The sequence below is a fragment of the Betta splendens genome, chromosome 4, assembly GCF_900634795.4.
Source record: "Betta splendens chromosome 4, fBetSpl5.4, whole genome shotgun sequence".
Classification (NCBI taxonomy): domain Eukaryota; kingdom Metazoa; phylum Chordata; class Actinopteri; order Anabantiformes; family Osphronemidae; genus Betta; species Betta splendens.
In genome coordinates, this window is record NC_040884.2 from 12,633,100 (window position 1) to 12,705,188 (window position 72,089).

Here is a 72,089-nt window from a genome sequence, read left to right on the forward strand (position 1 = left end):
GGCGGGACCTACCAGGGGTCGGCTGGTCCACTCAAGTGTCTGGCTTGACCTGGATGAATGTTGTTAGTGATGGGAAAGACAACGGTTGTGCCCGCGGTTTTGCACCAGATCGTAGTGTGACGCCGGTCTCAGATGTGACCCGCAGTTGCAGCAGTTTGTGCTATTGCTGTGTCATTATCATTATTCGGGACAGAAAGGCATCTGTGACCCAGCCGATTATGATATTTGTTCCATTATCTTGAGCCCAAATTGGTCTTATGCTGCATAAAACGTGTGCGTGTGCAGTTTTCCTGAGCCAGAAGCAGCTTCTTGTTGGAGGCAACGCTGTCGTTTGTTTCATTTGTACAGTGGAGGAGATAAAGAAGCAGCGACGAGGCGAAGGCAAATGTTCATTATAAAGATTTGTTCTAGGACCACGCGTTGCAACACTCACACTCTAATTATCGCTGCATGCTATTAGTTAATTATTTAATCACTTGATTGAGTGCAACTTTTGTTACAATTGATCGCTCGAGTCATAAAATCAAATATAACAATAAGCACAAAATCATCATGTTCATGTTGTGGGCTTTCATTTGCACATGTGTTCCAATAATAATATTATGGCCAGTTTGTTCTGTAGCCTCCTCCAGACCTCTGGCCTGGTTCTAGTAAGTCATTAAGTTTATGTGAGTACTACTTACTGTCTTTTTTTCCAGCCTTGAGCAGTGATTTTGTTTTTTCACTTCCTATTATTAGTTTGCTGCTGAGCAGTGATTCAGTTTTTGCTTATTCTTATTCCCGATATCTTTCTGCTTTGAGTCCCTGTGTGTCTGTCGCCACCTCCTCTGCAGGCGTTCGCTGCTTTCCCCCAACTCACAACTGTCCGTTCAAAAAAAGCACAGGAATAACAGCGAACGCAAGCTAATGGGCTCGCTAACTATCAATCAGCAAACTCATTACCTTGTTCCATTAGGGACTGAGCTACAAGCCCACAGCTTATTCCAAAAGCCTATTTGTTTAATCAGCTGCTGTTTTATAACTACAGCCCATTGCTCTTCTCCTGCAGTAGCTTTTACTGCAACACAAGAGAGGAAGCGGCGAGTAAGGCAGTTCAAGCTATGATTCGGTCCATCCTCTCGTTGGTCGGCGACTGGCTTCGTGTCAGTCGGTGGCACCTGGAGAATAGGTTGAGTTACTGTGATTGATCTACTTCAGTCCGAAGGTCATTAACCGTGATACATTGTGTTGAAATTATTTTAAAATCCCCATAAATCCTCAGGAGCCATTACAGGCGCAGCCAGGATGAAGCACACGTTGTCTTTAGGGGCGGCAGCAGCTCCAAAGGTGGAACGAACCACCGGGCAAAGGATCCGACGCTCCGCTGGTCATGTCATGAAGAGAAGCCTTGTTAAAAACACCCGATGAGGTAGAAAAGCTGCACCAGCACTGACCACGTCCCACTCATCTGGCTCCTACTGCTTTCAACATTAGGATAGAAAACAGTCCATTTTGTGCACAACATGCTGGATGTGTGGGATCCTTTAGTACAGTATACAGTGTACTGCATGCAGCTGTATGAGATAGACATAACAGTACAATGTCTGTCCAACACTGACTTTACAAGGCTCCTACAGGACAGACCACTTGCTGTGAGGTCATGACTCGATGATGTCAAATGGAAATGTTCTACCACTATAGACTATTAACAACGGCCATAGAGCCAGTATGAGACGAGGAAACACTGACGTAGAAAGAAAGAACGGAATTCTATTCATCTGTTTAATTTATTCCTTTTCTTCATTGGTTCAAATCTGATGTTGGACAATGTCTATGTGCATTTAAATGTAATGTTGAATGGAGCATAAAGGCATGTATAGACAGCAGTTAGTCATGATAGAAGATGACGAATAGCATATTATTGTTGCATTTTTATTGTGTGTTTTTATTCACTAAGCTTAAATACATGCAGAAAAATCACAACTTGGCCGTTACTATAAAACACACCTTTATCGTAACCAACCAGAGTGTGTGTGAAGCACATCCTGCAAATCAAGCACACATGAATCCATCTTCCTGCAGCGCTGCAGCACATTAGTCCGGTGGACTCTTTAATATTATGATTCTGAGGAGGAGCCTTTTGTGATGCCTGTCACCCTCCTGGCCTGCTGTCAGCTCACATCAATCCACACATCGCACTGTTACACAACACACAGCGGCTTAAACGCTCATATTCTAGACGACTGCGCTCAACGCTTCAATGTTACGAGTTACAGACTCACAGAAAAGCACGAGAACGAGAATGTGTTTGACCCATAATGTCATTTATTCAAATCCCCCCCGAAACAATGACTAATACCATAAACTAACGATGCGAATGGTACAAACATGGACTAATGAATCCCCTCAGTCTGGACTAAAAACTTTAACTGTGCTACAGTAGTTAGGCACGTTTTAATGTATGCATTTAAAATAAAGGCCGAAATCCAACTTGCTATTAAGACAAACCATCCAGGAGCAAACTGGGAATTTAAATCAACGACGTCGCTCCGTTCTTCTGGAGGATGACATTTGCACAGGTAGCACATGGAAGGGCGGCAGGAGAGAGGCCAAGGCTGGATGTAATGAGTCTGTTCCAGACATGGCTTCCAGGATGGCCTCCAGTTAACAATATTTTGTGTTAATTAAAATGTTAATTAGACCGTCCCTTAGACGCCCGCTGCTCTTTTTTTCAGGTCACTACATCTAACCTCCCGCAGACGTCACAAATGTCAGGAAGCTACAGGGAAGGCGCTTTGAAGTGTTCTCTGCCGTCAGTGGGTGAATCTACACGGGAGGACGCCATCCTGCTGCTTAAAGTGGCGACAAAAGCGCCAGAGCTGCGCCATTCGGGCAGATCCCGCAGATTCGGCTGCGTGAACTGAATGAAAGAGCAGATTCTATGGAGTCAAATTAGGGTCAGATTAGATTTGTGCATGCGTAACCAGATTTGTACCTGTAGATTTAGTGGGGCTATAAAATGCTTACGTACTGTAGATAAATTGGGGCGTTAAAACTACGCACAAATCATGACTAAATTTAAGTTAAATACTGTGACGTGATCTTAATTTGCATCCGTGCTCTGATTGGCTAATGAACAAGGAAGTTGTCGCAGTCCTTTGACGTGGCACAGCAGATCCTGAAAGATTCACAAGCAGCAACAAGCTAGTCCACTGACTGATGACTTTAATTACATTTAAATTATATTATATTATATTATATTATATTATATGAACTGTGACGTTACTCTCGTGATTGGCGGAGGTGACGTTAAACGTTAAACTGGTGTTTCGATTAGATGCTAATGTAGCGTGTTAGCCGGGTTCCAGTAACGCTACCGTGACTCTGTGTGATCGTTTATCAGACCACAATGAAACGCTTGCTTTGGGTTAGTTTAGGCACGATTTGTGTGTAATTTTAACATTTACAGGATATGTACAGTATAAGCATGGTTTAGCTCCACTAAGTCTATAGCTACTAATTTGGTTACACTCACACAGATTGGTTTACACACGCACAAATCTAATGTGACCCCAATTTGACTCCACAATTTTCAATTAATGTCTTGATTTCCTTGGTAAACAGAATGACACAGTGAAGCCTCTCTGTGTGCGGTGGCCTGGATGGCAAATGACTAGAAACCACAACCAGTGAACCTTCAGTGTGGACTAGACACTAATATGTTTGTATGTACAAAGCTTTATCATCTTTACTTAAATAACCATAAATATTAAAAGTGTATGAGCAAAATTGAATTATTAATATAGTAAAAGTTGTTATTATAATTAACATTTAATTGTCTTACCTTATCAAACTGCCAATTTGCTAAATAAGCATCTTGATGTTTCCACACAGTCAGTGACTGACCCTAAACCCTGCCGTGTGAGCCCAGTCCTGGCCCTCACGTCTCTAAATGAGCGGCGTGATTTAAACAGATGAGGACGCGGGGAGCAACAGGCCGCCCTCCAGGTGACAGACGGGCGCTGGAGAGCGAGCGGGACTTCTTCAAAAAGCCATTTGCAGCTCGGCCGCCGCTCCGCGGTGCGAGTGTGGAGCGGCAGCGGGGGCGAAGGAGGAGACAAATGAACCCACTCGTGCTGTTGTAATTACAACAAACAAATTAAGATAGCGCTCGCACGCTTTAGCAAAGCCATCCATTACGTCTGCTTCTCATTCGGCTCTGTCTTGTCATTTCTACGTAAACAGGCTGTGAAACATTTTGTTCAACCAGCGTTTGCTGGAGGAAGAAATGAAACTTCTTGGGATTGAAGCGGAGTCGTCACATCCGTAACACAGACGCATTAGTGCATCAGTTGGTTTATTAAACACAGTCAGAACTGAACACGGGCCTGATCAGACCAGCTGAACATAAATGATGGTTCCGTTACTCACAGAATAAAACCTGCGACGCTGCCACTTCTCTGAACTCCGTCCCACAGATTAAAGGTTTCTACTTCTCATATCACCAGTTGAGGATTGCAGTTTTTTCTTGACCAAAGGTCCAGTTGTCACAGAGACTCAGCAGCCGTCTTAACCCAGATCCGAACCCCACGTTGTCCTGCTCGATGGGGACACAGGTCTGTCATGAGCTGCATGTAGCGGGATCAGCCTGTACATCTCTAACTCTTCTTATGTAGAAGAAGCCTCCGGGCTCCACTGTTTGTTGCACCGGCTCTAAATGTAAATGTTGGCTCTGAGTTTTCCAGTAGCTGGTCCCACAGTAAGAAAGACTCCGCCTCTGCCTCTGGAGGATCTGCACACGCCTGCATGTTGCTTTGCAAGTTCACTAGATGGACGGCGTCAGGGAAGAAGTCAGAGATGCTTTACCAAAATACGGGACAGTGCATGTGCAGTGCACCGGTTAATTTAGTTCTTTAATCCATTTATAACAGACGTCTTTGTATCAGGTGCATCATCCCAGACATCGTAGTGTATGTGGTCTAAAGGCTTCTCATGGGACATTATCCGATGTCAGAATGAAATTACAGCTCAATAAAGGTCAAGTCAGAGTTTTCTCCAGTAAATCCCATTTCTATTCTACGGCGTTGCCTGACCCCCCACTGGAGCCAGAGAGATACAGACGACTGGTGAAAAACAGATGCAAATGTTGGCTCATAGGAAGTTTTGTTTTTTAGCACAAATGAGAAAAAAAGGCAGAGATGCACACAAACAATGAACACAGTAAGATTTAAGATATTAAAATAACATCTACCCCCTGTTCTTGATGCTTAAACTGTAGTGAACCTCAAACACCACATTAACCTACTGTAACTCTAACAAACCTGTTATTATTTGTGTGAGTGAAACCATGACTTAGTGTGAAGGAACTCGGCGTCGCTGCTGCAGGATGTGAATATTAATGTGTCCTGAGACCATGTGGTTATTCACTGTGCTACAGTGTTGACGGAAGCTACAGACTCGAGACCTCTGTTCTCTGCTGCTTCTCTTCGTGAGCCGTCCTCATACTGGACATTCTGTGGTTTAGGTACTTTACTTCATACTGTAACCTTCTATTAGCCAGGTGCCAGTGTGCCACTGAGCCTGACTGGGACTCAGACACCCTCAGTGTGTGTCGCTTTGCATTAATGCTGCAGGAAGCTTGGGATTTTGGACAAACAGGAGCATCCTATGAGGATTTGTCTCGTTTCAGAAACACCGGCTCTGCTGATCAGATCCAGCAGCAGCAGCAGCAGCAGCAGCCCAGGAATCACTTTACTCACTGTCTCCATCACCTAATTAAAATCATCTGTGCTGTGCTAAATCCAGTTATGAATTAAAAGCTCCTATCTTTTTCATTCTCCATATCTCTTCTTCTCCCTTTAAAGGTGTGTTTACAAAGAATGGTGATAAAGGACGTTGGCCCCAGGCTGAGGTTTCACTTTAATTCAGCGTTTTGTGCTGTTTTTGTTTGAACTGTTTATCACAATAGCAGCTCACCTGTATAACGGCCTTATTAGCATATAGACTATATTTAGCCTATTATGTGTCGTATCTGGTCTTCGAGCAGTTCCACGGTTAATATATTTACATTATGGGTTTGTGGTTGATTCTACACAACTTGAACACAAACTCACAGATTCATACTGTATTTTGCCATGACGGTTCTGATGGGACGTGCTTCACAGACAATAAGGCAGTGAGTTAAGGCCCGGTTGACAGGTGATCCAGCTGTGCAGCCTTCATCACGCAGAGACGCGGCTTCGGAAGATGCTGAGGAGCGACGGCGCTGCTTCGCTGGCTGATGTAACAGTCTGACAGCTGTTAATAGCTCAGGAATGTAAATATTTGAAGAATAGCTGCCATTACTGCCCGTGAAATCAGCTGAGATGTAACATTTGGACAAGTTCCAGAGCAAAATGGCCTTTGAAGCCGAGTCATTTAGGACCTGGTTAATATACATTAAAGAGGAACTCCACTAATTGGAATCATGGCTCTGTGCTGTAGCTTGGTCCTCACACAATATCTTGACTGAGACAAAATGCCTCCATAGTCTGGAGTGACCCATCTCCAGAGGTGGTGTCTGAGGAAAGAAATAAACAAATGAATTCTGAAGAAATCATAAGAAGAGCTGATTGACTAATCGGAAAGATATATAGGATACTGTATCTATGGGATTCTGTCTAGGTAAGAACATTACCCACCATGAATGTCACACTGAGACTCAGGTGTGTGTATAACAGGGGAGACGTTGGGAGGTTTCAGCTGCTCAGGTAACAGGTCAGAAGCACAGAACACAAACCCATCTGTTAACCATCAGCATCGTCCTGGACCAGGACAACTTGCCACCGCTGATTGAGATACAAATTCCAAATTGCGCAAATTCTAGAGGAAAATGTCAAAGTGACCTAACATCATTGGTACAAAAGGCAGCAGTTACTAAGATACCGAGGAAAGACTGGATCATTTTGTGCAATGTGAGTTTGTGCCAAATTCATTTCTGAATCAAAATCCATTCTGCCTCAAAAACAAGGTGAATTGTCTCTCAAAAGACTTTTCATACATTTCATTTCATTTAAACAGACACGGGAAGTAAATCTGTCACATGACTTTAGACCTGGGCTGGCTTTTAAATGTTAGGCTAATTTACATGATCCTAAGGGAAATATCGTTTTTCAGACCCGCCCAGGTGCTAAAGTAGCTGAGAAAAATGCAGATCTGCATTAAAACCTTCCCCTCAGCAACAAGCGAGGGATAAAACGGAGACAAAAGGTCAAGAAGGTTGTTCTGTTCATGTTCTATTTATATGTTGACGGCGCGAGTCGTCTTCTCTTCGTCTAATGTTACAGCAGCTGCACAGTGAGACGTTACAGGCAGGAAACCCACCCGTCAGGAGATCGTCACCTGTTAACTGCCATGTGTTAGAGGTTGGAGCTGCAAACAGCTCTGTGTGTTTGTATCTGATGATTCTCTGTCTGTCACTCAACCTCTGCAGGTGTTAGTGTAGCTGGGCTGAGATCTGCAGAGCGGCGCTTTAAAAGAAGTTCAGTAAACGTTACGAAAAACTAAGACTGTGGTCATTGCACGTGTCAACACACACACAAATGGTTGTCACAAACTCAAATATTTGCCCTCATTGTACAGATAACACAGAAGATAGATTCCTACTGGGAAGTGGTCTCACCCATCGACCCTCCTAACTGCATTAGCCATAAACACTTATCCAGTATTTTGGAGGCTGCCCAGTGGATAGAGCCTTTGCTTTGATGGACTCCTCAGGGAACTGGCGGTCCTCAAAAGTTCCTCATACCTGAGCACATACCTTACCTGTTGTCCCCCTGCTTCTGCCTGGTTGACAGGAGGCCATGGTTCTAGAGGTGCTGTGGGCCACATGAGAGCAGCAGGATGGAGACCTACCCTCCCCATGAATGAGATTAAGTGAATTGTGTGGGTGTGGGTGATGTATGTGAGAGTGCATGGGTTCACGTATGACTGAGTAGATGTTTTGTGGAAGAGTATGAATGTTATTTGTTTATGCATTCATCTCATTCACACACACACACACACACACACACACACACACACACACACACACACACACGCACAATTTATTGATTGGCCTTCAATTTGCTGGCTTTTAGTTGCGTCTGGTCTTAAACCGTTTGAAGTGCTTTGAGATTACTTTTGCTGTAATTTGGTGCAATAGAAATCAAACTGAATTGGATTGATATGTGTCATGTGAACTGGCGTGGTTTGACAGGACTTTGTGATTTCTGCCACAGACAACAAGTGAAGTGCAGGGTTTAGAGCAGAAAGTAAATAATCCCACTCTAAACGCTTGTCTCTACTGTGAAGAGACATCTGGACCTGCACATCATCGTGTGCTGAACACACACCGTTTGAAAAGCTATGATTAATATCAGATTGGAACTCATTTGTTTGTTTACATGTAAAAAGCGCTCCGGAAAAGAGAAAATGTCTTTACAGTAGCTCTATAATTTAATGAGGCAGGCTTCACATTCTGTCAACACACATTCACCTACTCTCCTGGGCACCGTTTTTTTTAATCAACACACCCACTCACTTAGCGGTGCAGCATATTTCCAGAGCAGTCTTAATGCTGCGTCCTCTGTCCCCAACGTTTTATCCACTCACAGCTTTGAGGTGTCATGGCCGCCGTTGACAGACATCCTAATAATCTATGTTTGGCTCATGCGCCCACTGTTTCCCTCCAAGGCCCATGGGCTTTTTTTACACTCAGCCCTGAGGGACGCTTTGCACCGATGGGTCAGTTCTGTGGGACGAAACCTTGAGTTACTGTATGAAGGCACACAGTCACTCAGCCTCTGCTGCGGTTATTTTTACATAAAACTACAGTAAGTTGCTTCAATGCCAGTTAGCACCGTTTGAATGAGTTTTAATGAGTGCAAATAAATAATGCAACACAGACACACACACACACACACACACACACACACACACACACACACACACACACACACACACACACACACACAGAGTCACAGAACCAACGAGGTGTCATAGGACCCACATTTTGATCCAGCACATGTTCTGGTCACTACTGAAATTACACTTTAGCCTATAATGTGTCTAAACAAGGAAAACAAGAACAACTCACAGCCCTCTTTAAGGAGTGAAGAATGATGTTATAGGTTTATAGCTATGTTAAATGTTATTTAGTGGTGCTTTCATTAAGGTTCCGTTAAGGAGAAGACCTTTATTGTCGAACTGCTTTAAAGTTGTGTTCTTACATCATTAATCCTTTTAACAACATTTAAACTTCACTGGAAGATGGACCCTAATTTATGACAGCAGTTACTTTGCTCAAGTATTTCAGACAACTTTTCTTTTAACCTCTTGTTGTTTCACAAGAGCAAAGACAGAAGCACAAACATCAGAATCATGCCTCGTTATGGTGATGGTTCTGGTCACACCAGTCTTTGGCTCAAAGAACGTGGATGAGGAAACCATGTAGCTAAACATCTAAGAGACTTTGCAAAACAGCCAGAGGGCAACGTTGGCAAATCAGAGCTGCAAGCGTTTGGAAAATGCATCTAGGACGTACGGCACTACTTCACTCTTACTTAAAGACAGGAAGACACAACTATGTAGTAGAAAACTGCTGCTTGGAGTCAGATCAGGTCAATTCACATTGTTAGAAAACACATTCTGTTTGGAAAAATGTTCGCTAAAGGTTCTGTGTTAATATGAAGTTTGATTAAAACAGAATAAACATCCTAGATGCAAAAGAAAAACATCTACTTTTTGCATGTTTGACTTGAATCATATTTATGGTGATATTATATAAATATATATAAACCATTTTTTGTGTGAATTAATCAATGATCTGTGTTTTGGAAACACAATCTCAGACAAACGACAAATTGTTGTTTGCCGTTTTTAACAAAAATGAAACTACCCTAAAGTTGTTGCACACAATCACAAAAGGTTTCTGAATTGTTGAACATTCTGCACCGAGGAAGCTCAGACTCAAGAGGAAGGCATTCAAGAAAGCTGCCAATTTTCTCAGCAGGGAACATCCACTCGCCCCAAGGTCAGAGCATGTAATGGTCAAAGAATGAAAACAAACAGGAAGCAAGACAAACTGGGAGAGACGCGTCAGGCGCCATGTAGCATTTAGCACATAGCACGTAGCACGTGGCATGTTGTGCATAGCATGTAGCCAAAGACCTGTAGGCACTGTAATCATCCAGTGACCTTCATCAGTGAAAACATCTGCAACAGGCAGATGTTGTTGCAGTGATGTTTGTGACGTGAAGTCAAAGCTGACACATGTGAAGCCTGACACAGACAGGGCCGGGTGTTCAGGTCAGTTCTAACCTTTAGGCCACTGAGTCGCTGCTGCTCATGTATCTGATGAACGGTGTCAGGGTTCAGACACGTGGCTCCATGCAGGGCTGCCAATAGCAGCGCTTTGCATGAAGTCTGCTCCGTGGTGCAACATGGATCCGGTCTCATCTTCTCATCTATTTTTCATGAACCATGAAAATGTAAACCAGTTGTCTCCAGATTTTTTTTTTTTTTTCCTCGACGCACGTACATGAAACGCTGAGCAGATCGTGGCCATCTGTGATTCATCGACGCTGCTACAACAAAACATATTTGAATATGCAGAACTCCGGCGGGCTGAGTCACAGGATAATGTCCACGCTCTCGTCTGTGTGCCCTGATTAGAGCCGGAGGGAGGCCGGCGCTCCCCTCGCTCTGTGCCGCTGCATAAATAACTGTGTCATTACTTGCTGAATTAACAAACACAAGCTGAGGGCTAATTTTGCATTGTTGCTCACCTGTCTTCGCTTTCTTCTGCCGCTGAGCCTGCTTTGCAAAGTGAATTCACTTATTAAGCAAACCTGGTTAGCTGAGCTTCCACTGCCAGACTCAGTCCTCGGCTGGAAAGAAGAGCCTCCTCATCCACGGAGTCCTTCAAGCTGGTGAACGGATGATGAAAGTCGACAGGCCCGTTCTCACCAAATGGAAGTTTCCTCTTTGCAAGTAAGTAAGTTGCAGTAAGACTCTTCATCCCCCAGATCCTTACTTTATCTCAGCTCCAAACTGTTTATGTCACTTATACCAATACTTAATACAACATCGAGGTCTCACCGGCAGGTTCATCATTCATACATTCACTGCATTCATAGCTGATCCAACTTTCACTAAGTATATATATATATATATATATATATATATATATATATATATATATATATATATATATATATATATATATATATATATTCTAGAAGAAAGTTCAACCTTGCGGGTTTGTGGAAATAAAACCCTTCACCCTCTGCAGCAATCACTCTGTACAGATACATTAGCTGTGCTATTACACTACTTTAATGAAGGCACATATTGTGGCTGAATGTATGACTCAAATCAAGCTAAACAGTATCAAATTTTTCATTTTAGTTGCTCACCATCATAATGTTTACTTACTTTACTTTGCCACTGGCTGTTCACAGCCTCCATGTTCCTGCAGTCATGTGTTGCAGTAAGTTAGCATCATTTTTAATCATACAGAGCATCTGACATCATTTATTTAACCTCAGGCAGTTTCACATGCTGGGGACGTTGACCATATGTTGGCACTAATCAGATTATTCTATATTATTTACTACAGTAAACACAACATGCCGTGTGCAGTAGTCGCAAAATACAAATGTGTTCATATGAATTACTGTAATACCACTGTGTTTTTTCCACTCCTCAGTCTCTGGGTGGCTGCGTAAATGAAAGGCTCTCTAATTCAGCGTAACAGTGCTATCAATAGGAATGTGATTAAGCCCACTCTGAAGTAACTTTCCTCCGACTTGGAAACTGGGCCAGTTTGTGGCCGCGTCAGCACTTTCTTCAGTTCACTCAATGAAGCTCAGCGCGTTACCAAGCAAACAGATGGAATCCCCCCCCTCCGTGTTTGAATTTCATCTGTGAAAATGATTTATTTAAATATTATTCTGATATTGTCATTATAATACAAACTGTTGCAATGTTCCAGTACAGAAGCCTCACACAATACCAAAGAAAAGAGAGAATTAGAATCATCAGAATCTCTGAAAGCTCAACAAACAGACAGGACCGCATTGAAATGAAACACATTAGAAGAGGCAAATACATCTAGAGTGGAAGGAGCATGGCATATCAAACAGAACACAAACGGACCGTGTGCAGTAGCATCCCTGGATCAACCCTCCTCTTTGGTAACAGAGACCTCGCTCAGCCTCCATCAAAACCCCAAATCATCATCATTTCTTTTTTTTTTTTACTAAGTAAATTATTTCTTCAGTCTTTTGGAAAAAACTGCATTCAAGCCATTCCCTTAGATCAGGATGGAAGATGGTTTTAATATATGTGGATACTTTTTTTATCAAATACATTGACCCAAGCTGGTTTGGGAGAAATGAAGGCCCACTCTGGACGCGTTAACATTTGGATGAGTACATGACACCATTGTTACAAGTACAGAACATCACTGGCCTCTGCCTTTTTAAATGGACTGAAAAATAATCATGTTAACATGCTGATCAGTTCATTTACAATTTATACAGGTCTTTGACTTTTTACATGAGAGTTGGACAAATTATGTCTAATCGAAAAGTGTTCGAGCGCGAGCCTTTTACAGCGGAATCAATCCCGGACCTAGAATAAGCTGCTGCATGTCCAGTCGCTCCACAGCACGTCTCATTAAGAAACAAAGACATCGATTTCCTGTCAAATGAACCCTGACGCTCTTTCAGAACTTGGAGGATGGGATCGGCTGCTCGTCGTCGCCCACGCGTCTGCGACCCGGCGTGGAAGCTGCTGAGCAGAAGATGTCCCTGGTCTGATCCCAGAACACACCGCACGCTCAGTCAGCGCCCGAGCGTCGCTGCTGAATCGACAGGTTTCCCTCCACAGATCTTTGGAGGAGACAGTAATGGTGCAGGGGGCGAGTTTGCCTCGTTTGCACAGGGAATAAAACAATCCGTGTAATGCTTCTTGGGGAACAAGAGCACAGTCATGACGGGACATCTGCAGGTAGGTGACACGGGGACCTACGTTATCATGCTTCACGTTTAAATCGCGCTGAGTCGTTGGGCTTCAACTGAGCAAAAATAAAAGAAAACAAAAAAAACAACTGCTCTGCTCCTGCAGTTACATTGGTGGGAAATAAACTTTGACCTGCTGCGTGATTTCAGCTCGACAGCGCATGTGGCGGATGGTTCACGCTTTCCTTCTCAGCTCAGAAGTTAACGACAGCCGAAGAATGCTGAGTCATGGTAATCAGCAGCACCTCCCCCTATGTGTGTTTGTGTCGGATTGTCAAAGCGTTTTGCTTATAAATGCTCTGTGTGGACAGTAACTGCTACAACGCATCATCTGGAAATAAAGCAAAAGTAAATTACTGTGAAAAATCTATGTCAGTACAGTACAGTGTAACATGGGTCATACTGTGTGTGTGTAAATGTGTTGAACCAAGTATCATCTCTCATCATCCGGAATCTAAAACCTTTGTGTGATGGCAAACTAGTAGTTCATTCATAGCTACATACTACATAAGGATTCTGAGGGACTCTCAGCGTGTGACATCCTTTTTTTATTCCTACTGAGGACGTGATACAAATCAAAATGACAAAGGACAGTTTGTTGTCACAGCAAAGCCAGCACATTAAAATAAAGCTGAATTCAACAGGCCGAGGTTTGAGTCGCGCGTCCCTCTCGTCTGAGCCTCGGGGTCATTAGCATGCACACCTGTACGTGTATCACAAACAGGATGTAGGACCATTTGCATGGAGCAGAAACGGAAACGTTAACCCCTCGCGACCCGGTGGTTCATGTTAACAGTCGGAACGAACACAAAACGTCAGCGGAGCGCGTTTCTTTTGCAGAGTCTCTATTCACAATGAAGCTCAATATGGTGAGTGTCAGCTACAGCACGTTACATACAGAAAGTCTATGTGTTCAAATAAAACAGATATATATCTAGAATCATATATATTACACAAATATAGATTCTCCTCTTTTCTGAGCAATGAGCCATAAGAAAGTCTTCCATGAGATTTTTCCCAACATGACAGAGTCCGTTTTCACACAGGAGGGCCGTCGCGGCGACGTCTGTACAAAAGGTAATCCATCGGGTTTAAAGGTGACTCGTGTTAACAGTGGCTAATAACAATGTGCTGGGCGCAAGAGCAGCAGCGGCCGGGGATGAGGGCCCACTGTGCTGACTGCATGGGAGGTGGAGGTGGGGGAGGAGGAGGAGGAGGAGGGGGGCGGAACAGGCAATTTACTCGTCTACTCTTTTGAGAGCAAACAAAGAGACAGAGAGAGAGAGAGAGAGATCCGGGGTAGAAAGCATGTTAGTCCTTCACATTATAACAAGGCATCCCTCACCAACCCGCACGCCAGGAGCAGGACGGCCAGTCCAGAGCTGGAGCATATTCTCGTACCTGCGAAGACAAACAGAGGCGTATTACAGACGGGTAATGAACATCGGCATAACCGGGTCATTAGCCGTCCACGCAGACCTGGAACCGTCATGGTGCAAAACCAACGGCTGGACCTTCGCCCTAAATATGCAGCACGGACTCCTCGCTCCTCCCCAACACGCCTGTGAACCGTCGCGAGCAGAACCTGTCGCCTCGGCGCCGGCGCGCCGCCATCATCTCTGCAGGCGGCGCCGACTGTTTACCAAGCGTAACAAGTGCAGAACCAGGGCGCAGGCTGCTCAGCCTCCTGTTTGATTCATCTCCCCTTCCATCAAGCCTGAAATGATGAGAGCAAAGTAGCACGCAGCAGCCGCGCGGTCCCGCGCTGCGGAATTCTGCAGACGAAGAAGGGTGGTCTCCATCGGCAGAGGACGCCTGGGACGGGGGAAAAGCGGAGATGTGCAGGGCTCTAATCCTGTGAAATAGGGCCAAATCCAAAATGAGATATCCACTAAATCATATTGACATTTAAAGTCTTGTATCAGACTGGGCAATAGTTCTAAGAAGGAAATAGTCCGTGGGGACACTTTGTTCCTTGCAGTGCAGCTCTGGAGTTTTTGGGTTATGCTGTGGTTAGAGGGGGGGGGGGCAGACATGGAGGGCTCTGACCCTTCATTCCTCCCCACTGCATCTCATTTGGCTGGAGGTGATCAGCGGAACAGGAGTGCCACAGAGGATCACCAGTCACCCCGGGCCAAAACATCCTTCACACAGAGAATAATTAATCAGCCCGGAGCTGAGAGGGAGCGCGAGGCCCCGACGGAGACGCGGCACGGCGCGGTTTTTCCGCCCAAACCAATCCGTTTGGCCAATCAGCGCGAGAGAGAGTCACGCGTGAAACGAGTACAACGCCACCAAATGACCTCAACGGGCACGAAGCGTCCTTGCGCAGCCTCGGTGTCACGGCAGCTGTTTGACAGGTTTACAGACAAACACCTGAGACTCGACGGCCGCGTGCTGAACATGCTGCGTCTCAGCGATGGCGGCGGCGGCCGTTCCTTTATCTGTCAGTCCGGGGTTTACATTCAATTAGGTTCAATACAAGCCCTTCAGATAAATGGGTAATGACTCTGGTGACTCCCAGTGCGTCATCCTCTGCTCAGACTTCTGGGTTTACATCAGGACACGCGCTGCCGATGGCTCCGACTCTATTATCCGTCGCTGAATTAGGCCTTTTTGTGTCGTACACGCAGCCGGAGTGAGGAACATTAACAAAGGTTAGCTTGTCATGTCTGTGGGGTTTGTGCTGCCTGTTGAGTGCGGAGGTTTCTTAAATAGAAGATTCCAGCCGTGCTGCATTAACTCCAGCGCTCGGCCAAAGCCGTGGACACAGTTATTACTGTAGGTGTTTAGATTTCACACTAGAGGTGGATCAGGACATTGAATTGTTTCTGTGAGGTTTGAACCGCTCAACAATCAGCTGAGTTAGATCCGTTCTGAAGTTGTGAACGTATCAACTTTAATGTGGAACAGTAAACGATCATCTAAGATCCGGTTTCCTCCCCATCGTCTGATTTGATACGTCCTCCCAACACACTGGGGTTGACTGAGGTCTCAACATCTTGCACAGATCCACTCGGGCTGTTAAACCTTTCTGTGGCTCAGCTAAGGTACCAGCGCTGGCTGGTTCTGACCTCCTTCTGGGTGGGTCAGCGCGCTGCACATCTGTCCCGGGTCAGTTCTGACATCGTCCAGATGTGCTTTTAAATGCGCTTCCTGTAGAATCTGCTGGTTGGCTCCAGACAGCTCAAAGATCATTATCCGCGCATCACCAATTCGCTCCTGTGGTGGTTTCCTCTTTTTTTGATGGTTCCGAATCAAATTTTCAATCTGGACTTCTGAGAGAACACAAACAGTAAAAGGAGATTTTTATCCAGCATAAAAATCGCCTTATAGACACTCGAACATTAAAGGACGCTCACAGTGAGGTGCTCACATTAACCCTGGAGGTGTTTTCATGCTGTTACCACTTCTCCAGTTAATGTTCACCATGACTCGGCCTCTTCCTAAAAGCATTGCAGTGGAAGTAAGAGGCCTGGACCCACATTCAAATGTGTGTTTACTGTTAATATGAGGCTTCAACAGCCCGACTTAATCAAATCAAGTGGATATTCTCCAGACTTAAAGCCTTTGTAGAATAAAAAGCCCTCTTTGTGTTCCCCTGGACCACTTCCATGTTGCAGAACCATAGAGGTAACAAATAGAAATAAATCTGTACTTGAAAGGCTGAGCTCTGGAAGACGTCCACTTAACGTGACTAATTTGGAAGGTGGAGGCTTCAGTAGCAGCCACTGTCTTCAGAAAAAAACACTAAACTTTTTTACATATGAAAAAAGATCTTTTGGATGAATTTCTTGAAGGGCAGTGAAACAGAGGAACTGGTTCCAGCGAATAAAACCAGTTTTAGTTTTCATTTGGACCCAAACAGAACGTGTCCTTCTCTTCAAAGCTTTATTTCTCAGACCGAGGGTAACACAGGCTGTGGGAACACGGTGTTTGACCCATTGGGACCAAATTAAAAGCACAGATACTCCAGTTCTTTAATTTAATATTTAAGAATAACAGGAAAATATTACAGAAAACCAACCAGCAGCAAGAAACACTGGAAATACATGAGCTTAGTCGTTTGACCTCATCTAAAATATCCCTTTATAAAGCATTTCTGGTGCACCTGCTATGAACCACGGAGGTGTTTTATCTGGGACAGGTCTCCTCACAGTCCCCAGAGTTTAAAGCAAGCAGCACCGGGAGCTTAAAGACCCGACGTCTGATCCACCTGCTGAAGGACGGTTCATCTACACCTGGGCTGCCACAGTCACAGGTGGGTGGGTGGTCTCCAGGTGGGTGTGGTCAAGCAGCGGCTGCTATGCTGCTGCGTTTAATGCCTTGCATGTTGTATTCTAATACAAAAAAAAACCTACAAAGAGGCATAAAGTGTCCTCAGAGAAACACAGACAATACACACGACTGTCCAAGGACCAGTAATCACGAATAATGAGCAGTAAAGCTGCAGTAGAACAACCCGAAATGACCACAAACAGACATAACACGATGTCAAACATCCACAAAATATCTCAAAAGAGGTAAAAACAAAGCCCTGATGCAGAACCAACCGCAGAGAAAACACAGACCGACCGCAAGACGACTCTGAACCCTGTTACAGTAAATCACGGCGGGGAGATAAAGGATGCCTTCAAAGGCCGAGCGCCGCGGGATGAGCTCGTTGGGACGTTTCCTCGCACGCGGCACATACAAACACTTCACCTCGTTAACATGCATCCGCCGTCAGGCTGCTCTGCAGAGATCTGTGGCGCGTCCACATACGACCCGAAGGCAACGCCGCGTCCACATCTATTAGTCTCACACATAAATCACAGCGTCTGGCTGTTTTTCACTTCGCGACTAACCTTGCCAGCCGGCACACAGATAGAAGCACCTCCCGTGCCCTCCACTATTTATAGAAGCCGACAAGGAATCATTGTTTGCGCACGCGGCCACACATTTTAATTGCTGAGCAAAGATGATTCTGAGACGAGACCGGCAACAGCTGAACGCTCAGACGCAGCCTTTTATGCAGCCAGCGCTGGTGTTGTTCCTTTTATCCATCACTGGGCTAAAAGCTCAGCCGTCCACTTCCTGTCACACTTAGATTGATAAGGTCGCTGTGTCTTTTCCAGTCTTTCAGGATGGATTTTCAGCTCTGTTCTCGCAGGGTTATTCGTGTGGAGAGGGAGCCTGTGCGAGAGGTGAACGGGCTCCTCGCTGCAGATTGGACTTCCAGACGCCCGGCTCCCACGAGGTTCCGTGCGTGATGCGTTTGAGTTCCCGTCGGCTGGTTATCGACGGATTATCTCCCGGTGCGACGAGCCTGCGATGTGAAACGGAGCCGCGCTGAATGCGCTTCATTCTGTCCTACTTAACCCAACGCAACGCCCCGGATTTTGCCAAAATGTTCTTGGCTCAGGGAAACGGTTCTGAGGAAAGCGGGTTCCGGGCCAGCGAGGCGCTCGGGTTCAGCGAGGCAGGGAGGTGAGTCACCGCAGCACCTCCACAGGGAGCTCAGCCTGGCTCGTGGCCATGGGCTCCTGCAGATCCTTGGCGCTGATGGGACGGCTGAACGCCTCTCGTGGTGCGTTTACTGCTTGTTGACTGAGACACTCCCGAACCCACTGTCTGAGCTGTAACTGGGATTTTGTCTGAGGGACTAGTTAAACATAACAAGATGCTGTTTCCTGTTCATCCATGGGCGACGGTGAGTGTGATAACAGTCTACTGCGGCAGCAGACTACAACATCCACCATATTTACCCGTCTGCGTGTTCTACTCATCACTTTTTGAACCAGACAAGCAGATGTGAAGCAGGAAAAATGCTGCTAATTAGAGTTAGACTAGATTAATATTAAAGAAGCACCCCAGCATTTATGTCTATATGGTTCATGTACATGGAGGCTTTGAGGCAGATGGCCGCCCACACTGACCCTGGATCTGCTGGAGGTTCCGTGAACATTCTGCTGGATTAATCAAAGCAGGCGATGGAGACAGTGAACACAACCCCGCAGACAGAAAGCTGCAGCTCCAGAGCTGCCAAAATCCACTGGTTCAATGACTCGTTCACAAAGACAAGTACAACACGTGTCTGCTTAAATAATCCAGTCTCCAAAGTTACTGGAAAGACTGTCACATTCTGACTAATGAGTTCAAACCAAATGAATGAAAGTCATAGTCTTTGGTTCCGTCTCACGTTCACAGGCTTAGGAAGCTCCACTAGCAGCACATCGCATGCAGCTAACCACCTACTGGAGCGATGACTCATCGCTGTTCTTTCCTTAGACATACACACTCCAGGCAGTGCAGAAAATATGGCGCTTCTTCAAAACAAGGTCAGTGGTTCCTGCTTTCCGTTTGTTTGCGCGGATGCTTATGCAATCAGGCTGAGTCCATAATTGTTTTCCTTTCTTGCGGGAAGCGGGCCGGGCCTCGGGGCCCGAGGCGAGCCCGGCTCCTCTGGTTCCGATCCGGTCACCGCCCAGTGCGCTCGAGCGCTGCAGACGCAGACGCAGACGCAGACGCAGACGCAGACGCTCCACCATCTGGGAGGTGCCTCGCTGTTTAGTCTCCCAGGTTTAACTTCATCGCAGCCCGTTTAACCATTGTCTTGCTCCAACCTGAGAGCGGCAGTAATGGAAGCGCGTGGCCCTGAGCCGCGGCGCCCTCTCTGCCGCTCTGAGAAGGTGGCTCAGGCCGTGCGGAGGCATTTATCAGTGTCAGACACGCCGCGCAAAGGACTCACCGCAACACAGCTGTCAGCATAATTTGGCTGCTTCATAATCTTCAGCGCCGCAGCCCTGGGGATTATTCAACTTCCTACCTCTATTCAGAGGCAAGTAATATCTGTCTGTGTTTCGCTGGGAGGTGCGGAGGTTATCGGAGCCCAGAGCGGCGCTGACTTTGTGTGGACTGTGAGACCGGGGGAAATGACAAATGGCATATTTGTCGAGAAGGAGCCGAGCAACGCGGTTTAATAGAGACGATAAAATACTGCCAATAGTTAATGAGAGGGAATTTACAACACCTGAGGGTGAGGTGTCCGTTTTACCCAGAGGCCTCAACTGTTACCAGTCGTCAGTCGGCTGCAGGAAACAAAAGGAATGTGTTTTTTCAAACTCCTGAAACAACCTGTGTTCACATTTTCCACACAATTAACCTCCTGAGCAAAATGTCAGACTACGTGTCACCTGTAACAAACACCTGCGGGGAAGCGGTTCCCGTTCTTACGGTCGGTGAACTCGGGACCAGAACCGGCGCTGGCTAATTGAAAGCGGTGGATGCGGCTGCACCACAGGCTCGGGACCCCGTCCATGGACACACCAGTGGGTCAAACGACGATCTGTGCAGTAATCAGTGTTTAGAACCACCTCATGATATTCTGTTCAAACTGAAATATTATCCATTGTCTTATTAATATTTTTCGACTGCCTGAGATGTTACACCAATAGAAGTCTGCTGTGCTTTGCTGCAAACCCAGTTGTTGTCAATACTGGGCTTCATCCTGACACAGACATCACCCAGCAGTCCTTAAATATTCCAAACATTCAGCCACCTCTTCTGATGGTGCAAGTATCCACCACACATGCATTTCCAGCTACCTTCCTGTGTACGATCGTGCATTTGTCTACTATAGGATCAGAGATCGATGGCGGCTCCTGGGAGGGGGAGCGTGTGCCCTGCATGGAAATGAAAACTCCTGTAGCTGGTGTTGAGCCAGAGTCAACTTTAAAGTGCCACCAGACAGATGACAGCTTAGCAGGACTCCACCTGGAAGCCCCACGGGAGAGAGGGGGCGGGTTCACAGCAGCTTTGCATGTAGTGGATCAACAACAGTCCTACTGCAGCGTCACTACACAAAGCTGCTCAGACCTGCTTGGTCCGGTTCACGCTCAACCACACCAACCTTTACTGAACAACACAGTAATGCACGCTGGCACGTCAGACCAATCAGGGCCGTCATGGAGCCAGCGCTTTGCTGCTTACGTAACCCTCCCCTGGGCTTTACCTGAGCCGGGGCTGTGTTTAGCTGTGTTGGAGGATGTGTGGGAGGTGGAGGTGGAGGCCGTCCTCTGGTCTGAGCTCATGCTGTCCTGAGGCGAGCTGGACTTTCTGGGCTTCTTGTCCGTCAGGTGCATGGGGGAGCTCTTCTTGGGGGTCTGCAGGGGTCGCCGGGGCCGGGCCGTGGTGTTGACCTTGAGCCAGGCTTGGGCTTTGTACTCCACAATCTCCCCGTAGTTGGCCCGCGTCACCCGGCACTCGTACAGTCCCTCGTCATTCTTGCTGACTCTGGAGATCTGCAGCTTGTGTGAGATGTCATTGCCCTGGACTTTCACTGTCTGTTAGAGTAATTAGAAAAGAGCACAGTGTCATAACAACGGACAGCGTGTCACAGTCCCACTGCTTCCATGACACTCCACTCTACAATATGCTGCAGGAGGTCTAAAATGTGGCACTGGAATATTCACATTGACACCGAAGTTGGACCCGCGTAAGCTAACAGAGGTGTCAGTTCATGTAACGCAGCTATTCTTAACTGAGGCCTCACGTTTGTGCAGGTCCAGCATAACTAGATGCAGATAGGGAATATATATTCTGTTAGGTTGGGGTATTTCTTCTAATAACATTATTATTATGTCTCCAAATTGCAAGTCTGTAATAAATGTATCAGTGTGACACCCTCAGGCATATTTTTCCATCCAAAATACCTAATTTAATTTTACTATGCGCGCAATCTGCTTATTAACCTTCAAATACATCAATCTTGCTTAAACCCAACCAGTGGGTGGACGCAGCTTCCTCCATCCCAAGCTCCTCCTTATCACTTAATTAACAAATATACTATGCTTTTAAAAGTGTCGTCTCATTGACTAAGAAGATATTCTAATTTTGTAATGTTATTTACTTGAAGTCGTTCCTGCTGGTTTTCATTCCTGACAGTAGCTACAGCATCAGACCCAGGTAATTACAGAGATGTGGCAGCAATCGGCGGCTTGTTTACGGCCTGACTGCTAATGTTTGAGCAACACTGTAACTATATTACTGTAGCATAAGACCTGGAGCACATGAAATGTAAACTTCACCATACGCTAAAATAAGAGCAACAGCTTAATCCCAGACATGAGTCTATATATAGACGTGGAGGACTGTGGTTCAATGGAGGCTAATGGTAAAAGCTGATCTATTCACAGAATGCATATGCAGAGTGGATGGAAAGCAGTGTTGCACCAGCTGCTGCGCCGTGACGCACAGCAGGGAGCCGCTCTGACCGTAATAGTACAGCGCCACTGATTTCACTGATTAGCTCCTTTCTCTGCTTGAAGGTGTGTTATTCAGTGAAATCTGCTGCTGTTGTATTTGCTCCGAGCGCAGCCTGGGTCACGACAGCACAGGACTAGAACGGGGGGGGGGGTGGATTATAGGACACAGTTTTCAACTCACACTTATTTTTGTCCCCTCGTCGTCCGGATCGGGCTCTGGAATCATCTCCATCTGGGGAAACAGAAGGAAACAAGGGGGAAGCATTAGCGGAGCGATGTGCCGGGGACGCGGTGAGATGAATCGTGTGCAAGTCTGATGTCAAACGTCGCAAAACCTGAACTTTGAGCAAAACATATCTATGGTCTGACAGTTATGAATCTTTCATTCCAGCATCAACGCGCGGTTTAAAGGCTGACTGACGGTTTTGCTTTAAAAATAAATGCACAAAGATGTCACTCCTACCACTGTTTTTGATTTATTTTTAGCATCTTTGAGTGGTTCTGTGGAGGAATTAAAGACAAGCTTCCAGACCTGGATGCTGCAGTCTGTGACAAATTATTCCTCTAAACTCTCTGCAGTAAAAGTCATATTACCCATGAAAATGTGTGACAAATAACACAATGTTAGGAGGCTGAGAACGGCCTCTCAGTAATAAAAATTTCAAAGCAGGCAAAGAAGCCCGGTGAGCGCCGTGGCTCCCGGGCTCATGAAATGCCCCCGTTTGAGCGACAGTGGCATAATTCTAGCACGGTGGCGAGCACTAAGCCCAGAGCCTACATCATAGACTGGGCATTGATTTTAGAGGCTATAATTTATTTATCCCACATCGGCTGCCAAATGGATGTGCGCCCAGAAAAAAGGAAAAAAAAAATAGTCTGCTGACTACAAAACTGAAGAAGAGCAAGAGTGGTGCAGTAAAAATGTAGTGGAGGAGAAGAAGGCAGTTTGAGGGGACATGGAGGCTAAAACAAACAGCGTGGGACGGGAGGCGGGGACGGCTGCTCATGAGCCTGCGCTGGGGAGCGCGTCCCTTCAAGAGAGGAGCCCAGCTCTTCACTCAGGAGGACGTGATTAATGATCAGAATTAGGAGCCAGGGCTTTGTCTGCATGTACATGACTCCCACCACCTGACGAGGAGGCGCCTTGAACAGCCAGCCAGGATTAATTGTCCTCAGTTCTGGCACTGGACTGGTTCCAGTCATCTTTTACAAACCTCCCACTGGTTACATTGGCTGGGCCTGGAGTCTGTATACGCCCCCTAAGGAGGTGGAGACGCTGCACTGGAGCATCTGATCGGCCGCTAATGTGTTTCAATTAAATGCAATCCAACTCTATCACTCGACTTAAAAGTAGCCCGTCTATATAACATAATGTTGAATAAAATAAAATGGTGCTAATTAAAAGTAGCTTGTATTGCTTTACTGTAGAACATATATGTGTTAATACAACGCAAACCAACTTTATTTTCACATCAGAATCAGTCCACTCGTCAAAGTGAATAATTTTAATTGAACTGTATCTTCAGTGTCTCGAATGATGTGTCTTAAATAGCAGCATAGGAGCAAATGGCTCCTCAGACACAAACCTTATTTTAATGGCTAATGTGTTTTAGAAGTATGAAATTAGATTAAATGCAACTACAGTATAAACCTCATTAAATGATGGAGCATTTGCTTTGTATTTGGTTTTGCCTGATCAAAGAAAAACACCCCATTTACTTGTGTTGGTAAAATTAAGGTAAATCTAAAGCTGTTTTTAGTGACTTGTTGATGGTTCAAACATAATCTTTGATTTTTCATACTTGTGTTGAAATATTACATATTGAGATATATATTTCAAATGTGCCTTTTATTGCCTTTTATATGTCAAAAACATGATGTCAGGTTCATTAACCAGGGTCAAATATTATTTGAATTTAACTTTCATTTAACCTTTATATAATCAGATAAAAGCCCATAGAGATCAAGTTCTCTTTTAAGGAGGATGACCAGGGGGTCGGCAGTCGTAAATTAATACGGTTAATTTAGTATTGTTATTGTATTTATTCCATAGGCCCCCAGCCGTTTGGCACAGATTCGATCCTCTCAGATAGGAGTTTTGTCATTAAAGGCATCTTGCCGAATCATGCTAATCATTCGCTGTGGTCACTCCAAGCCAAAGCCAAAAGGTGTTTCCTTTTTATTGTATTTTTTCCATACAGTTTAGCAAATAATGTGCAGTACTTGAACAATGTAACACGTTTAGAAGCACATATGTCCAATGGCCTCTCTTTGTTTGATGAATAGGAGACAATCAACTGATTTAAGTGGAACGAGTTCTGGAATCTTAAGGTCCGTTTGGAAAATATTCCAAGAGGGTGCAGCAAAACTAAACGCTAGTTTTCCAATTTCAGTCCAAACACGAGGCACAGTGAGTGATAGATCGGAAACCTGCCCAAGTTAAACCCCGCCTCTCACCTGATTGAGAGCTGGGACAGGCTCCAGTGGTTGGAAATGACTAAGTGTTGGTGTTTTTAATGTCTATATACACTAAACATACGGAGGTACAGTAGTGCATTAGAGACGCGTTATGGATTGGTCTGTGTGACTGCAGACTTCAGCTTCAGCTCTGCTCTTTGCTAAGCGATGCCTTTCTTAATCACAGCCACAACAGACACAATCTTTGCAATCGATTCGTCCTGTGCCCCTTGTCTCCCCTCACTGCATAGGTCTCACCTCAGCACCAGCTCAGACGACCTCGGTCGCCTTACATGCACTTCAGTCACACCTGGATTGTCTTACCTCAGCCTCGCCTCAGTCTCACCTCGGTCGTCTTACATGTACTTCAGTCTCACCTCAGCTAAGCACTAAGCATCAGTTGTGCTGTCACACCAGTGCATCCAAATACATCTTCTATTGTTTTTGCACTTTTTTGTGGATGTTTGATTTCCTGTTGTTGAGTTATAATCTAATAAAATGAAAATTAAATGTTGCACTTTTTGCAGATTTCCAATACAAAACTTGTAAAATGATGACGGATTTGTTTGGGTCAAGCCCCCGTCAGACAAAGTCACTTTAATTACCTCTACATTACATTTAGCAGCTGCTGTTCATGTCTCCAGGTACAGACGTCTTTATGTTTCATTACCTGCAGACTCTGTTTACACTTGCATTTAGTGATACTGAAGAAATACAATAAAAGATTTAGCTCATGTTACATCTCAGATGTTTTATTTTTACCAAGGTCATTCAACCTGATTTGTGCATGTACTGTCAGCGTATTAAAAGGAGCAATTAGAAGCATGAAGCACTGGAGAACACGCTGATTACACTGGCTGTGACCAGTTGCACCAGTTGCATGGTTAACACGTCACATCAGAAGGGAAGGCCCTGAAAACTCATTATTTTCATGACATGCAGGCGTCTCAGTGTTTGTTGTTGGTTGTCCGTTCAAAGCTCGGCGTTACTGAACTCTGACCTCTGCGGGCTGTGATCAACAGACACGAGGCCTCCAGCCGAATGGACCAGCGGCTAACGATGGAAATGTCCTGAATTACATGCCACAGACTAGCAGCAAAAAATAAAACACAACAACATGTTCACTGCTAAACAACCTGCTCCAGAGCCGGTGTCCGGCACAGTGGACGTCAGTGTGTATGTGAAAGCATCAGGATAAAAGCTAATCACACTCAACCCAGAGTCAGCAGCTGTTTACTGCACCTGCGGCTGGTCAACGTGGTTTTATCTGCCGGCTTTGAACGTGCTCCTCTTGTCCACTTACCGAGCATAAATCCACATCTAGGTTCAACCTCCACCTTTTAAACTTCTTAAAATATTTTCTCCCAGCCGGCTCTTTGAAGTCGCTGGTATTTTACAAGTGTGAACCCATTAGTCACCCACCGCTCTAGAAATGCAATTACAATAATAGTGACATAATGAATATCCAATATCAATTCAGAACTGCGGCATTTATCATCTTCTGTAAGAGACATTTATCTGCCACTGTGTGTGTGTGTGTGTGTGTGTGTGTGTGTGTGTGTGTGTGTGTGTGTGTGTGTGTGTGTGTGCGCTTTTTAAAAGAGTACCTAATAATGTTAGAGTATTAAAGCATCTGCAGAGACGTAACAAGAAAGGCTTTATCTTGTCAAACTGTGTACCTGACGAACCCCTGAAGTTCGCCGGGAGTCTGTGTTTCCAGTGATGTGTAGGGAGTAAACCTCCATTATTTTCCCATTTGTATTTCATTTCCCTCACGTCGGTGCCGTCTCCAACCAAAGCTCCAAGTGCTCGGAAGATATCCCGATTTCAATCGCCTGCCTCTTCATTGCGGAACGCTTCCATCATAACATGCCACCATTCTTCATGCAAATCTGAAATTGACTTTGGGTAGAATGGGCTTTGCAATTATTGTGCATCAAGAGCTGCATTGAGCTGCTGAGGCTAAATTAATGTCACATGAAGAAAAGGAAGGAACAAGGAACTAGAGCAGCATGTGCCGCAGTGATGGAGGCCTGAGCTTCTGTGATGGACACTCACAACCACTGAAAACGCAAACACGCAGAGGTTAAACCCAGACACGCGAAAGTGACTGTGGTTTAAAGCCAAACAGCTCCTGAAACAGAAACAGGAAACTATCACATTTAACCCAAATGCCTCTGTGATGTCAAACCCTTGTCTTCTGAGACATGAACCAGGCTGAGCTTAATCAAAAAGACACGACCTCCACATACTGTGGGGAAGCGATGTGGTTTCACACTATGTGAGTGTTTGAATGTCTGTGAATACCAAACGAGTTTTTGCCTGAATCATAGAGAAAGATCCCACAAATGCATGAATGATTATTGTCATTGTCAGATTATTCAGATTCCTTAATCTTAATGTTTGTAGGACGCATTTTCCACCTGCACTTGACCTAATTCTACTTTTATTTAGGAGCTCGGCGCGTATAACATTGTTTCTCTGGAGAAAATGATCAAACTGTGACGCTGGTGTCGAAACGGGCTGAAAACGCGTCCAGACGAAAATACGATGCAGCTCCGTCAGATCCCACGAACGCACGCGGCCACCTTCCCTGTTTAAGTGCTACAAATATAGGTACAACTGCAGTAATACAGCCTCACCGTGCATCAGCTGCTCGTTGTGATGTTTAGAGCAGACTGTTTTATCAGAACCGCTACGTAAAGACTAATGTGCAGTGCGGCTTCATGTCTGGATGCTTCCACAGCAGCATCATTAGCTCTTTATTACACTGTTCTGACCTCAGTCCCTCGATGAAGGAGCAAGTCCCTCTTCTCAGAGCCAACATTGTACTCGTGCGTCAGAAGCAGACAAACCACACGAGACCCAGATGGAGCAACACAATGACAAATAACCCACAACTAAGTGTCCCCAATCTGGAGCTAATTATATCTACCCACTTTGATTGAAAGCCATGATTCCGTGGCCTTTCTCTGAGGGACGCCGCTGAGAAATGTGGGGCATCGTGGGACGAAGCAGCCACTTACGCAGCGAACATCACAAACCCATCGTGTTTAACAGTGTTCTTCCTTTAGTTTAAACAAAATCACTGAAATACCAGAGCATCAAAGCAGCCGCAGTAATAGATTTGAATTGATGAGTATTATAAAAAGACAGAGTCACTGTTACTACATGACATCATCATCAGACCAAAAAGGCTCCGTGTGCTGCTGCGTCATCGCTGGCTTCTATGGCGTGGTCATAACGGGTAAAGGTCAGATTAATTACATTCATTACATTTGGATCTTTACTTTTTAGCATAAAAGCAGCCACTGACCATCCTCCATCTTCCCCAATCCAACTGCAGGCTGTCCACTAGTAATTATAATTATAAGTAATTATAACAGTTTGATGATTAAGCATCCAGTGTTAGTAAACAGACACATTTAAGCACCTTGCTGACTGTTTGGACTCATCAGAGTTGCATTTACAGATTAAACTTAAATTAATTCACTGTTTTTTTATGTGCGTCTCAACTTATCTTCATTTGGGGGCAACTAATAAACTGTCTGTCTCTCATTTGAAGAAAAACATAGATGTAATGAATTTGAACTACTTATTACTTGTTACTTGTACTATTATCATTTTTACTGAGTAACTCCTTCTGGACTCGCGCTTTGTACTGACTGAGCAATTGTCTGAGTGGTGATGTTCTGCTCACAGATTGGCACCACTCATGCATCAGGTTTTATTTTATTAAAAGGAGGGTGGGGGGATGCTACTGGAAGATGTTAGGTGTCACGTATGTGTCAGCGTTTGATTGGCAGCAGCTGTCGGGCTTCGGGGGCGTTGGTTCGACGCCACAGGGAATAAAGACACAAACTGAGGAGGCAGTGGGCAAAATGTCACGTTGTTAGTGGTGCTGAATAGTAAAGACCTCGCAGTGTCTAACTAAGTGACCTTTAAAGGTATGTTTACACGCTGCACTAATTAGCGCCTCGGCTAATTAGCTGCTCAACTGTTCCTTCCGTGCCGCAGCAGATGTAACAACGACAACTGTACCGTTTCAATATGCAAAAGACACCACTCAGTTCACTCTGCTCTGGCAAACTGAAGAGTACCTGCTTCTCTGTGCAGCCATCGGGTGTCATTCATTCTCAGATTACAATAAATATGAAACTGCCAAACTTTATCATTAGCGGAGTGAGCGTCACTCAAAAACGGAAGGAGCTAATAATTCCATCAGATGTGTCAACGGCACCAGCAGAATAAAAACTAGATGTAAATGTGTGTAATATTTTCAGCTTTATTCACTTTGTAATAAACCGTATAAACTCATGAACTGCCTGACGTCCAATTAAACTCCTCCATTTGACCCAAGGACACACTGACTCGTCTGTTTACCCAACTTAATGCGCGCTTGTTTGTCTTGCAAAATACACAATCTGCAAAGCGAAAGCAGAAGGAGAGGGAACGTTGCCTGTGAAAGGCATCTATTGATAGTCAGCCACACGTCTGCCCAGTATGATGGATGGGTTTGATGTTTGGCGCTATCCACATCCATTAACAGATGGGACAACATCATCACATCCGATAATGAGTTGTGAATGGTGCGCGCATTTTAATTCCAAGTGTCTTGCGTGGCTGCGGTCCTCTGAGGCCGGCACTGTCAGAACAAAGCGGGGTCGTAACAGGTGCACCGTCGGAGGACGCGAAAGCACCGTTTGCACCGTTCCAACGCTCGCTGGCTCCGGCTGGAAGACGTTCCAGGGCTAAGCTTAGTTGCTACGTCCCGCAGCAGACGGGCGTCCCATTCTCGTGAAGACACTAATCCTCTTCACGTCCCATTGGCCACGGACAAGAGCTGTGCTAATTACATGTACAGTGTGCAACTGTGCATGCAGGAAACATGAAAGTACTTAAACTGTGTACAATCACTCCATTATTTTACCCAGTGAGGAGGAAATGATCCTTTGAGATGACGGTGGTGCAGGAATTAAAGGAGACAGAGGAGCAGCCGTCTGAGCTGAAACCAAGAGACCACGATGCTAAAAATACCATTAAAGTCTCATGAAGTGAATCACTAATATGATCTCAGCTGTGGCAGACACATTAATGTGGGAATGAGGACGCGTCAGTCCCAGTGTGCGGCGCGAAGGTCAGGAATCAGAGCTTTGGCCTCTTTTTCGTCTAGTGTTTTCACAAATAGCCGCACAGGCATCGTCAGGCCCACATTTAACTCCGGCTCTGCATCAGCGCATCGAAGTCCCTCTGCACGAGCTCCAGCGAGTTACACCTGCCTGCACCGAAAAAAAGAGCTGCTCACAGTCCTTCCATTTGACCGTCACACTGGTGAACGAATAAAATGTTCAGTCGCTTTTAGGATTTAGACTTTCAGGGTTTAATGGTTTGTTTTCCATTTTGTTTATTTGACATTTCTCAAAGTGAAAACCTTGGATTTTTAATTAATCTCTTTCTTAAGGTTCTTTGCACCAAATTGCATGAAACTGCCTTTCAGTTGCACATTGCACACACGTTAGCAAATGCTGGATTTGTCATCTGAGTAATAATAATAATAATAATAATCTGAGGAAAAAACTGTTAAAGGCTCCACAGCTATAAATGCTGCAGTTCTGTAAATTACTAAATTCATAAAAAGCCAACAAGATGTGAAACCTTCCATGTTTTCTCTTGGAAATAATGAGAATCCACTCACTAATGCATGATAATTCTTTTTTTAATTTCTTAGATAACGCTACACTGGAGCCTGGTCACTGTACTCATGCCTGCAGCTCTAATTACTCACCACTGTAATTAGGCTGCTATTCTTGTGCACTTGCCTTTTGTCTTTAGTTAAAAAATTTTAATCACTATGTTGTGATAAGAGCTGCATTTTTTTTTCTTTAAATTGCATTTTTCCAACATTTCGTTGTTTTGAGTGTTGTTGCTCACTTGCAGTGATGGAAAAATAATAGTATTTATATAAAGCCCTTCACTAGTTAGTGACACCTGAATCAGTGTCCTAACAGGAACAACAGCACCAGGACAAGCCTCTAACCTTGACTTTTAATTCTGGACCTGGATATACAGTAAACGCTACATGCTAACATGCTAAAATTAAGCCTCACTTGGCTCCTTTCACTTGCACATTACTACGCACAGTTTAAATACAAACCTCTGTCCTCGGTAACACAGTATGAGGCCATCTATCCATTCATCGTTACGGTCAGGAGGCCGGAGCCATCGCGAACAGCAACAAGCCTGCAGAGTCTACTTTAGTAAGAACACTGCATAAAAATCACGTCTTCAAGCCCTACTTCCAAATATCTTTATTTATTAGCAACAGTGCAGCCAATAAACCAAGGGTCAAAACATGCATAAAAAAGACGGACAAGCATTGAACAGCTCACCGTCTTTAAGGACACCTCATTGATTCGGCTGTTTAATTTTTGGCTGATCCATTTCCCGGGAAACAAAAAAGGTGAAATGGCATGATGGGAAATGAGAAGAAGGAGGCAAAGGCGGCCTCAGTAGAATACCGAATGAAACGGGAGACGCTGAGTGAAATGTCAATTCCAGTAGACGGCTAGCAGAATGACAAAGTACCAAGTTCTCACAACAGGAATTCCTAATGAGAGCCAAGAGGTGACATTTGAGGCGAACACTCAGTTGTGACAGCCCTAGTTGAGTTTTTAAAGCTCAACTAGACAATTCTGTGCATTGGCAGCGTCTACTGACAACTGGAAGTGACGGGAACGACATCATCTGTCTGGGTCTGTGTGGCCTAGCGTTGCTTACTGCAGCTCTCTCTTCCTGTGGACAGACTTTTCCATCAGTGGCAACACTCAACGCATTCAATTTGGACAAAGGGGGAGAAACTACAGCTGCTCAATTAATGGAAAGTGTTTCTTCTCCTTCAGGCTCTGTGATTTTGTCAGGTCCCTTTTACTCCAGCTACAGCTTCACGCCAAGACAAATCAACTCTTCTCTTTATGTAGAAAGCCAATTCACTTGCCTCTTGTCTTGATACATTATAACGTGTCAGCAAACTCGGCTGAACGGAAAACTAATTAGATCACTTTATATTTCAGAACCACTTACAGATGATCTTAGCACAATATGGTTGAGGTGTTCAGGATGGATCCCTAATGAGCCCACAGGAACTTGAAAAAGATTCTAGAGTTTGTGTTCAAAGCACTACAGATGGCTGTAGTGCGCTTACAGTAATGGTGTGAGCCTGTTAAAGAAGAGCCACAGGGGTGGTACGATAATGGGAGCAGCACTTGAAAAAGGGGCTTTGAAATAACTAGATCACAATTACAAATGCAGCCACACAGGCGAGTTGTATCTAGTTGAATGACAATTAGCAGTATATGTGTCAGCAGGAGAGGAAGCGCGCGAGTAGCCTGGCTGCGGAAGCCGAGGGAAGCGAGGAGCGGTTACCGTGGTGACGCATTCTGCGGGGCCAACTTCTGAAACCCTTCAAACCCTTTCAGCTGTTTTTGTCACAAAAAGACAAAATGGACTCAAGGCTCAAAAAATGGTTCAAAAGAATGTATGCACATGAACAAAAATACTCCCACTGACAACTTCCTCAGGTCTCATTCAATGCAGTACAGCAACACTGCCATTACCTTCACTGGTGCAAGGTTTTACAATGTGAGTGTTAAGTTGCAGATGTCAGAAAGGTGAGCTCTCAACTTATTATGGGATGTTTCTAAAGTTTTGATTCCTTCATTGTAAGGAAACAGTTGGTGAAGTGGTGCTTTAGCTCAACATTGGCCAAGTGTGGATTAGCAGCACTTACAAACTCTGTGGGTAGAGCCTGATATTTAAATATTGGACTGTGACTGAACAAAAAGCAAATCTGGACGCAGCCATTGTTCAGTATGTTGAAATTTCAACAAAGAACTTCTGGGGTGTACTGAGAACTTGCTTCAATCCCTATATTGTTAATATATTAACAGAAAAATTAAGTAATCAAAGTGCAGGGATTTACCTACAAGGCCACACAAGCTCTGTTGCTCCAGCAGAACCCCACAGAACCATGTCAGGGTCCCAGTCACGTTCCATCTGGCATCTCGTTGGGTCCTCATCATGTCTGCTACTGAACTGTTCTACAGTAACTCTGGGTCTTGTTGGCTGCTAAATGGAGCTTTAACATCCAAACTGTGTAAATACAGCGTTTCATGACTAATGACCCAAAACCGCCGTTTGCCAAACACAGCTTGCTGAAGTTCACCAAAGAGCCCGATCCAGGCTGCTTCGTACCAGGTTCATCAGACCAAAGAGAAAAGCAGACGGCGTCTATCACCTCCCACTAAAGCTGCAGAGATCTGCCTCTGAGGCAGCTTTTCTGTTTTTCTCATGGAATGTCTTCTTTTATGGCTTCCTGTTTTCTCTAGAGGCTTTTTTGTCACTTGGCATTTCGAACAAACAATAGATACAATTTAAAACATTTAAAAAGATAAAACCCGGCCTTGTGCTTCATTGTCTCCCACTCTGCGAGCTGACAACCGATCAGAGTTTAGCCTCAACAGTCCTCATCCGTTACAGATCAGATTTATGGTACAGATACTTTCTACAGACATTTTATCCACAGACATGTTTGAACTTTTAGAGGATTTCTAGAGTCAGACTGTGGTTGCTCCTCCTAACAGCACCACGTGTTACATTCCACTCAGTGCTTCCCAATATAGATCTGAATCGAACATATTTACTTAAATGCACATTTTAGCCCCCACCAATTCAAGGTTTCATGTCGGCAGCCTTCTATGCAGGAAGTGACTGAGCTCAGGTTGCAACAATTCCCGTACGTGGGGCGGTGGACGGGGCTGTGGCCGGACAGTTCGGTGTCCTGGGAGAGACACTGAGGAGCACATGATGGTCCAACATCAGCATCTCCAATTCATCTGTGATTCTGTCAAGCCTGGAGGGAAACTCGTCTAAATTTATGCCACCTGTAATGCACCAAGTGGCTGCCTTCAACACATTAAAAGACAAGTCCACTAGCTTTGTACATGTCTAAAGATGAAGATGTGTTACACAGGTTTTTGGTGAATTTATTGGCTTTTCCTGTTTAAAACCATTATGTAAGACAGTTCAGAGGATTCAACCAGGCCTGTTTGTTAATGAGGGCCACTGCTTTCATACACTGACATCACATCAGCCTGAAGCTGAATACCCATTATCACACTACATAATGGAGCGATGGCAGGACCAACATTTACAACGTACATGCATCGATTAACATCCACAGTGACGAATCGATCATTCATAAAAGAAGAGAGCAGCTGCACAACTGAGGGAGAAAAGTAAACCAACCAACAGTACAGTGCGTCTGGGTCGCCCTGTAAATGACTTTAACGTGATGCATAGTACAGGAAATACAACATATTCACCTGATTTGACTGAACTGGGTGCGGTTGTACTTTTACATCGTGTCATAACAGCAGTGATGCATCGTTTCACCCCAGTGTCCAATGATTCCAATAATCCTCTCAGTTAGAGTCAGAATAATAACAGAGAGAGATAGAATCTAATTTGACGGAAATTAATTGGCACATTTGTCTAATACTCGGGAAATTGTGGCGCTGCCAGCTGAGATGCGTCAAGTTCCAGGTTTCACTTCTGTTCGAAGCGGTGACATTTACCACGTTCATGTCAGGAGACAGACTCACGTCGTACAAGATCGGAGTCATGGAGACAGAGATGCTCAGTCGAAGGTGTGGCGGTGTGTGTGTGTGTGTGCGTGCGTGCGTGCGTGCGTGCGTGCGTGCGTGCGTGCGTGCGTGCGTGCGTGTGTGTGTGTGTGTGTGTGTGTTGCATTTCTGAGGCTCCAGCTGTGCTTTGATTTTATAAGCAATAGACCCCTTTAAACAGATAAAAAGTTGGGATGAGAGCGAGAGAGAGAGAGTCTCTTCAGAATACTTTGCCATGAATCCATATCAGCTTTGAAGTTCAGATGTCTGACTTCAGAAGGTAATAAAATAGTTATCACGAAATTTCCCAGAGTTAAAAGGGAGAAATGAAAGTGTGGAAGGGGAGCCGTTGCAGATGGATGTCACATCTCTTTAGAAAGACTGTGGGGCTGCTGAAACAGAGCCGGATTTCTTATGCAAGACTTAACTGTCTACATAAAGTGTATCAGGCTTATTTTACATCATTAAAACATTATTTGTAAAACATTTCCATAAATCAGAGCGCGAACCACTTTCTTGCTGGCGTTGGAGCTTCCAGTGGGTTCAGTCATCGAGCCTCTTCGGCTTAAACGCCCATCAGCCTGAAGGACAGCCCGTCTCTCTGCCAGCTTTAATTGCATGTTGCCCCTGGATAATGGTTGCTGTTTGGATCTGAGGAGCAACCCTGGACAACTTCTTCCGCTCTCTCACGGGAAGGCACCAGTGTCTTAATCAATTTTATGAGGTAAACCATCACGGCTGTTGGCTGGTGCAAACGGCCAAAACACGAGCTGCAGGAAGGACTGGACTTTAACAACCCGACAACAGTAATAATTAATGACGATGTGTTGTTGTTGTAGTCCTAATCATACATGAACTACTGCATCCTTAGCCCAAAAACGTGTCACGTCCAGTTCCCTGATTCATTTGGATTCGTTTCGGTGGATTTTGGATTAATGCAAATCCACTTTTTCTTTTTCTAATCTCATTGAAAACCACTGTAAATATGTACATATGCAGATACAAGATCCTGTATGCTCTATGTCTCATCCCTATTTGTTTTAGCATGGATAATATTGATGCCTTTGATCCTGCAGATCTTTTGTTCTTACTGCAGCTGTAACAGGAACCTGCCCTCTGTGGGATCAATAAAGGCCCAGCTCACCTCATCTCATCCTGTCTCATGTCACCTCACCTTAATTTATCTCATTTTGTCTTTTTTTTATCTCATCTCATTTAATCCCATCTCATCTTTTTCATCTCACTGTATTTTACATTTTAGTTCCACTTCAGTAGGAACCGGATCGATTCCTGTTCCTGCACATCGTTGACCTCCGAAGCTGTAGATTGTACTTTTTAACACCGGACATCATGACTTAGCTCCTCAGACTCACTGACCTTTGACCTTTGAGAAAGGTTAATTGTTTGCTCATATTCTCTAGGGCCTCTCAGAGCAACAGGTTGGCTGCCTGCTCTCCTTCTTCAGCTCCAGCGTGGCTGCATGTGTGGAAATATAAAGGTGATGATACAAAAACCCATGCAGACAGTCAACGGTGGAGGATAGTGGTGCTTTTAATGCTGTGCCTTCGGAACCGACCACTACCTTCCTTTGGTTTTCGGCGCCTCCTACAGGTACGTACAGCATGTGTGACAGGTGTGAGGCATCTGATTGGTTTGATGGGACAGAGGCGGGACGGACGCTCTCGACTGCTGCTGTCCGCCCTGCTTCACGCCACGCTTGGAAACAGCCCAGTGATGCTGACATCAGCCATCAGAGGCTGTGCCCTGCTCCCAACAGAAATGAACCTTTATCTCCCAGCTGTCAATCACCCAGAAGCGCTCTTATTAACAGAATGAAAGCTGCACTCGCTGCTTGTTTCTGTCATTATACTGTTTGCTCTGGATCTGTGTGTTTGTACTGTTTTGGAGCTTTTTAAGCACATCGACATGATCCTCCTGATTACAAGAGTTCTACATGTATTCCAAGGCAGCGTCTGTGAAGAATAATGAAGTAAACAAACTGGTTTTGGTGGAAATGTTATAGAGCTTCAAATATACAAAATAATATTCTGCGCTTTAGATGAATATTATAGCACTAATGCCAAATGGTGTCTTTGCTTTTATTTTTCTTTGCTATTTGGGTTAATTTTTTTGCTTTTTTGTCAGTTACTAAAACAAACAAACAAACAGTCCAATCGGGGAAACCATGACCTGTGTTTGCTGGAGTTTATGTGAGATTTTTAATCATTTTCTTTCATTGCACCTTATTTGTTAGTTTGCATTTTTATTTATGGATTATTGTTTTTTTTTAATTTAAATATTGTCCTATTACTCTGCATTGGCTGATTGTGTAAGATCAGGAATCACATATTATTGTCTGTGATCATAATAATATAATAATAATAATAATAATATTAGATGGAAACACACAGAGATAAGAGCTGAACCTTGGTTTAATACTGGAGGTGCAGCGGAGCGTAAACCAGAGGAAATAAAGACAAACGCACTTTGTGTGTGTTTTTATCTGGATACAAATGACACATCAGAGCTTCAGGTTTAACTTGGGAACTTCCTCGTCGGGTTAAAGCCTGCAGGCTGCAGTCAATCTGCACCGGGCTGCATACATGAGGAAAAAATGATCTCCAGTAAACAGTCCTCAGCTTGAGCCTGATGTCACAACATTACCAGCCTAAGCCCCAGTGCACTCTGGGTGATTGATACCTCCATCTCCGAGCAGATGTCAGCAGTCGTCTCTGACTGACAGGTTGAAATGACTTTCTTTACTGACCCAAAGTGCTTTCTGTCGGCTTCCACCTGAGGATTTGGAATCAGGCATGCCTGCTGGGCAGACACACACACACGCACGCACACACGCACGCACGCACGCACGCACGCACGCACGCACGCACGCACGCACGCACGCACGCACGCACGCACACATTTCAAGATGTAAAGAATTTATTCTTTTCTTCTGTGTGCCCGTCTTCCGACCGTCATTGACCTGAGACTTATAGCCCTGTCAAAGGAACGCCTGCAGTGTGGGTGTATGTAATTTGAAAAATAAGCACTCCGCAACAGACACGGAGAGTAATGCAATGTTGTTTAATTCACATTCCTGCCACTGCGGCACCTCGACAGCACACGTCAGTGTTGTGGCATGTCATCTGGGTTTATGTAAGTGGAATTCAGAGATAATACTTAAATAAAACATTGCTGTGAGTGTAATTTCAGGCCCTGAATGCAAAAGTGCTGCCGCTTCATCATCTCGAGCATGCTGTGGAAAATTGCCTAAATGTTAATCCAAATATTGTACAAGCCTGTGACACTCCTCCAGCCTCCACACCAACAGCAAGCCGGCGCTTTTTGTTCTCTCCCTCTGTTTTCCTAGACAGTTCATTTGCCACGGAGCCATTATTGTTCCAGACAAAAGAGGTTAAAAAAAGCCAACGCGTAAAAACTCAGAAGTTCAAAGTAAATCAAACAAAAACCCACAGGATGAGTCAAGATTTAAGTGGCCATTAAAATTAGGTGTGAAGAGCTGGAGTGGAATGAGTGCGGCGTCTGGGGTGATGAGGCAGTGTCACAGGATGGAGCGGGCTTTGAATAAGCTGCAGCTCACACGTAATGACACCAGCCACAGAGAAACACACTGTGTCAGGCTGCTCGCTGTGACCTTGACCCCTTTTAATCAAGTCTGATATTAAGGCTCTATTAAGAGATGTTTTTGATATAAATGTTGAATCACATGCTCTTGTACAATGTCGGGTCTGCAAAGTGGAGGAAATGAGAGACGTGTGTGTGTGTGTGTGTGTGTGTGTGTGTGTGTGTGTGTTAGTCATCCACCTTGACGCACACCTGGTTCTATCCACCACCATCTCTAAGCCACCAGAACATGGATTAGTTTCCTCCAGTATAAAGTAAAGCCTGTCACATTTTGAATGATATTAAATAATAATAACTAACTCGCTTCACTAACGGCCATGAGCGCATTCTCTTAGCTAGTCGACGGCACAAATATGCTGTTTCTCCCACGTCCAGCTCGTCTGTCAGTTCTGTTCTTAAGGTGATTGTGTTGGTGCAGCAAAGTGATCACGATATTTTCAGGTTTCTAGGCAACACGCGTTTTTAAATTAAGAGTAACAGGATACAATTTACAAAGAGACCCTTGACTCCAGGGACCTGTGTGGTTGGGTCCAGGAAACAAAAGTATTTAGACTTAACTTAGACAAACACTGGTCTCTTTGAGAAAAACAGTATTTAATTGCTTTCTTTATTTCATGGAGTGTTTTTCTTTATTAGTTGACTGTATTATTCATCTACTTTGGAGCTGCTGAACACAACTGTACCCGACCACACCCACACTCAGTCACTCAAACAAATAAGAGATGCTAAAAAAAACTAATATTAACTAACTAACTAAAAACCTGTTACAGACTCAGAGTAAAGTAAGTAAAGTAGGTTCTCGGGAAAATGCAGCATTCATGCACAAATCACATCAAAATCTGCTTGTAATTAGCCTTAACGGCACCGTTTAGTTCTGGGCCTTGTGCTTTGAAGGTGGACTGTAAGTGTAAACCCAGCACCAACCAGCGTGGCGTTAACTGCAGCCACAGCCAGCCTCCAACAGTACAGAGCAATTATATTCACTGCTGCAGGATGAAAACAGTGCTGGTGAGGAAAGAAGCCATAATAAATAGGCCGTTAGAGCTTTTATAGGCTCCTAAATGTAATCACACGGTGGAGAGGATGGTTTTAACACATAGGAGCAGCTCTAGCTTGCTGTTCATTTGGAGGCTCGTCATGGACTCAGAGCCAACAGGCAGCGCGGTCTATGCTAATGACCTGATGAATGTGGGCCACTTCAGAGTTAGTCAAACAGCTTAACCTCGGTCTCCGGCAAACAACCGCACGTGCTAATTAAATCAGCGTTATTACATTAGGTCTGATTCCAAGACAGGTAGAAGCGAGTAGATTAGTGGACACTAGTGTCACTGCTTTGCTGCTGCAATTCCAGGTAGAAAGTGTCATAATTAAAACTACTACATAAAGAAGAACACATGTTTATTCCAGTTCAAAAGGAGCCACCAAGGCAGCGCTACTGTTGTGATCGCAGTTTCGCGGCTGACTGGTTGGACGGAACCGAACCCGGACCTCGGGTGCCCGTTCTCCAGCTCTCCCTGCACCGGCCCGGTTCTGGCCCCGCCTCCGTCAGCTGCTGACTGGAGGCATCTCCGAGGACGGTGGCGTCGCACGGCTCTGATTCTGATGGACCCGACACCCGATCCTCAGGAGTTCAGCGTAATGAAATCTGCACGAGCCGTCAGAACGGCTGCCTCCTCCGCTGAGACGCGGCTGTGGTGTGCGTTTAAGGTAAACTGCCTGACATTTAAGGAAATGCACATTGATTTCCATCTCACCCAGAGACGCACGAGAAGATCGATACAGTTTTCATCTCAGTGCATCCACTACCCAGATGTTCAAGGCTGGAGTACAGGGAGCCTATAAATATACAGTAGCTGCTCCAGAACCAGAAGGAGCATGAATTACTCTGCACCCTACACTTTATTGACATGTAGAAATTCAAACATGCTGTTGATGTGTTTTCCAGAGTAAATCTACATGCTACCAATGTGGCAGCTGTGCTGACAATGGCACGCTTTCTGTAAGAGAATAAAAAGGAGCCATCTGCCACCGCTGTGCTTAAAGTCTAGCTGGGACTCAGGGAAGGAGAAGCTCCAAGATGTTTTTAAAAATATGCACATAATAAGCTTTAGATCTGTACAGTGAACAAGGCTAACCTTACTTTTATAATTTGCAAATATAATATAGGAGCAACATGCAAATCACTGTGATTGTACTTGTTCATCGATGTTGCATTAGAGGGGTTTTATACAGTATGAGGCAGTGATCCTACGCACATACTGTACATCCTCCACTACTGTGGCCCACGCGTGTGCGTGTAGCTACAGTAACAGACCGTGGAGGTGAAGCTACCTGAGACGACCCAGGCCCGCGGCTCATATTCCATCTCCACGGCGAGTGAGGTTTCGTTGCAGGCCTCAAGTGCGATCAACAGGAATGCTTTAAGCACTTCATCGCTCATGATTGGATACTGATTACTGCTGCAGCCGTGGCTTCAATCATACCTCTGTGTTCCGTAAAACGCCGGAGCAAATAGAGCAATGGAGCCTTGTCATCAGTTTAATTACAGAGCTGGGTGGAATTAAAGCGGGGCTGATGGAGCAGAGTTCGGCCCTGGCAGATCACCCCACGCGGGGGCTGGAGATGTGTTTTACTCCTGTCCCGCTGAAAAGGTGTTGTGCACAAAGGTAGGATCTGTAATGAGGCGAGGGCAGGGGCTGCAGGAAATCATTAGTCTGCGTCCATGAAATATCCACGCCGCACGGAAACGCGGCCCTCCTCCGCCTGAGTTATGCCCCCGAACAATGGCTGTAATTGTTTGTAGGTGGCGCCGATCGATAAAAGGATTATTGGCACCGACATCACATGAGCACATATCAGCGTGTGATCAGTGTCATAACTGCTCTAGTGCAACAATACATTACATTTAATGCCTCGGCGCTGCCATCCAGCCGGCGGAGCCCTGAAGCAATTAAAGGCAGAATCAATGCCCTGAGTCAAAACACTGTGACAGCTCTATTATCCGTGGATATAGGAAGCCTGGTGGAGCCTCATTTCTCTGCTGCTCTCCTTCCTGTTGTGGCGCACCAGCCCACATACACCTCCGTCCTCATCTGTCTTTAACTATCTGCAGAGGAGCCGCCACGCAGCCGTACGGGAAGACACGTATTACACATAATACACAGACCTCTCGCCTCTTTTAAATGCTCCTTTTCGCCCTTAAGAACGTTCTTAACGTCAGTCAGACTGAAATAATTCCTCCTGGTATTTTCTTATTTTTACCTTCGCTACCCGCGCCCCGCTATCCGTCCCCCCCCTCATCTGTCAAGAGCCGTCATCGCCTGTGAAATCCACCCCATCAGTGTCAGAAGCGCATCAGCGCTGACAGCACTTTTATCTAATCATGCTCTTTAATGTGCTCGGGCTCTTCCAGCAGGAAGCAGCAGGTGAAACCTTTTTACCTACGTTTATTCATTTTGACACAAAATGCTTTGCTTCATTTTAGCTTCAAAATGATCCCAAACACATCTTAAAATAGAAAAAAACACGTTTATTAAAGTTCAAGTAATAACAATAATAATAATAATAATAATGATAATAATAATAATAATAATAATAATAATAATAATAATAATAATAATAATAATAATAATAATAATAATAATAATAATAATAATAATAATAATAATAATAATAATAATAATAATAATAATAATAATAATGTAAAGGGCATCTTTTATAGTTAGAAACATTTTGTCTATGCCATGTTGACTGATCCAGCATGGATGAGTACAGTGACCTCTGTTAGATCATGGTGACTGTCTTGCTGGAGTCTCTGCTTCATGTCAAATCCATTCAACGCCATCATAATGATGAGGTTACTCATATTTAACACATCCTGCATGGATAAGTATGAACAGTTCCATTTATTAGGATCTGTGTGTTGACTTGTCTGTCAGCATGGCGGCTGCTGTGAGCCTAATAGCGGCAGACAGACAGGACCGGCTGAGGCGGATGCTGCCTGAGGAAGCCACGCTTCACGCAGAGGCGCCGCATGTTTTTCTGTCACTTCACTGTCAGCGGGTTGATGTAGTGACACGTAGCCTGCCAGCGTCACGCGCACGTGAGCGGCGCTGCCAATGGCGAACGCCAACCTGTGTCGGGCGCTGAAGCTAAACAGGTTAGCAGCAGGAAAGTTACTGGGCCTTTCTTGACACCGACCCCGAAGTTTTAATGAAAGGAGAACATTGGAAGCGTCTGATAAAATATGTGAGCGCGCCATCAAAGCTTATTAGGCCATACTGCATTATTGATCAGCATATGGAGATTGTGTGCATGCAGATCATGAGATAAAAATACTACGCAACATCTGCCAGGCTTCATTATCCACTAAGCAGCGAATGTGAATTAAAGATAAAAGCTGATAAACGAGTGCACATGGACGGACCCGCTCGTTGTTCTTCCACGGCTCCACATGAATAACGAGCCTTAACCTAATGATTGAGTTACACCACTGGCTTTTTAATATTCATGGCCATCAGCCATATTTAATTCATGAGCGAACTCAGCTGATTAAACAAGTTGTCTGAGTTTTATGTGGATGATGTTATCATTACATACATGCTGTATGTCAGTTTTAGTTTCATGCTCTTATTGGAGACTGACTGAAGCCCAACATTGTTTTTCCCCGGTCCTGCTGCAGTTCATGAGTCATAATGACTAGAATGTGGTTAAGCAGAGCTTTTATCAGTTGGACTCTGTCGACCAGACGTATTAATAAAAACACAGAGGCCCAGCTCTGATGGTTCCTGCTGTTCTGTGGCTTCATCGTGTCTCTGACTGGTCCAGATGAAGCCAAACCTAATTACACAGACCAGCATCGCTGCTAAAAGTCTTTGTTATTCAGCAGCCATTTTGTTTTTAGTAACACTTTGGGCCATTTGTTCTTAAATATAAATGGACTAGAAACATTTAAATGTTTAAATAGGGAGCAATTAAAAGCTCACTAACATAACCCGCATAACTATAACACCGTCATCAATGTTTCATAAGACGTGCTGGAACCAGTAAATGAATCCTTACAGTTACATCAGACTTAAGCTCCTGAAGGAAACATCCTAGGCTATAAGTCCTGAAAGCGACAACCTCACATCATCCTCAGCTTTGCCTCTGGCAGTAACTGCCAACAATTACCATGGCTGTGATCAGGAGTTAAGCTGAATTGTTTCACACAGACATCCTGCCGTCACTTTGACGGTTTTGACTAAACAAAATCATCACCCGTAATTATGAAATATACAGAAACTCGTTTCTATTAGTTTGTTATTGATTAAAAGTCAATGTGTGAAATATATGTATTTGTGTTTTTTATAGATCTGTTGCAGCTGAAACAAAATGGAGGTTGTAACCTTTTTTTTTTCCATTAATCAGCAAGATGAAAAATAAAAGTCAGACTATTTTTGTTCACTCAAAAATACAGATTCAAATAATTATTTTGAACCAATATGACAATTGCCTCTGATGGATTACTCATCTCCAGAAGAGCTGTGAGGCATCACACCAAAATAAAACTCACTCATTAAACTCATTATTCCTCATCATTATTTCCTCCAAAAAATCATCATGAACAAAAACAATGATTATTACGGAAGTCAGTCTGAATGATAAATGAATTTAATAGTAATACTTAATATAGATAATGACAAGCCAAAACATTGACACGTACCTGAGGGTCACATTCACAGATCCAAACATTAACAGAGCATCAGGACTAAAATGAATTATGTCCTGTACGTAAAACTCACCTCTATCATCTGTCCATAGTCCTTCCAATAAATGTGGGGTGGTTCCCACGTACACTGTGTTCATAATAACCTTATCTACTGTAGACTGTATGTTCTACACTGACAGTATTTAGCATTTGGTATGTTTAGCATCGTCTTGTAGATGCTAAACTGCATGTTGTTGGCCTGAACTACATGTGTAATGACAATGCATTGACTCTAATCTAATCTAATGCTGTAGCCACCTACGGCTAGAGATGCTGGAGGCTAACGCAGCTCGACTTTGAGCCTTTCATGTACAGGAAGTATAATTAAATGTCAGTTTTAGGAAACCCCCAGAAGGTCATTGAACACTTACAGTTGTTCTCAAGCTATTTTCAGAATCATCAAAGACTTTTCAAACCATCTGGATGAAAAAAAAAAAAATTCCATCTGCCAAATGATAAAAAAAGATTTTTAACCCAGATACTGAGATGCAACTAGGAAACAGATTAGAAATATTTCTTTATCATGAAGTGGTGATGCTGTTTTGGGGGGCAGAGCAGTTTTTTAAGCGCTGCTGGTTATTATCTTTGAGAGAAACACCCGAGAGGGAGAGATACTTATCTCTACATGGAGCCAATCAAACTGTATTTTTCCCAGATTCAATGGACATGTGTGCAGCCGTGATCAACAAAAATACATCCCTGCATGAGCGTCTGACTGCGCCGCACAGACTGACAGAGCAAGCGGAGGCAACAATGAAGGCGTATTCTAACGGAGCCGGCATCAAAGGTTTCATCTGTCGGCATCTGGAGAAGCCTCTGATTCAATTTGAAAGGCACTTCACCCACTCTGACGCCTGCTGTTGTGACAACGGATGGCTCTGGTTTCCTTTTGGTGACAGTCTAACAGAGGGGTCAAGAAGGACAGTGACAGGCGAGGATACGCTGATTGAATTATCTGCAGATCCCGTTAGGGAACGGCTGATAGCAGATCAGCTCCCGCTCTCTGGTGCGATGGTGGACAGGCTGCAAGGCGGGGACCGGCTGACATCCAAAGCAATAAAGTCCTGTCCACAACGGCGTCGCCGTGACAGTGGATTCCCCAGGACCAACAAATATGACAGGGCTGTGTCTAATTGAGAGGAGGAGGCACGCGTGCGGCTCAGGCGCCACAACAGCGGGACGGAAATTACAAGACTAGTGATTCTGCAGGTGTCGAGCTCACGGAGGTCAGCGAAAGCTGCGGCGCCGTCATTCTGAGGCGTCGCAGTTGTTATTCCAGGCTAATCCTCAGCGTCATATCAGCAATAGAAGATATGAAACAAGATGAGGCACAACGAAATGCAGCACCTCCGTCGTTCCCGTGAATCACAGTCTGCTTCTGCCACCAAACAGCAGATAAAGCATCGCTCTAATCCACGACAGATTCCCCTCGCGATGCTGCTGGAGCATCATATCGCATGCATATGGGTGCAGATGTATGCTGTTTAAAGAGGTTCACTGATGAATGACACCGATGCATGTTTTAATAAGACACAATAAACAGCTAAGATGTGAGGACTCACAGAGAAAACGGTTAAAGCTGCTACAAATGAAAAGACTTTTTGGGATGAAATAATGTGTAGTATCAGTGTGTTTACTCCTGTCTTTCATTGTCAGTAGTATAATAATGATCAATATTACACAAGAGGTGAAATCAAGACATAGAAATATAACTATAGCTATATATATATATATATATAGTGTTTTTATTTTATTTTTTTCAATCGTAGCCACATTTTATACACAATGTGTTTATTGAGCTGAAAACCTGATCCACACTATTTATCTGCTTTCTCACATCATCATAAACACACTTGGCTCTGGAGACTCTGAATCCTCCTCTGCTGTTGGACGCAACGCACCTGCCGCCGCCGCATCGGTCCGTTCCACTCAACCACAGCAGTCGCAGGGAAGCTGGAGCCTCTGCGCGGTCCTGCCTGACATGCTGCATGCGGCATGTGAGGACCTCACAGTTTGTGTTGAACACGTGCAGTGGCTGTAACCAGTCTGAGGGGGTCGTCTTCCTCTGTCTCCTGCAGGTCGACTGACACGCTGCTCTCACCGTGAGCATCTTAGCATGTCAGCGGGTCCCTGGGCTGATTAGCCACATTAGCCTCCTGTCCCTCGTCATGGGAGAGAAGCATGTCTGCTTCAATAAAACATCAAGTCTGCTATTCATGCCGTCTCTGTGTTAGGACAGTAAGTGGCCTTGCTTTTCATGCACATATGAATCTCTTGCACATATTTCCCCAGAGATTCCCTGTATCCTTATTGCATCAAGCCTCCCATATGTTTTTTCCATCTGCCTCTGCCTCCACCCCTCCCTCCCCCTGTCCTCTCCTCCCTCCGCAGCACATGAACGGACTCAGCGTGGCTGAAATGTCCCCGTGTCCCACGACGTGGCCATTTAAAGTCCCTCATCGGGGGCTTTCTGCACTTTAGAAGGAGATTTCAGCAACAAGGCTTTCAGAAGTACAAATACAGCAGCATTATTTACCAACCCGACGTTTGAATGCGCTCACACGCTTTTCTAGATGAGCTTCATTTATTCAACGCATTCTAAAATGCCGAGAACCACCATCTCTTTTATGGAAGCGGACAAAAACCACAGACACGGCAGGAGAGGGTTCAATCACGCCATAAAAGGCCGACCATGAATTAAAAATATGAAAATCCACGGCTAGTTCAGAAGCAGACATCTCCTCTGTGACCTTCGCATTTCAAAACGTGTCATGCTTGGTTTGTTTGAAAGATCAATGAGTCATTCCGCCGCGTCTCCACCTCCTCACTCATCTCCTTTGTCTTTGTCAATGTTTCCACGCTTTAAAAACACAGCATAATTACTTTTTTTTTCTTTGCTTTTATGCAGCATCGTTCGCATGTGCTTCAGATTCACAGTCCTCATCACGGCGCTACCGCTCTCATGGATTTAAATTGAAGTTTGAATTGACTCGCATCTAATGAATCCATTCAAACAACATGGCGGCATCATCAGCCCTGACAAAAGGAAACGGATTTGTCAATTACTGCAGTAGCCAAAGTCCAGCGACCACCAGAGAACGGGCTTGGTGCTGGTACGGTTAGATTATCACACTCCATCCCGGGCTCCGCTTTTCTACAAGCTTGGCAAGTTGAGTCGCTCGCTTGAGACAAAAATAAATAAGTGCTAACGTTGCATTTGCAGCCTAATTAGGCAGCTAATTAGCTCCTCAGTTGTAGCACTTTAAAAGCTTCCACCCTTATCAAATGTCAATAATCAGTCAATTTGGATCATTCATCCATCCATTAGCTCCACTACCCATCTCGCTGAGAGTCACAGAGCCCAGACCCCTCCCGTCCCATCACAAACCCCAGTTTGATTGACAGCTGACAAGGGGATGCCAAAAAATGAAGAGTCAACCTACGCAAAGGGATATTTGTGTTTGGCTGGAAGCAAACATAAAGTTGTGGTTTCACTTGTGGTTTATTACTTTTCTCCTGAGTCAAAGGAGAAAAACGAAAAACCCAAATAAGATGCAGTGTTACGACCCAGTAACTGCTATTTAGCCCAAGTGCCTAAAGGTGTAGCTGCACTTTAAAGCAGCGAAATGGTGGCGACTGCGGGAACGTGCCTCCGACACCATGCAGCAGCGCAGAGGGGGACCTCCTCCCCCGTCGGACGCCTGCAGCGGAGCCTGCCAGCGGGCGCTCCGCCGGCCGCCGTGAGGAATGCGAGGCGCCGGCAGACGCGGCCGCCCCCCCGCGGCTGCCCCCCCCCCCCGCGGAGGCCGTTACCATCATCCGCGACGCGTGTGAGCGTAGCGGGGGCCGCGGCGCTGATGAGAGCCGTTACCAGGACGACGGCGGGCGCATCAAATTGACTCATGGCGCCGTTATCGGCGCGAGAGTGCTGGAGGAGGCTGCGGCCGGGCCGCGATGGAGGGGCGGAGAGGCAGGCGGTGAGGTCGCGGGGAGAGTTACACCCGCTGGATTTATAAAGCCGCTGGTTAGGAGAAGTAAAGTGGCCTGAGTGCGTCGGGGTCAAAGGGCGCCGCTGGACGCGTCACGTGACGTCGTTTATTCTGACCACAAGCCTCAGATGAGCCGAGGGAGAAGATCTGATTTTATTCAATCCTTTATTCAACTCCTCCTTACAAAAGCGCGGCGGCGGCGTTTAACGCGTCCCGGGTCAGGTAACGCCCACGTCTGGATCGAGCCGCAACAGAACCGCCGAGGCGCTCGGCGTTTGAGGAGGAAAATGCTTCATGAATGTTTAAACAGTGCGCGTCGGCGCTGAGGCTCCGGCTTTGAGCCTTTTCTTGATCCAGCTTCCAAAGTCACACTGTCAAGGTGTATCCGTTCTGATAATCCAGCAACGCAACCACGTCGTTCCCGACCGCACATCGCATTAAATTGAGTCTCAACTATTTTTACCTTCCTGGCCGAGGCGGGGATATAAATATGTGACTCGCTGAGCGTTGGCTGAAAGGATCCCAACAGTTACCTCCAGTGAAAGAAAAAAAAACATCCAACCATAATCCCACAGCAAATAGAATTACCGGTGGACAGAGCTGTAAAGATTTACTCAATAAATTGATCTTATGGACAACAACAGCGAGCAGATTAGCCGGGCGAAGACCACAGAAGAACCAAATCCACCTCTTAAGGGAAAATTGATTCAGGCTTCAATAGCGGAAAGAGGGGATTCAGTTGTGGGTGTTCAAATTGAAATCTATGGAAATCAGGCTCAGTCCGCCGTGTAGGCAACACTCTTCTACTTGTTACCAGGTGGCTGCGCTCCATCTGTGCCTTCTGCTTCTATGGTCGAGGTCAAAGGGGCAGAGCTGGATCCACCTTCTCAGGATCGACCTGTGTATTTATTAGCTCCGTGGTAAAAGCACATTATGTCTTCATGTCTTTATCACAGGAGCAGCTACAGATGTGGTTCCTGCACCTTGTGCCCTCCAGCTAATAGCGCATGCAAATGTGTGATGATTTATGGCTTCAAGTCAGAGGTTGGGACTTTTCGGATTGCAATGAATAAAATGTGTAAATGAAAGCAAATGTTCCAGCTGCTTCAGACTTGATCTGCACTGACGATGAGTGGTTGTCAGTTCAAACTTAAGCATGAACGACGAGAACTGATTGACTTCTCTGATCCATGAAACTGTAGTTTACGTGACCCCCGATCAATGCAGCCACAGACGCTGAGGTGAGGAGAAAACCCGCTGCTGTTTTGAATGTGATGCATTAGACCTGGATGACTGTCTGTCATTATCATATGACTCAGTCCACCTGACTCAGGCTGTCCTCCAGCTCCGTGCTGTCATCCTGGACGGCTGATTTCATTAATCCACTGCGCATATAAAAAAGAAACAAAAATAGCTTTTTCCCCTGACACTAATGTCTTTCTAAGCGACAGAAGCACTAACTAATCAGTCCGACCTAGAGGCTCTCCTGCTCGTGCTGGAGTTTAACCCGTGTGGTGAATCCAGAATCCGCCCATGTGTGACTATAGAGAAGAGACAATGCAAATCCACCCGCTTCGGATGTTATCAGCCATTACGAATAGGCTGATCAGAACTTATCAGCGCATTCGAATGGGCCAGTAGGTGCCTGCTCTGCCTCCTCGCGAACAGCTAACAGCTAGCTAAGTTGCTATGTTAAGCAGCTTTAGAGGTTATTGTGGTTAGGGTTAGGGCTGGATAACGGGTGGGGGGTTCAGGTTACAGTTAGCTAACACAATACCGCTAGCTACTTGCTAAGTTATGCTCGCTAATAAATCAAAATCAAAAACTTCGATCCTCCCGTCGGAACAACAACCGCTCAACAGCGCCCCTACTGACTCTGCTGGTTAAATCATCCGAGCCGTGATCAACCTTACGGATCATTGACAACGATCTACCGCACCTATTCACCGCTGCCAGCAGGTAGATGGGCACCTACCGGCCCATACGTATGGGCTGATAACCACTGATAATGACCATTGAATGGCGTGATAACGTCCGAAGCCGCTCGCAAATCAGGTGTCAGGCAGTGATGACCCAGCAGCTGTTTGACAGGCATCAACAGAAGCACGACTCCTGCTCCACATATTTATAGACTTAGAGTTATATAGAGGTATTGTCCTCCATAGTTGGATATGATGAAGTCCAGCACAGACTCTGTTAAACTGGGTGACATTGTTTGTTCTGAGCTCTGTTTGCATTTGGGCCCACACACCCGGCGCCGCTGCCCCAAATACAATAGGAACGGTTTGATAAAAGTCTGGAACCAGTTGTTCAGGGAAATGAAACTATGTGATTGGGAGACAACTTTAAAGACGTGCACCAGGCTCGTGGCCGGCAGACAAATACACAGTGAAGCCTCCAACTATGCATTTCTCCTTTTCGTGGGTTGGGTTATTATTATTACACACAGTGTAATAGTAGAGCTCCACAGTTTGTGTCTGTGTCTGCTTTGTCGCTATTTGTACAGTATTTGTATGGTTCCTTCCTCCTGTAGATGTAGCAGTAGTTACTTTACGCAGTGATTAGCAGCATCCACTCCAAGCAGAGACGTCTTCCTCCAGATCTTCAGCTGTAGATCGTGTCTGGAGGCACTGGGAGGAGGATGGGTGGTGACCAGACTGGACTCACCAGTGGATGGACACAAGCTAAACCGAACAAGTTTAAAGAAACGCTTGTAAAATGGTTCCAAACTACATAAATATGAGCTTGTGCATAGAATTCAGACTGTGAATATGCCTTATTTCCATCATCAGACATATGACACACAGACCAGAACCAGAGCAGGTGCTAGGACCAACACAGTTCTGATGGACTGATGTCCTCACTTCAGTTGTAAGATATAAAGGTATTTGACTGATGAGGATATAAATATGAAAGAAAACTGTATACACACACACACACACACACACACACACACACACACACACACACACACACACACACACACACACACACACTATATATATATATATATAGTTGTTCCAGCTTCTCCTGTCAGGCTTCTTCCAGCCATCTATAGATTTACTGCGATTCCCTCAACGCCTTGTCAGAGTTCTGCCACTGAAAATGAGCAGGCTGGCGAACACTGGCACATCGGAAATCTCAAAGTTCCCTACTTAAAAGGAAGTGAAAAGGTTTAAACTTTTGCACGGTTCAATGCCTCTGTATTATGAAAGAGATGGAACCGATGACTTATATATTAATAATGTCTTTTCTTCAGCACGGATTTAAATGTGAATTGCAGTTCACCCCCGAATCAAGCAGCTACAGCCTCGGGTCGGTCACCCATAGCAGCAGATGGGAATATTTTAAAGATCAGTGTGATATATGAATTCTAATGACTCCGTACACTTGAAGTTGAAGTCTCTGTTAGCCGAATTAAGCAGCCGCCGCCGCTGCGTGTGAATAATAAACTGATATGAAGCAGCTGGGAAATGTTAGATGTGGAGAATCCATATGTTTATTGAGTTGGTTCTTTATTTCTGAAAACGTCTACAAAGACATCATTGCACTTATGCTTATGGGTATGAATGTGGTGTGTTGTAGTTTCTGGTGGTGATTAACTAAAGGTTGTATAATAATGATTTGTGTTTCAGTACTGTCGCTAAGAAGAGCACAGTCGTGCTGTGAAACGCTGGTAAAGTTGAACAACTGGTCCTGGATTGATAAAATGAAGATGACGTATCAGACTGACATCCAACCCTGACTTCCATGTGAAACCAACTCTGCTCCTCTTTTCATGTCACGCTTTCAAAAATTCATCCTGCCTTGCCTTTAAAACAGCTTACATTCAAAGATGTCACCATCACTCCCCTAAATGTCCAGCGACCAGCTGGTTCCTGAGCAGCATCTCTCTCACACTGCTTTGACTCTGTCCCCATTCAAAATGCAACGCTGCAGGACACACACACGCTCACACACACACACACACACGGCAGCTTTCATTTCAAACAGCCCTCCATGATAAGAAATGTGGGTAACAATGCGATGTCTGCATCAATAGGCCACTTCAGCTCAACATCCAAGAGTCACATGGGATCAAATCCACATCAAAGCTTGGCCAATGCCACAGTGAGAGCCGAGCAACAATTGAACAATAATTAAAGCCACATGGAGATCCAGCCACCCCCTGTCACACACACACACACACACACACACACACACACACACACACACACACACACACACACGCACACACACACACGCACGCATCTCCACGTCTTTGTCACAGGAATAGAAAGAGCACCGTTTGATGTCTGTCATAACAATACGCCAACCCTTCCAAATCTTGACATGCAGCAACCGACCATACAATACAGCAGCAACACATCTCCATCCAGCGTGAATGCGCTGAGCACATATAGCTGCTCTCATTTACTAAGCAGCTGAGCATTAATAGGAGCAAGGCAAGCTGTCATAACCAGCACTAATGCACCAGCAGAACATAACAAAATGCCAAAGTGCCTCCAATGCACTGTTTAATGAGGCAATATACAAGAATATGCTTTGGCTTTATTGATTCAGCCACATTTCATCCATTCATGAACAGTCAGGCTCATTTACTTCATTTATCATGTAATTAATATCCAGAATAAGCTCGTTTTTTTTTTTTTTTTTTGCACTGGTCTTTGATTAATGTTCCTATTTTTTTCCTTGGCTGCTCCCTTCTCTGATCAAAGAGATGGCTTTAACTGTTTGAGCGAATGGGGCTACTTTTCATTCCAAGTCATGAAAAAATTAAGTTGCACGTCAGAAATTAAGTAATTTTAAAAGTCCAAGTTCTGACGGACTGTGGTATTAAAGTTTAAAGAGACGTTGATATTCACAGTGTGACCACTTCAAGGCAGGAGATGCAGATAAAGGATTTCCGGACACTTATTTTCCTCAGCGAGAAAAGAGGTAAATAAAAAGTTCTCGCATGAGCGTCTGACATCGTCCTCGGGGCCGCTGCACAAGCACGACGCTCTGATGACATAAGGTGCTTGTGCGTAATAGCGCGGATACACATTCGATTCTCTTATTCCCTTTATGAGTGGGTGGGGTGTGATTAAAACATAACTTGCACATCTCTTGACGAAGCGAGGAGAGACGGGGGAGAGAGTCGGTGCTGGGGGGGGGCACGTACCTCTTCGGCGTTCTCCTCGCCGTCAGTGGGTTCCGGCGCCTTCACGAACCACCACTGGATCTCCAAATACACCGACGCGGTTCTGCTCTGGAAAGCGCACGCCATTTCTATGTTTTGCCCTTCTTTAACCGTCATGTTGGAGGGCAGATCCGTGAAGCGACCTGCGGATGAGAGGCGGGGGGAGGGAGGGGGGAGGTGAGGGGTTGATGTAAGAACAGTTTCCACACGGAAACGCATGCCCGCGATTGACCACTCAACTGTCTGGAGCCGCGGCCACGACGCGCGTGACGCGGTCACGGCAGCTGTGTTAGTGATTCAATGCTCCTGATAAAGGAGCGTTCTTGGTTTAATTGAAAGCGATGGCGGGGGGTGCCCCCCCCCCCCCCTCCCTGCAATGTCACCGATACTGACGCGTCTTTATTGGGAATTTACATAACATACAGACGCAGCTTTTCCACATTTAAGAGCAGGTTGAGGATTTTATTGGCTTTGTGTTTTATGCTACGTATGTATTGGAGACCTTCAATAAAATACCTGGATTCAAGACAGGGCGATCACGACCAAGCATAAAGGAGGGAAAGCATGAAAAACAAATGAGTTTGGTTTAAGGGAGGTAAAAATGGAGCCGAGCTTAATAGAGAGTGATGGCGCCGATAGAATAACGCTCCAAGATATGCGTGCACGTAAACTTTCACATCATTCACGTTGTGTATTAGACTCTGGAGCTACTTCAGGCTTCCTCTGGGCTCGTGTGCGCATTTAGGTGATTTGGGAAGCGTCGGGAATAGGAACAAGGGCAGCGAGGCAGTTAGAAAGAGTCTCAGTTTGAGACGAAGCAGCAGAGCTGGACGGTGGTTTCAGGACCACGGACAGCTGCACACAGCGGCTTCCCGTTTAAACGCGTAAAGATCCACGGTAAAAGGGGAGAAAATGAGTTTTGAGATCAAACCTATGTCGTAGCTGCGAGGATGTGAGACAAACACACCAGCCCTCGCTCCGCACGACGTGCAACCACTTGATTTTAAACAGTCACCAGTTGCATTTTTTCGTCGTCTTCGGTAAAAATAAACCTACATTTCTCGGTTTTAATCGTTCGCTTTTCTGTGTCTGTTGTCACGGGAATCCACTTAAACATCTCCAGCGATCCTCCAAACAACCTCGTCTCCTTTTTCTCAGAAACGCTGCGCACTTTTAACACTTTCTCCGACCGAGCAGCTTCCATCATGCAGAGCAGCGATCCCGACACCATGACACTGACATAAGACAGTACATAACTATGCGATTCTTACCTTCAAGGGAGAATCCCAACTGCACGCAAAACCCGGCCAAGAAAACAAATCCAACAGTATCATGAGAGGTCCACATCATTCCAATATAGAGGGAGAGATTTTCTTTACATCAGCCGAAACGGGGGAAGCGACGGGTCTTTTCCCAAAAAAAAACGAGCCCGCACACCAGCAAAATCAAACAGTTTCTGAGCGAGAGCGTTTGAACGGAGATTGCTGAAGGTGGAACATGCTGCAAAACTACAGCTCGCCGCGGCTGAACTTCTGTTTTTCCTCCTCTCTGCCTCTCTGCAGGAGAGATGTCGACTGCTTGGCTCTATTGAAGTCTGTAGAATAACCGGGCTGCGGTCTTCGGCTGCGCTACCGGTGAGACGTCAGTCTAGCGGATCACTGTAGCATCCACACACTCCCGCACCTCTGCGAAGCTGCTCTTCATTCGGTCCCTGTTGTCACCTTGACCGCTCGAACTGGAAATGCGCAGCGCACTATGCGGCAAGCGCACATCTTGCGTCTTCGCGAGGGGGGTATTGGAATAGCGAGGGTCAGATGATTTAGAGTTGTTTGTGTGGATGTCTCGTGCACTTTTTATGATATTTGAAGGCCCTTCGCCAAATTAAACACAAACACGCAGAAAGCAGAACTTCCCCCGGGAAGCCGTAAAATTCTGTAATTTAAAGGAGTGTGCGCATTTTGCGTGTGGGTGTGTCCAACTGTGGGGTGCTTATGCAGTCGGGAGACAGCCAGGCTGAGGGGCCATAAAACAATATTGTAGCGTTAGATAAGAGCAAACAGGAAGGGGGTGGGTTTGGGCCAGCGACCCGGCAAGAGCGGGGCAAACGCGGCTTCCTGAGTCATTAAGATGAAAGAGATGGAGCTGGACAGATACGCACTGACGACGCGCTGGCCTCGGCGCAAGCGGCACAAATCACGCCGCTCCAAATATTTGCTCTTAATTGATTCAGAGGCCGGTCAGGGATCAGCCTTTGGGGAGGAGCACTTTTCTCCTCCATCATCAAGTGTCGGTGGGCCGAGGTGTTAAAGAGACGGATCTAAGTCAAGTGGGTCATCACATCATCATTATTAGAACATTGAACTGAATAGAATAGACAATACGTTGGTTTTCACCTCTGAGGGAGATGACAGGAAGAAGGAGAACAATATGATCTGTGTACTTGTGTGCTAAAACAGCAGCATCATCATGCTCACATGTTTGTTTCCTGTGTTCTGATCCCTCTGTCCACAGTGATTGCTTCATTCTAAATGATGGGCACAGCTCTGATCTGTAGCTTCAGCTGAACAGCCCATTAGTAATGCATCATTCCAGCAGTTTGAGGGAGAAGGGGAGGAAAAGTCCATGTGTTTTGCTCGGCTCCGGCTCTGCGTCGTCCTTTGATCCTCTGAGCGTCGTCACATCCTCATGTCTTGACATGTCTCTCACATGTTCTGTGTCTAGCTGCTTCATGCAGTTAAGCCTGTTAGTATCACAAGTGATTCAAAGAACTGTTTTATTTGAACGGTTCTTTATAATTTCTTTTAGTCTGATTTATTGGTCATGAAGCAGATGTGATTCTCGTTGTGGTTCGGAAGTGATGCTGTTGAGGTGAATCCACTGCCTGCGTTTCCTCATAAGGGTCACTGGAGCCAGACTCATACTGTGCCAGTCGATCAGGCGGCCTCCATTAAGTCAGGTGTGTGTTAAGGTCTGTAGAGACGAAGGAGGGAACAGGAAACAGACATCGAAAAGGACAAATCGAGACATAAAACAAACAAACAAACAAACAAACAAACAAACAGCTACTGTATCTTCTGATTTACATTTTATTTATGCCCTGCACTCATGACTTTGGATTTTTTCCAGTTCTAGTAATCTCGTGTTTTGTTGGTGAATCTGCCATATTTACCGAACCAAGCGGGTCCTGTGTCTTTAGCCTTTGCATCCAGTGAGTCGCGGGTGAACAGTGTGGTTCAGACGGGCAGGACACTAACAGCTGCTCCCAGCGTGTCAGGCTGGAGATGAAGCAGCGAAACGGGTCATGGACCCTCACGTCAGAGGTTTTAGGGGCCGACACACAGCTGATGTGTTTTATGACACGAAGGGCAGAGCGTCAGTATAAACCCAACATGTCGGAGAGAAACGAAATGTCTATTTATATATGACTCCATTACTCGGAACCTCATCCAGGAAGGATGGAACCTGTGTTGGCACAGATGACAAAATAAATGTGGTTGTAGAAGGATAAGTGCAATCAGCGGCCCGACGACAGGATGCGCCTCATCACAGCATCATGGTTTGATATCTGTGTTTATTCCCATCAGCCTCCGAGCCTCATCTCCCAAACAGCGCTGCTATTCTGGTGGTGGCCGCTGATAAAAGGGGTCACCAACACATTTGCATACATTTCCTCCAGTTTGATTTCCGATGCGATGAACCGGGAAATATGTCTCAGCAGCATGAAGCAATTGCCTTTCTGCCCACACCTGCCGGCCCCCTAGGGCCGGGCAGCTAATAAGAGCTGGGTCCTCACCGGTTTGGGAACACGTGAGGTCGGCGGGTTGCTAAGGTTTGTCTCAGCGCATCCCTGAAAGCTTCTTTACGAAAACGTGTCCCTAATCACCATTCAGAGATCTGAACAAAGGCAGATCCAGCACTTGAGGACATGAACATAGCGGCGGCGGAATCCTCCGCAAGGTCCACAGCGTCTTCAAGCTGCTGAACTGCTGAATTTTTGATAAGATGTCAGAGCAAATAACTGCTCAGATGGAGAAATGGAACAATCCAACGTCTGCCTGGAGTTTAATGACCTTTCCCCGTTTGCCAACTCTGACTTCAGTTACGAGACTGAACACACAACTCTTCCTTCCATAGTCGCTGACTCTCGTGACATGATCCTTTGAATGTGGTCAGACGGAGAGAACGGCCCCAATATAAGTGTCATAAGTGTCATCAAGTGTTACAAACTTAGAAAAGAGACATTTCTAAATTAAAACACAGTCTTTCCTGCTTCAGTGATAGTTTGTTTTCTCAGTTGCTAATTCTGACCATGTCAGGCATTTTAATAATTTACAATGATCCCATGCGGGTTTTGGTGCCATGCAGTGTTGGTGATAAGACTGTTCTATAATTACCAAGTACTAATCATAATAATGAGCCAGAGGAGCTGTGGTGAGGACAAACACAACCTGACTTTATCCTGCCAGGCTCCATCCTCTCCTCATTTGAGGTCTGATCGGGGCAGCTTTGATTGACGTCTGTTAAAGCATCAGCTGTGGTCACTGGTGTCTTCGGGTTGAACTGTTGGAGCAGTCAGGACACAATGAGCATGGCTTTTAAGCTGCAACCTGCACAGGGGGCACAGTATTTAATCAATGCAGACATTGTGCATCAGTAATGATGTTACATCACCTGTTATGGTGTATATTCCGACTGTGACCGGCCCAAAACAGCACAAACATGACTACAAGTTCCTCGTCACTTCAAATGACCAGAAGCATTGAGCTTCATTCGGCCCTAGAGCTCTACCACCTCATGCAATGTGACAATTCAAGCATGTTGGCTGCTCATGACTGTGTTCTGATAAGCAACCCATGCATCACAGCCACCGTCCACAGTGTTTCCTCTTTGACTGGCCCACTGTGCATGTTCTCAACATTTTCTATGGGCTGTAATATTTAACAAGACATGGCATTTAATGAGCCGAAAAGAAAAAGAAGCATCTGTCAAAGGCTTTGACAGATGATGTAACAGACAGAGGGGAGTCAAACAACTGACTCACAATTCCCCCTGTTTCCCCTGCTAATGTCTCTGATGTGTTTAGGAGTGAACATGAATTCCTTACGCTTTTTATAAGTTTCATGTATTCTGGCCTCTCCATTCCCATTTGCTGCAAACCTCCGATCAATGCAGAGGAGCCTTTAAAACACGCACCTGTGTTCCAGCGGACCTCCATGCATCTCCACTGTCAGGAACTAGCATCTGCCCTGCCAGTACAATGGCCATTAGGCAGCGAAAGCACAGTTCAGCTGGTTCCCTGCCAGCATCCATTTTGTCAGCCCGAGCACACTCCACACGGCTCACTCAGTGCATCAGAAAATAATTAAACACTTTTTCCAGGGTGGTGATGCAAGCAGTAATTAACTGCATTTGAATTCAGTAATGTTCATTAATGTGACTGCCATAACAACAATGCTTCCCAACAAATTGCCTCATCTCTTGTTATCTTGCCTTCCAAGGTCCTTTAACAGCAACCGGCGTGTCGGGAACATGCCAGCATCCCCAGTAGCCAGCTCAGTGGCTATAGAGTGGGCAAGTAAGACACGGGGAAAGCTGTTTGGTACAGTTGGGTTTTAAAAATAGAAATGTCATTTATCTGCTTGTTTTGTGCTTCGCTGCTCTAATTTGTTCCAAGGTGGAAAGTCCTCGGTTCTTCGTGCCGCCATCAACTCCTCACAAAACTGTCACAAAGTTCACGGAGTCGGTCCTGAACCATTAATAATAATTACGTTTGCTAATGGAGCACGTTGGGATGACAAGTGTGTCGCGTGCCTGCGCGTTCATTTCACACAGAAGGTCATTCCCCAAGAGGCTGCGTGTGTGTGGATCTCACAGTAAAGTGGCTGTCGTACTTTGTTGGTCCCTGTGGAAGCAGGTCAGAGGTCAAGGACACAGAAGACACTGAAGCATAAGTTAATTAGCTCTGGTTGATGAGTCTTGGAGCGTTCTGTAAACAGCAGAGCTAAGGCATCAGGTGAGTGGTTCCACCCGACTGTGAGTCAAGTCTTTTTCCTTCGCAGCTAATGTACCTGCCTGCTTTAGCAAGGAACCAGCCGGTCACAGCTGGGTCTGACGGCTACGAGCCTGGAAACGCTACTAAAACCTCGAAATCCGCACTTAGAAAGACGGGAGCTGACCAGAAGCTCAATCAAATTCCTGTTTAAACTCGACCACCTGCACATGAGCAGCCACGGTCTTGTCAGTTTTATTACAGCCCCGTGATTCAGGAATAAAAAGGCCTCCACTCTGCTCAGAGCCACCGGGGTGGAAATGAACCACGTCCAGCTGCTGGACATTGATTAGTCAGCTGTGCCATGTAAAAGGCCAGAACTGTTACTACAGCTGGTAGCGACGGAGGCGACGGGGGCCGTCAGGCGTCAGGCAGCGGGCGCCACATTGGGTTCAGTGTGTTAAAGGCAGGTGGTCACATGGTCACATGATCCCAGATCACATCACATCGATTGTTGACTTTTGCTGTTGGTGTTGATTGACAGGTGTGAACTCAGAGTTCATGCACTGACGCTGTAACAGCACATTGCACAGACTGGAGGCTGCTGTAACTTATCATACGCTGCCACCTGCCAAACCCTAATTAGCAGCACAGTGATCACTAATCCAGCCATTTGCTCGTGATCACACAGCGGCTTCACGGCTGAGCGCTCTACACGCACCGGTACGCGGCGTTGCAGTAAGGCATGGGCGGACAGATGGAGCATCGCTAGCGTTTCACCGGGTTCCTCCAGCTCAGCTGGTTCTGTTTCCAAACGAAGCTCAGGGCCAACTGGTGCAGGTCATGGTCCTGTTCGTATAATCTCTAGCTGTGACGTCTACACGACCATGACCGAGGTTTTACAGGAGACTGTTTAGCTGTTTGTGAGCTGGTCAATAAATGAAAAAGCCGGGTCAACTTATGATTAGATGTTCATCATCCCAGACAACATTTTACAGATGCCTCTCAGAGATCTGCTCCAACGTCTCCGACCAGAGGCCTGGAGGAATTCTGTTGGATCATTGTGAACGTCTGAAAGCTGCCAGTTATGCAGCTCATAAGACCGCTCACCATGAAACAAGAGATGAAGTGAAAGCTTCACCTTCAACAATACAGCATCTGCCTTTACAGCCGACCCCGCTCTTCACACTTCCTTTTACTCTCACTTATAAACAAAACAAAAACACATTTAAAGTCCCTCGCTTACGTCAAATGTTTCCCTCTTAAGGAAACAGTGGATGACTCGCAGCCCAGAGCGAATCATCCACTGTTTCCTTAGGGTCAATAACAGATGTGTGGGAAGCTTCATGAAGCTGCTCATGATCGTGGTCTTATGAAGCCAACAGAATCATTTCATTTGAGTGACAGAAGCAACTGTAAAAAAGGACTGTATGTATACATTAGATTAGATTAGATTAAACTTTATTGTCATTACACAAGTACAACTACAAGGCAACGGTATGCAGTTTGGGTGTAACCAGAAGTGCAGTGGGCAGCAGATAGATTATGAACAATATAATATGGTTTCTAATATGGTGGATGTACTAACTGTACATAAGAGGTGTGCAATAGTGCATGTAAAGATCAGGTAATAGTGCAAATGAACATGTGGGCATAGTAGAGTAAATACTGTAGTAGTGGTGCATATGAAGATCCAGTAGTGCACTCAATACAATAACAATGTTGTGGAGGAGACAATCTTGGGTGCAAATGAATCAGATATTAGTATTCCACTGCAAATAACTATGAAACAGACTAGTTATAACCAATGAACCGACCAGTCTTTCTTTGATCATCAGTAGGGCAAATGTCATGGTTGTAGGGTGGTTATATTGAGGAGAGCAGTTCAGATTGTGCTCTGCCACAGAACGGCTGCCATACAGTACCCACCTATAACATGCGGATGCTTTCTATAGCGCAGTGGTAGAAGTTGACCAGGAGAGTTGAGGTTCTTCTTCAGAGTCCTCGTTCAACAGCGATCCCATTAATGTGGATGGGATTGTGCACTGTTCGCCTCCTTTCTCTTTACTGTAGTCCACAGTGATCCCCTTTGTGTTGGTGGAGTTGAGGAGCAGGTTATGTTCTGTGCACCAGTTTCCAGATTGCAGTCAGAAACAGTAACTAAACGCCATCATCAGAACATAAGACAAAATGATTTATTGTTGGTTTCCCAATAGCGATGTTTTTCTTCATTGTCTTCATTTTTATTGTTGTTCTTGTCCACACTGTAAACAGCTGTCCCATTTTTTAAAGCTCTTCGTCAAATGCATCTATTTTTTCGCAAATGGCTTTGGTGAAGATTTTCCTTATCAGGATCAATGTTGAGCAGCAGGACCGACGTCAGATTGGTGATCGGCCCTGTATAATTGAAATTGACTTGAATTGTGAGCGGCGTGGAGACCGGAGGCCGTTGTTGTCTGTGGTAGAGCTGTACATTAACGACCCACGAGGCAGCTTGATTGAACGCAGGGCTGCGGATGTTAATTGCTCACATCTTGTCTCACACCGCTGACCTTTGACAAATGGGATCGGCGCATTGTGAGAAGCCTCTCTGCCTCTGATTGATCTTATCAACGACCACTGAGGCCCATTTCTGGCTATGAGGCCAACGCCAGTCGCACGGCAGCAAAAACATCTCATCAAACATTTACGCTATCAGCTCTGCAGCGACTCCATTTGAATCTGATGAGCCCCAGGTATAATTACAACCTGTGATGATAAATAATCTGTTCAGCAAAGTAGGAAGGACACATTTAGCCGCGATGTGTCTCTCAGCCCAGGTATGTGATAAAGTAATTAATAGCAGCATGATAATCACACAGTTTCTTAGTTATTGCTAATTAGCTGGCTCTCTGCGGTGGATTTCAGCAGGCCCACCAGATTTTGGTTGATTTTATGCTGTAATCCCGAGGAGTCGGCTCTGTGTGTGTTTAATGATATAATGTGTAGCAGGAAACGAGGAGCAAAGGATTAAGGTTGAACTTAATTAGTATGAAAAATTATTGGCTGGATATTGATATGAAGAACAAATATATTATTATTTTGACAATGATTTACAGTGTGACTTCATAAATGATGTATTGTATTAATAGTTCACATATTAATAAGTCATTTATGAGCCATTAAGGCAAACAGCTTCTGCGGTGCCAAACTCATACCGACTTCTTCTCCTGGTGAAAGTCATTAACAGGGTCATGAATTTTGCAGCGGCTGGTAAATGGGAGTCATTCATTTATGGCCTCATTAATAAAAGCTTCTTCTCAGTTCAGAGCTGAAACACTGACGTCGTCAAGATGTCAACATGACATCATGCAGCTAAACTATAGGATTTTTATGTGTGTCAGTGTATTTTACGTCTATATTTGCTACTGATACCCTTTACCCGTTCTCCTTCCTGCCACCTCCTGGATGCTCCTTCTCCTCCTCCTCACCCGGAGCAGCCTTCCTGCCTTTAGCTCTGTACTTCCCTCAGTCAGATTGTCTCTCGGACAGCTGCACTGTTCAAGCCTTTGTTTGTGCTGAGTGAATGGTTTGTTTGACCTTTTCATCACTCACTGGTGAAATCTGCCTTCAGAACCCGATAATGTCTGACTCCTTTCTGCTCTGGTTCTGATGTTCAGCCGTCATGTTCCTGAAATCTGAAACCAACACGCTGAGAACCGTTACAGTCAAAACATCCACCCATCATCTGGTGTTTTTGTGCTGAAGTCCATCCCAGCTGTAGAGAGGTTCCATCATCAGTCATTTACAGTCTCCAACCTGTGGACGTCTGAGTCCACAGGTTGACGGGCTCCTCCTGCATCGTTAACCCAGTTCTGTTGTGAGGTGGAGTTTTTGGCATGCGGCTTTATCAGCAGTGATGGGGAGACTGATTGCAGCTACACAAGGGGGGGTGACGTCCACACCCATCTATCACAGCATCAGATAAACAGATGGAGGAGCGGCGGTAGAATGGGCTGAGCAACGCTGCTTAGAGCTCAAAGAGTTAGAGACCGACTGCAAAAAGGCCTTAAAACTGGACACTGGTGTTAAAGGAGCCTGTCAGTGATGATGAGTTGACAGTGAAGGACTATTTACTGTAAACATATGCATAAACGTGTGACTGTGCTCAGTTGGTGAGACGTCATGAGCCCCAGGTTCCTCCAAGCTTCTCGCAAGCAAGAGGAAGTAAAATGAATGCTCTAGATGTCAAAGTGACAGAACCTGGAGCTGCAGCACTGAGTCGACCGTGGACCCCTTCGAAATTAGAGGTCGTGTGTCCAGCAGCTAGCGTTTGGTTGGAAGAGTGGTGCATCTCCAGCAGGCGATGAAAGCGAAGAGCATGTGGAGAGCTGTGTATTCAGCCTCAATGACACCAAGCGAGGCTTTAAACACTGAACGACCTAAAGGATCCCTTCCTCACACGATCCATGAGCGCTAAAGGAGCATTAACCAGACGGTGACACTGTGTTTGCCTCAGAAATAACTGTGACCATCAGACAATGTTTACTTTATATACAGTACATACATGACAAAAAGGAATAAATGCAACCATCACTGCACTAAATCTGTTTTGTGTTTAAATATTATAATGAACATTATTTAAGGGAATCAATTATCCTAAATAAGCAACTGAAGAGTCATTGGGATCCAATGAGGGATCCTAAGGTTCCTGCTGCTGTAGGTTACACCTCACAGCTGTTGGCTCCGTGCTGAACACATCCTTCATGTGCTGTTCGTCACATGGATGAGTGAGACATTCACTCTTTTGTTTGGGCTCATGTACCAAACCAATGGTTATAGTATTTACATTTGTTAGACGTCCTAAAAACTTGTCAAACTCTGTGAGAAGCCACAGCTTGTTTTATTATTATGAAGACATGTAATAATAAGGACTCACTCAGCACAAAACAGTATTTCTGGATGAGTTTTATTATGACAGGATGGATCACAGACACTTTAACAGCTAACAAGTTTGATTGCCTTATTTTACTGTCAGTACAACTGGTTTGGTCTAAATAACCCTTTTCAAATGTGCATGAATTCACGGGGTTAGTTCCTGACTTTGGCTGGATGTGTGTGCAGAACTCAGACCCACGGGCACCAACAGAACATGTGCAGTCGTGTTTAAGATGCTGTGGCCATCTACTGCACACACACACACGATCACATCGTGTGTGTGTGTGTGTGTGTGTGTGTGTGTGTGTGTGTGTGTGTGTGTGTGTGTGTGTGTGTGTGTTGTGTCAGCAGTTCTGTCCCTCATAATGTACAGTCCGGATGAGTTCAGCAGGAGGCTCAGTGTGCTTCACTGCTGCCTGGTTTGGGTGGTTTTAATGATGTGGCCGGTGCCGCTGGAGCTGCAGGGCTCTGCAGCTGAAGTTGCCTTCACTGTAATTAAACTGTGGTAGATGTTGTTTCATGCATATAAATCTTTAACAACGTCATTAACGCTCCCATTATTGCCCAGCAGAGTCTGAGAGGAGCGGACGGTTACTCTAGACTCGTCCCCTGAGCCCCAGGAAACCGGAAACCAGCTCCGCGCGTCCGTACGTGGACACACTTTGCAGCTGTGCAGCTTCAACTTTATGGACTAGTAACAACAGTGCGGTAAAAACAACGGCATTAACCACGGAGCAGCAGTGTGATCGGCGCTCGCCTCTCCACACCCAGGCAGCCCCAGCGTCTTCATCTGCAGCTGATTGTTCACAGCGACGCATTAATTATGCCCAGCAAGGCTGCAGATTAGAAGTGTGATTGAACGCTGGCAGAGGGAGGACGGAGCGGCGCAAGGCTGCGGTGGGAGTCGGAGGGAGCCTTTAAACAGCTGCTCCTGGACGCTCTAATGACTGCGTGGATACAGTAGGTGTGGGCTCCGTGGGAGTGGGATGATTCACCAGTGACTCACCTTGGAACAGTGGGGGGGGGGGACACTGACTGTAGCATATAATCTAGACAATGTTGCAGTTAAGGCGCTGAACACTCTCCCAGTTGTAAATTACATGAGACAATTCACTTGCTTGAAGAAAACCACCAACAATTACTGCACAGAGACGAGTCTGAGTCACCAGCCTCCTCCTCTCCCATCCTCCCACTCGGTGTTTTTACTAAGCATCGAAACCTTTTATAGTTCATATTTTAAAGACTTGTTAACACTTATTAACGCCGTGGATCATTCCCATGAGTCAGTCATTACATCTCCAACTCTGCATCCTAGCGTCAGCACATCAACAAAGTGACCAGACTCAGGTTCTGCTGTGTCTGCCCTGACTAAGAAACTGTAAATATAATGCACAAACAGGTCAATGCCAGTTACATTAATTAACATTCTGTAAAGATATAACAAATACAACATCTGGACTTCCTGAGTATTCATTTATTTTATTATTTATTGTGTGGGACGATCTTTTTTACAAATACAAGGAGAACATCCACTTTCACCTTTCAGGCCTTTTTCTCACCTGAGGCCCAGTTATTTGTCATGCTTTTCTTTCTATTATATTTACTTCCGTTCTTCGAGGATGTGTTTGCTTTTAGCTACGCTCCCTCATTCCACCGCCAGAAACCAACCTTTGTTTACCGCACACCTCTCAGGGCGATTTGCATCGTGTCGCCCGGAGCTGCGAGAAGCACGTTACCTTCCTGACACGCTATTACGCTGCCGATTTCATTATGCGAACAAGCGCTATCAGATCCAGACCTGTGATCCCTTCATGCTGCTGTAGTGGTTAAATGCTGCAGTGTAGAGGACACAATGTGAGATCTAAGATACGGCTGGTGAACAGTGCTGCACTGATGAGTCCTGCTGAAAAAATCAATCCACAACACAGTTAATAGGAAAACGGGGCATTAACAACTTAATCTCATCTAAATGTTTCTTAAATCTTTGATGACAGTGACTGATGTCAAACGAAATCGACCAAACTCCTGTAGTTCAAAGGGTTGTGAATCACTGTCTTTTCAGATTTACTGGACATTTTCTAACTCACACTGAAACTAGGCTTTAGATTGTTTCGTGTTTGATCTTTTTTCTTTCCTTTGTCTCACAGTGAGCTGGGTTCTTGTATCTTAAAGAGAAAAGCAGCATCAGATAGTTTTGATATTGCACGTTAACCCATGCATCCACCCTCAGCCACACTATCCAGGGTTGGGTGGAGGCACTTCCTCCAGCTCTTCCAGTGGGATGCCAAGCATTCCCAGTCCGGCCCAAGCATCGTCCCCCCAGTGTGTCCTGGCTTTCAAAAAAATGATCAGCGGTTCACAATAGAAACCTGCAGTGCTTCAGCCGAGTGTGAAACACCAAGCCACACTCACTGTGAGTCAGTGTTGCTAACTCTAAGTGCTTCACATGGAGCAATCTGGCCAATATTTAAGAAATATTAAAAAAAAAAACTCACTACACAAGGTGAATGTGAGCCTTGCTTCAGGGGACTATAGACACTGATACAATAACTCTGCCCTTAGACCCTCAAACAGGATCAGAGAAAACCTCCATAGAAAATAAATGGACGAGCAACAGAGCAGGGATCCTGCGAGAGTGATGCCACATGTACTGAGCAGAAGGACACGTAGAAATCATTACAGCGCAAAGTGAAATCACATCACCTGCGTCTGCGTTACTGCTGGTCAGATGCCAGTTGTTGAGCCTCAATAGCCACAGAGACTAATGTGATTGATGCCTGAGCTCAGTGCATCACTGCACAAGAGTAACGGCCTCCAATTGTATTTGCAGCCTTCTTCTGACGTAGATGTGATTATAGACCGTCTAGATTATAGACGGTCTGTGGTGAGCAAAGGAAATAGTATTGTTGGTAAATGCATCAGTTTGGTTTTAGTCTGTTTGAAATTCATTATTAATATCAGACAGAATATAACCGGCCTCAACTTTTATTGAAGACATTCAAATAAAATGTAACGCATGTTTGTGCAATAGCCAAAGCACAGAAGCAGCTGATGCAGGAGCCTGTTCTGTCTTCATATGAGTAAGTGTTGCATTCCACAGGCTCAGCGGTCCTGCATAGGACTGGATGTGACTGGTTGGTTCTGACCCAGCCCTCAGTGGCCTGCGTGAATATTCGTCTTCTGCAATGGTCGGCCTCGGGTCAGTTCCTGTTTTCTATTTACATGCTTCCAGTGAGTCAAATCATTCACAGCAGCAGATTAATGTCCACTGTGTGAAAATTACTCCTCCAAAACTTGATGAGCTTTTTTTTTCTAAAACTGTGTTAGCTGCTCTGACAGGAGCTCATTACTGGTCCTAGGACCTTAAATGCGCCTTAAAACATACATGTTATATTGGAGAGCTTTTTATATAATCACTGTTTTAATGTTTATTGCTCATTGCTGTGATGCTTCATATGTTACCTTACCATGCATACAATAATCCACAGTATCCATTTGTTGTTGTAACTACAATTGTAAACACTTTACCTCTGTGTTTTTTTGTTGTTTGTTTGCAGTATTTCCTTTGTGCTTTCAAGCACTTTGCAAATAAAGTTTCATATTTGTTCAGATGTTCAGACACATAAAACACTAAACAAACAGCAGGTAGAGAAACTGCACTGTGTATAAATTTAGCACAGGGAGGCAGGAAATGAAATTTAAAAATGTAACGTGGGGCCTATGAAGATTAGAACAGCACCACGAGAGGAACAGCACCACCATTAGAACAGCACCACGAGAGGAACAGCACCACCATTAGAACAGCACCACGAGAGGAACAGCACCACCATTAGAACAGCACCACCAGAGGAACAGCACCACCATTAGAACAGCACCACGAGAGGAACAGCACCACCATTAGAACAGCACCAGCAAAGGAACAGCACCACCATTAGAACAGCATCACTAGAGGAACAGCACCACAATTAGAACAGCATCACTAGAGGAACAGCACCATCATTAGAACACCAGTGACCCGTCGCACACTAGCTTTTACCAGTAGGTCACCCCGCATCCATCCACAGTAGCCCATTAATTACATCAGTGCAGTTTCCACATGGCCAGATACATAAAAACAAAGAAAGTGCCTCCTCAGTGCCTCAAACTAAGTGATGATTACTTTGTGACTTTGACATTTGAGGCAGCCTCCTGCCAAGTCAGCCTAAAACTCATTGCTCAGCCTGTTCATTAGCTCCCATAATGACCCCACTCTCAGACCCAGGGACCTGGCAGTAATCCCCAGCAATAATTAGATGACCCCTGGCGATATGTGCTGCTCCATTGGTGGGCACAGTGACAAGCTATCTGCTTATTGTTTATAGGAGGTGTGTATAGTGTCCGTCAGATGGGGAGAAGAGATGAGGTCGTGGGGTGATCGGACACGGCCACAGTTGGAAAATCTTTTGTCTCACAGATTCTTCTTTTTTATTATTTTCAAAAATTACACATGTCTTTATTTACAGTTGGATCCTTGTCTCAGTCGTGAGGAATTTGTCTCCAAATCCTGTGACCCGTGTGCAGCATAACTCTTGCTGCCCTCAAGGACCCGAGTCACAATGGTGGTGATGGTGCAAATGTGTCAAAGGGCAGCAGTTAAACAACTAAATGTGGGCATGAAGTGTTTGAAATCCACTGTGAGCATCACAAACAGAGCAGCTTAGCAACAATGGGTTCCTATAGGAGGTTCGTACCGGCTCCTGTGAGCTCTGACAGTTACGTGGGTTTATTTGTCCTTGTAGAATGTTTAGAAAAAGCATTTGCAAGAGGTTTGAAAAGTTTTTTTTTTTTCAAACATCTAAAGGTCGTACTCTCGTACTGGAGTCTGTTATCTGTCAGAGCTACAGAGCCTGCAGCTCTGACACATGACACTTTTCATTTCATCACTTTTTCAATGTGTACAATTTTCAATACTTTGATGTATAATCTGTGGGTGACATCTCAAAACACAAACCTGGCTTCACTTGCCTGGATCCGATCCGAGGGTCCAGGACCTCCGACATCAGTCCCCAGGTTCAGCATAGTTGATTTAGCTTTAAATCCACTTGAGATTTATATCCAGGTGGTCCCTCCCACAGACCCTGGTTGGGCAAAGGTCCGGGACTTTAACCTGGACGCATCAGCTAATTAGGACCTTTCTACCCAAGCATCACTGCTGTGCACAGGCCCAGTGCAACCTTTTCCCCTAATAAGCACATGGCAGTGGTTCGTTTTCCATAGCAGGGCCACACATGACGCCGGCTGACCTGGGTCCCCATGCAAAATGTCAGTGCACATTGATTCTGTGTCGTTCCATTCGGTGATGATAGTGAACTGAACTGGGAGCAGCGAGGCGTCAATTCCTGGGCTGCACTGAGTCCAGTCTCGGTATGTGAAGAAATCCTTCATTTATTTCATATGTTCTGTAGAGATCAACTCTTATACTGTAAATGCTTTTTTTTAAATATTGGTCACACACTGAAGCTACTGGTCCGTTTTCCTGTGGAGGGAACTCAATTCATGTTTCTGTGCATTAGCCTGTTTTAAAGTGGGAGGCTTTGCATTAGAAAAAACAACTTTTCTGTGTAGTCGTCAAGCTTGTTGGTAGTTTTATAAAAATGATTAATCTAAGCATATAAATGATGGTGTTGTCTTTTCATTCTCCAGTGGCCTCTTTGTGTTATTCATTCATTGACACACATACCCAACAATGGCCTGTTCAGACTAATTGACCTATTTGTGGACATTTGCTGCAGCTTTGATTAAATATTGCAGCGTTTGTATGTTGGACGCTGCTGAAAGGCACCGAGGAGAAAGAATTCTGAAAAGGCGGCTTTAAACTAAGTAACACCTGTGCAGCCACACGCAGAAGCGGGCGAGTCGCCATATGTGCCCCGTAAACACACTGACGTGGTGTGCTCCAGGAAGCAGCGGTGACACGAGGAAGGCAGTGAGCACCTGAAAGCCGGGCTGACAGCAGCCGTGGGCACTTCCCTTAAACTGCAGAGGCAAACGCGGCGGCATCTGGAGAGACCTGCAGCACCGTTCAGGTCTATGTTGTAAACGCTTTAGAGCAAAAGTGTATTTGTGATTGCTCAGACATACACTCTATTAAGTCAATGAAGCCCAGATGTTTGTGTCTGAGACATTTTCAAGCATCCCTCAGGAAAAGCTCACCGTGCAGGAGCCGCCCACACGCACAGTACAGTAAGGCCCCAACGTCACAAACGTCCTGACCGAACGGGAGAAGGGACGTAAAATGGGCTCGGGCTCGAGCCGCTGACACTTAGAGGCTCCTCCCGCTGTCTGCGCCGCCAGCCGAGCGCCGGCGCTCACCGTGTGTGTCCGCGGAGGCTTAATGTGTTCTGGCTGCACGCCGCATCGCCTGCGTGCTGCGCTGAGCTTCACTGCAGCTACTGTACGTTATTATTCCAGGAGGCTGCAGTTGAAAGCTGCATGTTAAAGCCGGACCAGCAGTGACCTGCCATCGCTAGATAGAGAGATATTTGGTGAACTGTTGATGTGAATGTGAAATCCTGGAGAAAAGATGCCATGTTTTTTTCTGAAGCACGGTAAAATGCTGAGTCAGAAGAGGACTAATAATGAATCGACTGCCACTAATGGTCTGGTAACACCATCATACACTCAGTCATCAGTCATCTTAAGTCTGACCTTTGACCTGTGACTCCACTAAACACACATTTGTCAGAGCCCTCCTGTATAAAAGTCCTGTATAGCTGGTCTCACACCTATGACGGCATGAACAGTCTTATTTATTGATTGCGTTGCACTTAATGAACTTCGCCGCCCGCTTTAAACGGTGACTGTGTGATTTCACTGCTGAAAACACTGAGTAAGCAACAGTCCGTTGGCTCTGAGTGGTCAGAGCTTTGCTGCCTCGCAAGCAGGCAGACAGGAAACATCATCTATTCGATGCCAGGGTTTTCAGGGTTTTATAGGATCACTTACTGTACTTGTATTAAATATTGTGGAAAAACTAAAGTTTTCCTGGGACTCCACCAAACACTTTTGTGCCTCAGCTTCGGGGACGCTGAAGCGCTGCTGCTGCCGCTTCCTGCGGTTGCTAGGGAACCGTGCTGGAGCGAGGTGTGCCGCTCCGTCTGGAAGGCTCCCAGCCCACCGGCCTGCCGGCGCCAGGGGAGTAGATCTCATAAAGTGCAGATTGCCAGATTGGCGATGACTGCTTTAGTGCTCAGATGAAATGACACATTATGGAAATGCTGTCCCCTATTTCACGCAGACCGGTGTGTCACCGAGGACAGACGTGTGTAATGTTAACAGCGGCAGCAGATGCCAGACGCTGGACGGCTGACAACGCGGAGTGACACCTTCAAGATTTCATATTTACCAGAGAGAAATGAGTTTCCTGCTCCTCCAGTGTGCGTGTGCGTATCATAATGTTTGGAATTGAGTTTTAGTAACAGTGAGAGCAGAGCGTCTATCAATTGTTTTCATATTGAGTGAAGTCCCAGAATTCCTCCAGCGTTTCCACAGCAAGAATCTAAAGATACTCTGACACTAAAGACATTAAGCAACCACACACAACATTTTCCATGCATGCCAGCAAAAAAATAGTGTTTGTCCGTCACTTATCTCTACAACATATACTGAACGCCAGTGCATACACAGACAAGCATTGTTTGATTTGTTGTGTAGCCATTTCTCAACCACACGTCCTGCTGAAGAAGGGTGAAGGTGACATCGTCAGTTCCTTGATTCTAAACACAACCTGTGCCTTTCGTTCACCACCGATGAAGCTGATCCCGGTTTAGTCTCTCTTCGGTGTTTTTCTGATGCTCTTCAGCAAAACCAGTAAAGAAACAGGAAGGGAAATGCAGCGTCACTGGAAACACTTTAGAGGCTTTAGAGGCTGATGCTGGTTGTGTTTAACACTCTATTCAGTCAAAGTGACCGAGTACATGTGGTATGAAGTGGACCAGCGTTAGTGGTTGTCACGTCGTTCTCCATCCAGACGCTAGATCTATGTGGACCAGTTGTACTAACGCCTCACACTGTGGGACGGAGCAGAGGATGGAGCTAAAAACAGACAGGACATCAATAATTCATTGTTATGGATTTTCTCCAGTTGAAATACACTTCATTATGAAATTTACATGATCAATTGAGACTCTGCATGGAAACTGTGAGGGCTCCATCGGTGCGTCGCCCGCGAGCTGCTCC

General features: G+C 45.3%; 1 protein-coding gene across 1 annotated transcript; it reads right to left on the bottom strand.

Moving 5' to 3' along the window:
* Nucleotides 1–11,910: 11,910 nt before the first annotated feature.
* Nucleotides 11,911–54,901, bottom strand: vstm2a (V-set and transmembrane domain containing 2A). Its single transcript, XM_029146727.3, has 5 exons — nucleotides 54,238–54,901; nucleotides 52,949–53,109; nucleotides 22,449–22,499; nucleotides 21,016–21,346; nucleotides 11,911–14,423 (listed from the first exon to the last, which is right to left on the bottom strand). Exons 1-5 carry the CDS (start codon nucleotides 54,314–54,316, stop codon nucleotides 14,347–14,349), a joined length of 699 nt encoding a protein of 232 aa, XP_029002560.1. The 5' UTR covers nucleotides 54,317–54,901; the 3' UTR covers nucleotides 11,911–14,346.
* Between the last annotated feature and the right edge of the window lie 17,188 nt (nucleotides 54,902–72,089).

Excerpts from the sequence above, each read along its gene's own strand:
- vstm2a (XM_029146727.3), bottom strand. The coding sequence starts at position 54,316 with ATGATGTGGACCTCTCATGATACTGTTGGATTTGTTTTCTTGGCCGGG. Across the intron at positions 53,110-54,237 it reads GTTGGGATTCTCCCTTGAAG|GTCGCTTCACGGATCTGCCC; the intron begins GTAAGAATCGCA and ends TCTCATCCGCAG. Across the intron at positions 22,500-52,948 it reads GCGAGGAGAACGCCGAAGAG|ATGGAGATGATTCCAGAGCC; the intron begins GTACGTGCCCCC and ends CTGTTTCCCCAG.